This window comes from Microcaecilia unicolor, chromosome 1 (assembly GCF_901765095.1).
Source record: "Microcaecilia unicolor chromosome 1, aMicUni1.1, whole genome shotgun sequence".
NCBI classification, from domain to species: Eukaryota; Metazoa; Chordata; class Amphibia; order Gymnophiona; family Siphonopidae; genus Microcaecilia; species Microcaecilia unicolor.
In genome coordinates this window covers 751,134,519-751,206,607 of record NC_044031.1, presented here as the reverse complement: position 1 = coordinate 751,206,607, position 72,089 = coordinate 751,134,519, and positions in this window count along the sequence as shown.

Here is a 72,089-nt window from a genome sequence, read left to right as displayed (position 1 = left end):
GTCACATGTGCCTTCCGGAGCAGGGGGACCTTGCGGGCACTGCAGGATTGCAATCCGTTATGTCGTAATGTGTTACCAATGGTTTTCGTGGTGACAGTGGTCCCAGCTGCCTTGAGATCATTGACAAGTTCCCCCCTTGTAGTTGTAGGCTGATTTCTAACCTTCCTCATGATCAAGGATACCCCACGAGGTGAGATTTTGCGTGGAGCCCCAGATCTTGTCGATTGACAGTCATTTTGTACTTCTTCCATTTTCTTACTATGGCACCAACAGTTGTCTCCTTCTCGCCCAGCGTCTTACTGATGGTTTTGTAGCCCATTCCAGCCTTGTGCAGGTGTATGATCTTGTCCCTGACATCCTTAGACAGCTCCTTGCTCTTGGCCATTTTGTAGAGGTTAGAGTCTGACTGATTCACTGAGTCTGTGGACAGGTGTCTTTCATACAGGTGACCATTGCCGACAGCTGTCTGTCATGCAGGTAACGAGTTGATTTGGAGCATCTACCTGGTCTGTAGGGGCCAGATCTCTTACTGGTTGGTGGGGGATCAAATACTTATTTCCCTCTGCAGAATGCAAATAAATTCATATACTTTCCACAATGTGATTTTCCGGATTTAATTTGTGATGTGCTATCTCTCACTGTTACCAATAACCTACCCTTCAATTATGGGCTGCTCATGTCTTTGTCAGTGGGCACACTTACAAAATCAGCAAGGGATCAAATACTTATTTCCCCCACTGTAGACTAACCCCTAAGAGCTAGATTCTATATATCATGCCTAAAAAATTCACTGCCAAAAAAATGCACATAATCGCTTGTTTACTCTTTCCAAAAATACTAGGACTAGGGGGCACGCGATGAAGCTACAAAGTAGTAAATTTAAAATAAATCTTATTCACTCAACATGTAATTAAATTCTGGAATTCGTTTCCAGCGAATGTAGTAAAAGTAGTTAGATTAACGGGGTTTAAAAAAGGTTTGGATAGCTTCCTAAAAGAAAGGTCCATAAGCCATTATTAAAATGCACTTGGGGAAAGTCCACTGCTTATTTCTAGGATAAACAGCATAAAATGTATTGCACTGTTTTGGGATCTTGCCAGGAACTTGTGAACTGGGTTGACCACTGTTGGAAACAGGATGCTGGGTTTGATGGACATTCGGTCTGTCCCAGTATGGCAAACGCTTATGTTCTTATATGCAACACTTATTGTACGTTAACTGTCTAACACAGAGTTAACACAGGACCATATACTGCCTCCTACTTCCGCATTAGCTGCAAGCAAGTACAGCGCATTAATCTGCATTATAAAAAACCAGTGGGAACACCCTCGCTATGTTCTACATTACATTTGCAGCTAGCACACAAGAAATCTCATGTTAAGCCACAGTAACTGCAAATTTTACCACTAAAAACTCATAATTGACTCAAAGACTCATAATTGAAGACTCGGAGCCCAGTAGATACTCAAAGTATGACAGACAAAACACAAATGTATGTCATTTAAAATATGCAGAATTTAAACGAAGGTTCAAGGTTCCGTTTATTTGATTGCCCTCTTAGGGTCAGACCATGAAAGCAGATTACATACAATGGTATTAATGGAGAGGAAAAAAAAGGTTCTTTTATGGGCATTAATGAAATGTTTGGTACTTTTTAAATAAGGATTTTTCCTGGGAACAATGTCAAGGCCAAGTGAGATTTTTCATAGGTTTTAAAAGCAGACATCTACGCTAATGCGCAAGTTTGACAGAGTTAAAGTATTCTAACAGCGTGCTCCGGCCTTGAAGGTGTCTGGTAGAATAGATTGTGTTTGTTAGACAATGAGCCGCATTTTCAAAGCACTTAGACTTCCAAAGTTACGTGAGTGACCTGTGGAACTTATAAGTATAAGTGCTTTGAAAATGAGTCTCAATTGCTTTCATAAAATGAATTATATACATTCTAGTTTAAAAAGCTGGAAGTGTTGCCTCTCAACAAATGTCAGTAACATAGACTAGCGAATACATGGTTAAATGTTGGATAGAATTTTGTAAGAAAAATATATTATATGTACCTCTTGTAGTGCTTTAACTATGCCAAGGTGAAATATTTGAGAGAAACAATAACTTCCATGGCCACCTGGGACACGTTGAGCACCTCGGCTTTTTTTCATCACATGGAAAGTCATACTGCATCAAGCTGAATGTATTCAAAATGATTTGTTGTCTTTAAACCTCAAGAATCATTTTGAAGGTCATATCTCAAACCTAAGTTTCTTTCACTGGGTCTTTTTTGGAATACTCTAGATATATAACCGTTATTGAAAGTAATAATGAAACATAAAATGTGATGGCTGATAGAGATCGCCAGGACCGTCCAGGCTGCCCAGTTTCATTCTGGTGTCATGCCGCAGACCCAGTTTAACTCTTGCTACATACAACCCTCACCGGGCTGTCAGCCAAAACCCTGAGTCCTCCCTGTGCCTCCCACCGTTCCCTAGGAGTTGAGCCCCTGAGTTCGGGCAGCCAGCAACAGAGAGAACAAAGTCCAGCACAAAGTCCACAGGGTTAGGCCAAGCAGCAGGTCACAGCAAACCAGGGCTAGGCAACAGGTCAACGCCAGGCAGCGGTCAGAAGCAGGTCCAGGAACAGGCAGGAGTCAGTACCAGGCAGCGGTCAAAAGCAAGTCCAGGAACAGGCAGAGGTCAGAACCAAGTATCCGTCAGAAGTAGACCCAAAACAATGCTACTAGTCAGCGAACCGAGTAGAAGCCGAAGCCCTGATAGACTGAGGGCAGAGCCTTAAATAGGCAGGAATCAGGCTCAACCAGGCACAGCTGAAAACAAGATGGCAGCCCCTATCGGGAACACCCTGCGACCAAATAAGGGCTTCCTTCCTGCAGCTGCCACCTCCAAGATGGCTGCCCTGGCCTAACAGGCCCTCTCCAAGATGGCCGCCAAACCCTGGAATAAGCCTGAATCCAAGATGGCCACCAGAGTCCATGCTCAGAACAGCCAGGAAACGTGACATATGATAGAAGTCTATAAAATAATGAGGAACAGGTAGATCTGAATCGCTTGTTGACTCTTTCCAAAAATACTAGGACTAGGGGGCATGCAATGAAACTACAAAGTAGTAAATGTAAAACTAATCTAGTCTTTCCCATGTGCTAAAACCATTTTTACCACTGCCAAAAAATGGCCAGTTATCCTTTTTCCGAATTAATAGCCATGCACTAATGTTGCCATTAGCATTATTATAGAATTTGGGTGATCTGCACCTAATTTAGGTGAGAGGATCAACACCAAGTTTCAGTTGGTGTAACTCCTCATGCCAAAAGTTAGGTGCAGATCCCAGCGCTAAGCGCTATTCTATAAACAGCGCCCAACTCAGAACACCATTTGTGGAATACTGCTGGGTGCTCATTTTTGGGTGCAATTTATAGAATCTGGCCCTATATATATCAGGGGCATAGCTAAGTGGGGCCACGGGGGCCCTGGCCCCCCCACCGCCAACCCCTTTGACCCCCACCTCCCACCGCTAACCCTCCCCCGCCGCCGTCGGGTACCTTTGCTGGCGGGGGTCCCCAACACCCGCCAACTGAAGTCCTCTTCTCTGGCGTGGCCGCGTTGCTGATCTGCAAGGGCACTGCTACTTCTACATGTCAGAATCTGAAAACTCCAGAATATTCCAGCAAAGATATGCAGTAAGTGGACCTGGCAACTCTTCCCTTGTTTCATCCCTTCGGACACAACTACAATTTAATAAAATATGACATAAAAGATCTTTTTCAGAGCTCCTCTGCTTTATAGTGGGTCACTTTATCTGTTTTGAATTCCTAAAAAAAAAATAAAATAAAAATTCATAGCCACCTTGAACAGATTGTATTGTGTTGTTTTGTTTTCTCTTATTTTGCCTCTTATTCTCTTATTCTCTATATATTCATTCTTTGTTTACACCCTACGCTGTCTATTAAAATGTTCTATTACCTATTGTGTTGACATTATAAGTAGTAACTATGCCATACTTTGTATTGTTATTTGAATATATTTACTGCTGTAATTGTCTATTGCTTATGTTTGATTTATTGAGTGAATTCTTTCAAAAAGGGGGTAAATAAATCCTAATAAGTAAAAATAAATAAATGTATTCCTGTATTGTCCCTACTGGTTCTTTAAATGTAGACATTCTGAAATCTCTCTCTCTCCACCTATAAACATTCCTGTGAAATAGCAGATTAAAGAATTTGTTTTTTTGAACCAGGTAGAATGGAGGCAATCGACAACCAAACCTAGGAGTACAGCACAACCGTGGACAGAAAGCTATTAAGAGCATTGAAACCTGGCTTATTATCCTGCCGGGTTTTTTTTGCACAGGATTTTTTTTTTTCATGACATTAGAGAGTCCGAAGTGACATACATTTTTTATAGCTTCATAAAGTCGTCTCCTGACCGGGTCACTCTTCTCATAACTGGGGAGCAGAACGCTTGAAAAAAGTCATTCATCAATGTGAAAGGAGCCGCTGTCTACCGGCTCCAATATGCACACAGTCTGGAAAGATTCAGCTCAGTGCAAATGCTAACTTACTCCTTTGCTAATGCCAAATGACCCGCTTACTTCTATTAGCACACGGAAGGGGACAAGAAGGGCACGACTGCTGTCCGTATATGCGTAAATACCTTTCCATATACTTGGCTAGGAACATGGCTTCTTGCTAAATGTACTGAAGACATAAAAAAAATTAGTTTCATATTTATACTAATTAAATATTCAATTAAACAAAGATAAAATTATGGGGAGAAAAAATTTGTTCTTGCCTAATGGGCTATGTCCCTTTTATTGCTTTTTCCACAGATACCATTAAATGCTGGCAAAGAGCTGCTGGGTGAGGTTTCGCTCTGGGGTTTTTTTTTTTCTTTTTTCAAGATTCCCCTCTGTGTTTGCTCAAAGCACACTCATTTGAAATTTGGCAAATATAGACCAAGGGGGAATGGTCTTCTTTTTTCTCAGTGCAAGGGCTTCCCATCTTCAGAGAAATATTTTGAACAGAAAAGGGCAATGAAATCATTATCAAAAGGTACAGCTAATAGTCAAAAGTGTAATCATGTATTTTTGTCTATTTATTTCATTATGACGGGGTCCTTTTACTACGTCACAGTTATTTATTTATTTTGTTATTTATTTCATGGATTTATATCCTACTTTAAAATCAAAGCGGGTTACAATAATAACATTCAAGCTTTCTCGGACTCAAGGTTCGACTCTTCCCTGATGTTACTAAAGAAACACAGAAATGCCGACAGAGATTGCTATTGATGAGGTCAGGTGTACTCCAGCTGGGGGGAACTTTTTTCCTCAAATACCCCTGTAAATGTGTTATAAAATACCAGACAAATAAGTTTGTTTTCTTTGAACCCTCACAATTATCCACTTTCCTGGCAGCTAAAGGGAATATGGGGGGTATCGGAATATAGCTCTCATTGAAATAATTGGGGTATCTGGTGAAACTATGACACAGCTGACTTTCTTTGTTAAAATTTCCTGTAAAATATCCATAATTGTTATTCGTGAATCTCAAATATTGTGGACTTTAGTAAACAGGCATTAATGTTACCTAAAGAAAATTGTCCTTTAAATGGTATAATGTTTGCCAATGTTTAATTTCTCAATGAGTATTTTTGTGCTTGTTGTTAGTATTGTAAATCCATAAATAAATAAATAAAGCAATAAAAACATTTGCAATATAAAACACATCCATCAGACATTAACAAACTTATAAACTCATAAATCTTAAGCGCCATAAACATAAAAAGGAGTGAAGGAGTAGCCTAGTGGTTAGTGCAGCAGACTTTGAGCCTGGGGAACTGGGTTCAATTCCCCCTGCAGGTCCTTGCAACCCTAGGCAAGTCACTTAACCCCCCATTACCCCGGGTACAAATAAGTACCTGGATATGCTATGTAAACCACCCCTTTGAATGTAGTTCAAACCTCCTATAATTACCCTAACAACTCTCTTCCCTCACCCCTTCCTAAGTGCTACACATTACTAATTGTATCTGATATCCAACTATGACAATATTATCAAATCTATGTAAGCCACATTGAGCCTGCAAATAGGTGGGGGAATGTGGGATACAAATGCAATAAATAATAATAATAGTTGCAAAAACCACAGAAAGGAAGTATATCAAGTCCAGTTCCAATACTAGAAAGAGCCGCTTAGGCCAGACAAATCTTCATCCATCAATAAACACTTTTTCAGAATAGTTTTCAACAGTTTCTTAAATTGTTGATAACCTGTACAGAGTCTTAAATAACCCTCCAGATGATTCCACAAGTTCCTCCCAGCTACCGAAAAAGCATGATTCCTTGTTTCTGAACAAAAGAACAAATAGACACATCTCCTAAATTTCATTGTGGTTCATACATGAGCAAAGAATCCACAAAATATTGCAGAATCTTACCATATCTACGCTGATGGATCAAAGTCAAAATTTTATATACTGGCAACCAATGCAAACATTTCAAAATGGGAGAAACATGCTCAAACCTCTCTATGCCCCCAAGCATGTGAGCTGCTCCATTCTGAACAATCTGCAGAGCCGAGTAACAGGGGTCTTTACTATTCAGTATCTGCAAATTTATTTATTTATTTACCACATTTATACCCCACCAGTTGCAGGCTCAATGTGGCTTACACAACATCATGGGTAGGCTACAGTACAGTAAAATATCATTAGACAATGTCACAGCAAAATATGAATCGTGAACATATTGTATAAAACAACAAAGACAATAGAAGATAATAAAAGAACATTAGGGTCCATAAATTTTGCTAACAAAGAAGAAGTAGACTGTGTTACATCTGGAAGGTAAGCCTTCTTGAACAGGATGGTCTTCAATAATTTCATGAACTTTAGAGGGTTTCCGAATTGATTTTAAGAATTTAGGCAGTGCATTCCAAAGCTGTGTTCCAATGAAGGAGAAGCTTGATGAGTATGTAGATTTGTATTTGAGGCCATTGCAATCTGGATAATGTAAGATTAAATAGGACCGGGAAAAACTGTAACTATTTCTGGTTGGTAGATCTATTAGATTTAGCATGTATCCAGGAACGTCACTGTAAATGATCCCATGAATCAAGGTGCAAGTTTTAAAGGCAATACGTTCCTTGATGGGAAGCCAGAGTAATTTTTCTCGGAGGTGTTTGGCAGGGGTCCTAATGGATTTAGCACCTGCTAAATGTCGTGCAGCCTACTGTGTACTTGTTGGCTGCATGGCACTTAATGCACACTAATTCTATTAGCACACCTTCGTAATGCAGCATCCTTTCGGGGTGTCCCTAGCAGCTGTCATTCTAGGTGAGGCAGAAAGTTTACCCACATCCCCAGATTCTATAAATGACGTGTAAATTTATACATGCAAATCTGTGCACTATTCTGAGATGTGCGTGCAACTAAGGGGCCTTTTTACTAAGTTGCACTGAAAAATGGCCTGCGCTGATGTAGGTGCGTGTTTTGGCCACATGCTGGTCAATTTTCAGCGCGTCTGTAAAAAAAAAAGGCCTTTTTTGTGTGGCTGAAAATGGACGTACAGCAAAATTAAAATGAGCATGCATTCATTTTTGGCCTGAGACCTTACCGCAACCTACTGACTTGGTGGTACGGTCTCACGCACTAACCGGGCAGTAAGCATCAACGTGTGTAGCTATATACACTGCCGATTATTTATTTATTATTACATTTGTACTTTGCGCTTTCCCACTCAAAGCAGGTTCAATGCGGCTTACAGAATAATATGTATTGATAGAGAAAAAAATAGGTTAATTATGGCAGAATAATAAAAGAGATAGGTAGGTAAAGGTGGGGAAAGGTGAAGGGAGTAGGAGAGGAATGAGCAGGGGGTAGATGAGTATTGGAGGAGGGGTAGAGGGGGCGGGAGGGGGATGAGACAAGGGAAAAGTATAGGGAAATTAGGTGGGCATTGTCGTTGTCTTCTGGATATGTGTTGGGTAGGAGGGATCCTAGGATTAGATTGGTTCATTTAGGTAGGCTTACTTGAACAGGTGTTTTTTTAGTGATTTCCGGAAGGGTAGATAGTTGCTCATAGAGGGGCTTAGAACCCACAATGCGTCCATTCATCTCTGTGACAGCTTTGGTGGCCTCTTCCGGTGAGGAGAAACACACAAAGCCAAAGCCTTTACTCCGTCCCTCTTCTAGCATCACCTTGGCACTGGTAGCCCAGTTAATGCCACATGATAGAAAATATTTTCTGCCGCACGTATCGGACGCACATAAAAAATGGAATTACCGCTCAGGGGCACATGGTAGCTGGGCAGTAGTTCCAATTTGACATGTGTTGGACGCATGTAGGCACTTATGCACCTTTGTAAATGGACCCCTAAATTGGCAAAGGAGTCAATGAGCGCCAATAATTGAGTGCGAACAATCAATTATCGATGTTAATTGATAACTATTTGGATTTGCATGCACATCTTGCTAAGCGCTGTTCTATAAATATCTGTGCTCAAATCTTATAACGTGCAACTCAAAAGGGGGCGTGGCCAAGGGAGGGGCAGGGACGGGTGGAGGGCATTCATTAAAGATGTGCAGCAGTATTACTGAATACCGGGGATCAGTGCCTAACTTACGTGCCAGGATTGACACCAGATTTCAGTTGGTTTTAATCTTTTCACCCAAAGTTTGCTGTGAAATCTTTCAAGTTTATTAAGGGGTCCTCTACTGGAGAGCAACAAAGATTCTGCCAAACTGGATGCAATGAAAAGGATTGTTGGGATGATTGCAAAAGGAAAAACTGCATCTGAGTTATTTCCTGCTGTCGTGATGAATGCGGCCAGCAAAAATATTGAGGAATCTAAAATGCAGGACGATCTACGCTTCTTCCTTTTTGTCCATCAGCCCACGAACCTGGAATGCTTTGCCGAGACAACTGAAAGAGACACCGGATCATCAAACATTTAAAAAATGACTAGAAACTTATTTGTTCAAAAAAAGCCTACCCTGCAGTTCACAATGCTCCTTAAACCCCTTTTTTTCCGTTTTGTTTGTTTTCCCGCTTTTTACCTTCTGTCTGCTTCCCTTTGTTGCTCCTGTATTCCCATCCGTATTCTCTTTTTCCGCTGCTTCTGTACTTGTATTTGACACTTTTTTCTGGAACAATTTTATCCTGTTGTATTATGTAATTTTCTAGTAACTTTGTTAGCCACATTGAGCCCGCATAAGCTGGGAAAATGTGGGATACAAGTGAACCAAAAACAAATAAGGCATGTATTATTATTATTAGCATTTGTATAGCGCTACCAGACGCACGCAGCGCTGAACACCTGACACAGAGAGACAGTCCCTGCTCAATAGAGCTTACAATCTAAAAATACAGACAGACAAGACAATTAAGGGCGAGGGAAGTACTAGGTGAGAAAGGAACAAGGGAGGGCAATTGAGTAGTGGCTAGGAGCCAAAAGCAGTGGTGAAAAGGTGGGTTTTCAGCATAGATTTGACAACAGGTAGAGATGGAGCTAGACGTACAGGCTCAGGAAGTCTATTCCAGGCATAAGGTGCCGCGAGGGAAAAGGAACGAAGTCTGGAGTTAGCAGTGGAGGAGAAGGGGGACGACAAGAGAGATTTGTCCAGTGAGCGTGCAACGTCTGTCAATTTGGAACTACTGCCCGGCTACCCCCATGCCCTGGGCGGTAATTCCATTTTTTACACATTTCCGATACGCGTGGCAGAAAATAAAGTTTTATTTTCTACCGCCTGGCGCTAACCGGGCGGTAATCGGCAGTGCATGTGCACTGATGATTACCACCTAGTTAATGTGTGAGATCTTGGGTGGCGGTAAGGTTTCATGGGCCTGCGTGCGTCCAATACACGCACCTACAACAGTGCAGGCCATTTTTCAGTGCACCTTAGTAAAAGGACCCCTAAGTGCTAGCTATCCTGCCTATAAGCAATACCAACTAAGTGGCCTACAGACTAAAAAACAAATAGGAAAAAAGAAGAGAAGAAAAAATAAGACATTATATCAGTGTATTATCGACGACGACACCAAGAAAGGGATCTAGGTGTCGTCGTCGATAGTACACTGAAACCTTCTGCTCAGTGTGCTGCTGCGGCTAGGAAAGCGAATAGAATGTTGGGTATTATTAGGAAAGGTATGGAAAACAGGTGTGAGGATGTTATAATGCCGTTGTTTCGCTCCATGGTGCGACCGCACCTTGAGTATTGTGTTCAATTCTGGTCGCCGCATCTCAAGAAAGATATAGTAGAACTGGAAAATGTGCAGCGAAGGGCGACTAAAATGATAGCGGGGATGGGATGACTTCCCTATGAAGAAAGACTAAGGAGGCTAGGGCTTTTCAGCTTGGAGAAGAGACGGCTGAGGGGTGACATGATAGAGGTATATAAAATAATGAGTGGAGTGGAACAGGTGGATGTGAAGCGTCTGTTCACGCTTTCCAAAAATACTAGGACTAGGGGGCATGTGATGAAACTACAGTGTAGTAAATTTAAAACAAATCGGAGAAAAGTTTTCTTCACCCAACGCATAATTAAACTCTGGAATTCGTTGCCGGAAAACGTGGTGAAGGCGGTTAGCTTGGCAGAGTTTAAAAAGGGGTTAGACGGTTTCCTAAAGGACAAGTCCATAAACCACTACTAAATGGACTTGGGAAAAATCCACAATTCCAGGAATAACATGTATAGAATGTTTGTACGTTTGGGAAGCTTGCCAGGTGCCCTTGGCCTGGAATGGCTGCTGTCGTGGACAGGATGCTGGGCTCGATGGACCCTTGGTCTTTTCCCAGTGTGGCATTACTTATGTACTGTGAAGAGTAAGGGGCTGTCCTGTCCTGGGTAGGCCACTAGAGGGCGCTGTTTCCATAGAAGGGGAGGGAAATGCCCTGGGTAAGTCACTAGAGGGAGCCAGTAGGGGAATGTCCAGGTGGAGGTTGCTGGGACCAAGGAGAGTCCTGGGCTGGAAACAGGTGTAGGTGGTTATGGGTTGGGTTCTGCCTGGAATTTGGGGGAAGAGCCTGAAGGGGTGGTTAAGCTAATTAACCACCTTATACCTGCCTGAGTGGTGAAAGAGAAGGGAGGAGCTGGAGACCTGGCAGCTGGAGGAAGCAGATCCCCTTGAAGGTACTGGCTGAACTCTGTGGCTTTTTGAAGCTCTCTGCTGAAATAGTGATAGCTGCACTGCTCTCTGAGAAAGAAAAGTAAATGCTTTTGTTTGGCGGTTTGAACTGTGAAAATTTGAGGAACTGCTTAAATGTTTGAATTGAAGAAGAAATGTTTAAGTTAAAGAAGGAATAAGCCATGAAGATTATGTTAAATGGCAACTAATAAAACCTTTAGTTATAAGAAGCCTGGTGTTGGTGAACATTTGTGGAAGGTGAAGAGGAGGCAGAGAACTCCTCTGTGTTTTACTGAAGAGTGTAGAGCCCAACCGTGACTGTGTGTGAAGGAAGCTAAGCAGCATCAGCCCTGGCCAGAGCCTGGAAGAATGACCCACTCACAGTACTTATAACTCATGGTAGATGAGACCCAAAAATGTTATCTATGCCTAAGTTAATTCTGGTTGCAATGCCATCAATCAAAATTTCTGTCTGACTTCAAGGATATGCACAGAAACATTTTTTTTTTATCCTTTTAAGACTTTTACCTGATTTGGGGGTATTTATTTTTCAGTTTGTGTTCACAAAAAGTTTTTTACACACATTAGAATGTTTTAATATGTGCTCATCAACTTTAACTTGTTATTTGCTATTTTAATATGCATTAAAACGATTTTGTGCACACCAAGGGGCCCTTTCATTAAGCTGCATGAAGTGGGACAGGTAATCAATTGTTTACTCAAAAAGGGAGACACACCATGAAGTTACATATTAATACGTTGGAAGCAAATAGGAGAAAATTAAATAAAACTCTGGAACTCAAGGCCAGAAAAATGTGGTAAAAACAGTTAATGTGGCTGGGTTTCAAAAAGGTTTCAGTAAATTCCTGGAGCTAAAGTCCAGGGCAGACATGGGATAAACCATGTCAGGTATTTGTGACCTGGCTTGGCTATTGTTGGAAGCATGATTGGGCTAGATGGGCCTTTGGTCTGACCCAGTGAATCTATGACCTCTGGGTTAGAAAGCAGCTGTTTTCCAGGAAGAGATACTCTAACTCTTGAGAATCTGCTATTGCCAGCCCATGCCTAGGTATGTCTTGTATTTCTGGTAATCTTAGTTCCTGTTTCCTGATTGGGTCTTTGATTTCAGTAATTCTTGAAGTTCTTTTTGGAGGGACAATGACATTAAGACTTACTGTGGGCAAACCTAATTTTGTCTTGTTCTAATATGAAATCCAAGAAGTCCCTGCAGGGGACTCTTGACAAGAATGAAAGAGCCAAAATATAGGTATTGAAATACTGACTCAGCCACCTAAACAAAAGATTTTAAAAAATGATAGAATTCAGCTAAATTTGACTCTAACCTGAAAAGACATGAAAAAAGTCCAAAATGACAGTTTTTTTTTAAATCTCAGCAATTTTTTCCAGTGTTAACAGCTATCAAGAGCAAGCCAGCCTTGAAGCTGTGCTTTTCAGTTTGTCAGACAGTCACTTTCTCAGAGAAGCTATGCTGCCTATTCAATGTCTTCTCAAGCCAGCTCATATCTAGCTGTATCTTACATTTTTTTGATATCTTGGTTCCTGTTTCCTGACCGACCCAGCAGGAACAAGCTGAGGGCACATGTAAGCATTTCTTCCTCATCTCAGGGCTTGTTTCCTGTTGCTGCTGTATTGTTCTTGTCCAGTTGGATCCTACGAAAAAACTATAAACACAAAATAAAACAAAACCAAAATGTAACAAAACAAAAAATTACACAGAAAGGGCAGGATCAGGGCAGGATCTTGGTCTTTGAAGACCTAGCAGGTTGTTGGGGGGGGGGGGGGGGGGGGGGGGCTAGAACATCTCCATGCAATGATGTTATATTTTTGAAAACATGATACTGTACCAGTACCTCACAGGGCTAAATTTAAAATTCTATGTTTGATTTTCAAGTCCTTGGACCAAATAGTCCAGAGCAAAAGTACATAAAGAATAAGTTAGTCCTTTGATAACCCTTGAGCACAATTGTCTATGTCTTCGTCAAAAGAAATTGCATGATGTGATACCCAACACCAGATCGCCACTGCTAACACCAATAGATAATCTAACTTCCCAACTCAGCAGTGCTTGTATGTGAACGAGGGAAAAGTCTCAACTGCTATGGCCGACAAATTATAAGAAAAATATGAAGGTAATCTCCTTCTAGTTCTATTATCAACTAGTGCATTCAAATATGGAGGAGATATAAGGATAATAGCATCGGCTTAATTCTCTGACAGAAGTTAATACAAATAGTTCATTTAAGGAGATGTTGCCTCAAGAAGCCCCGGCTAGATCATATTACAAGCTCATGGGGGCTGGACCGCTTCATCATTGGCAACACCCCTACGTATTTAGAGCAGCCTATCCCAATCATATGTATTAATACTCTTTTTTTCTTTTTATATAAATTTTTCTTTTAAACATATGATGGGCAAACGTCAAGTTAAACGTGACATAAGAGTTACTTAGCTTTTGCAAGGTCCCAACCTTCTTTAGTTAGTACATGCTGAACGCGACCAAGACCAACAATGGCCACCGTTGTAAAAGGTTGATCCTTCAGCTGAGACGCAGACCATATGACCCTGAAGCAGGCGACGAAACGGTGGCCATTGTTGGTCTTGGTCGCGTTCAGCATGTACTAACTAAAGAAGGTTGGGACCTTGCAAAAGCTAAGTAACTCTTATGTCACGTTTAACTTGACGTTTGCCCATCATATGTTTAAAAGAAAAATTTATATAAAAAGAAAAAAAGAGTATTAATACATATGATTGGGATAGGCTGCTCTAAATACGTAGGGGTGTTGCCAATGATGAAGCGGTCCAGCCCCCATGAGCTTGTAATATGATCTAGCTGGGGGCTTCTTGAGGCAACATCTCCTTAAATGAACTATTTGTATTAACTTCTGTCAGAGAATTAAGCCGATGCTATTATCCTTATATCTCCTCCATATTTGAATGCTCAACTGCTATGGCAACATTCAAAAATTCTTATTTGTTTAATTGCACGCAGAAAATGTCTTCACAGACTGAAAAACCCTCAATAATTTTTTCAATTAATGTTTTTTTTCAATTTTTTCAATTAATGCTTTCAATTTAATAGTTCACATCCCTTTAAAGATAAACATTCAATGTCTTCAAAAAACGCAAGTCAATCGATTACACTTATCTTGCCATGTTGTCCTCCAAATAATGCGCTGATTCCTACGGTCCCATTTCGATTGTCTTCGTCAGGGAACCAAGCAGCACAGAGGTCTCAACAACACTGGTGCTTCATCTTCATCGCAAACGTTCATCGCCAAATTTTATAACGTTTGCGATGAAGATGAAGCACCAGGGTTGTTGACCTCGTTCACATACAAGCACTGCTGAGTTGGGAAGTTATGATGTGATACCCAGCCAACACCTCTTCTCGGCCCCGCACTATGGAACTTACTCCCAGAGGGGCTACACTGAACTGAAGACTACCTTTACTTCAGGAAGCAGGTGAAAAGCCTGGTCCTTCTCCCAAGCCCTTAATACATGTGGTGGCTGACTGTCCACTCACTCCGCACCTGGACTAGCTTGCTGTACACCCTACAACTTAGACCAGTTCCTCATATCTTATTCAACTGTAGACATAATTTGCCTTCAGTTTAGTCACCTATTTACCCCAATTGACTTTCCGCTGCCCATGTTGTCCCTGTATATATCCCTTGGCTACATATTAAGTATTTCATTGGTATTATGATGATATCATGAATACCATATCCTATGATATATGATTGTTCTATACTGCTGTTAAATGTGTATTTCTGATACTGTATCATGTTAGTCCTATTCCTAGGTTTCAATTTACCATCTCCAACTTTAACTCATTGATTTTTTAAAATTATTTCTAAGAGCATGCTAATTTTATTCCGCAAACTTTGAGCAGTAAGATATTTATGTTCATAATGATAAACGTAGATAGAAGGTCTGTCACACAAGATTTAAGCAAATCATAGACTAGTTAAGCTCTGGAACTTAGTGCCGGAGGATGTGGTAATGGCAGTTAGAGTATCTGGGTTTAAAAAAAAAGGTTTGGACAAGTTCCTGGAGGAAAAGTCCATAGTCTGCTATTGAGATGGACATGGGGGAAGCCACTGCTTGCCCTGGGACTGGTAGCATGGAGTGGTGCTACTAATTGGATTTCTTCCAGGTACGTGTGATCTGGCTTGACCACTACTGGAAGCAGGATACTGGGCAAGGTGCAAAGTGATGCATGTGGGAAAGAGGAACCCGAATTATAGCTACGTCATGCAAGGTTCCACGTTAGGAGTCACGGACCAAGAAAGGGATCTGGGTGTCGTCGTTGATGATACGTTGAAACCTTCTGCTCAGTGTGCTGCTGCGGCTAAGAAAGCAAATAGAATGTTAGGTATTATTAGGAAAGGAATGGGAAACAAAAATGAGGATGTTATAATGCCTTTGTATCGCTCCATGGTGCGACCGCACCTCGAATATTGTGTTTAATTCTGGTCGCCGTAACTCAAAAAAGATATAGTGGAATTAGAAAAGGTGCTGAGAAGGGCGACGAAAATGATAAAGGGGATGGGATAACTTCCCTATGAGGAAAGGCTAAAGCGGCTAGGGCTCTTCAGCTTGGAGAAAAGGTGGCTGAGGGGAGATATGATAGAGGTCTATAAAATAATGAGTGGAGTTGAACGGGTAGATGTGAAGTGTCTGTTTATGCTTTCCAAAAATACTAGGACTAGGGGGCATGAAATGAAGCTACAAAGTAGTAAATTTAAAACAAATCAGAGAAAATCTCTCTTCCCTCAACAAGTAATTAAACTATGGAATTCATTGCCAGAGAATGTGGTAAAGGCGGTTAGCTTAGCAGAGTTTTAAAAAGGTTTGGATGGCTTCCTAAAGGAAAAGTTCATAGACCATTATTAAATTGGACTTGGGGAAAATCCACTATTTCTGGGATAAGCAGTATAGAATGTTTTGTACCTTTTTGGGATCTTACCAGGTATTTGTGACCTAGATTGGTCACTGTTGGAAACAGGATGCTGGGCTTGACGGACATTTGGTCTGTCCCCGTATGGCAATACTTATGTACTTATGTAAGGTGGGCCTTTGGTCTGACCCAGTATGGCTATTCTTATGTATATTGGACTCTCAGAAGTTACCATTCCAGGGAGAGTCATGCAGCTACGGATCACACTGTGGGGATTTAAAATACATTGGAGACATCATATAAACACTGACTTGGGGTCCAAGATATTTGGCCACATTATCCCCCAGTTTCTATATAAGGCACACAAAATTGTGTGCACCCAATTTGCAAGCACAACCAATTAGTGCTGATAATTGTTTATTAATTAGTTTAGTTTATTAAAGATATAACAACCTTTCAATGGAAACCAGGATATTCAGCGGGAAATAGCCAGTTATCTTCTACTAAATGTCCACGTTTAGGTGTTTTAATGCTATTAGCAGGCCAAGAGAAATTCCTGGCTGGTTAAATAGTTTTGAATATCTGGGGGACAATAGTAGATGATGAAGGCAGAAAAAGACCTGTATGGTCCATCCAGTCTGCCCAACAAGATAAACCCATATGTGCTACTTTTTGTGTATACCTTACCTTGATTTGTACCTGTCCTCTTCAGAGCACAGACCGTATAAGTCTGCCCAGCACTATCCCTGCCTCCCAACATCAGCCCCCCAATCTCTGCTAAGCTTCTGAGGATCCCTTCCTTCTGAACAGGATTCCTTTATGTTTATCCCACGCATGTTTGAATTCCGTTACTGTTTTCATCTCCAGCACCTCCCGCGGGAGGGCTTGGTTTCTGATCCTGGTTTTGAAGGCACCCCAGCCAGTCAGGTTTTTGGGATATCCGCAATGGCAATCCATGAGAGTTATTTGCAAACACTGCCTCCACTGCCTACAAATCTCTCTCAGGAATATTCATTGTGGATATCCCGTAAACCTGACCGGCTGGGGTGCCTCCAGAATCAGGTTTGGGAACCATTGAGCACTCTAAAGGCATTGCATACATCTAATGACCAATGATGTGCCCAAAGATCAGCAACACAAGAGCTGGGGGGATAAAACGGAGAACCAGGTAAAGCCACAAAGCAGAAAAACTAGAGTAAAACTCAACAGAACCTCTGCTGTTACTTAGGATGGTGTTATTGGAGGACACATCTAGGGGTTGTTTACAAACTTGCATAATTTTCCAAGTATATTGAAATATATCAATGAAAAAATATTATGGGTAGGATTAAAAGTGTCTAAACCTCCAAATGAACTACTGGGGTGGCAAAACTGTTTGAAAGGGAACAGGACTTGATATACTGCCTGTCTGTGGTTTTTGATTGCACATTCAAATTGGTTTACAGACATATGCAGGTACTTATTTGTAGCTGGGGCAACAGAGTGTTAAGTGGCATGCCCGGAGTCAGAAGGAACTGTGGTGGGAATTTAACCCAGTTCCCCAGGTTCAAAGTCTGCTGCACTAACCACTAGGCTACTCCTCCACTAGCCACATTCTATGTAGAATCTCAAATAGTAGCAACATTCCATGTGGAATCTCAAAAGAATCTGAAATAGTAGCAACATTCCATGTAGAATCTCCAATAGTAGCAACAGAGTCTCAACATTCCATTTAGAATCTCAAATAGGGAAAAGGAAATGGGACTTGATATACCACCTTTCTGTGGTTTTTGCAACTACATTCAAAGCAGTTTACGTGGAGGGGCATAATCGAACGGATACGCCTATCTCCATGGGCGTTTATCTCGAGAATGGGTCTATGAAGGGGTGGGCTGAACCGTATTTTCAAAAAAATTGACGTTTTTGAGCTGGGCGTTTGTTTTTTTTAGCGATAATGGAAACTAAAAACGCCCAGCTCAAAAACGTCCTAATCCGAGCCATTTGCTCGTGGGAGGGGCCAGGATTGGTAGTACACTCGCCCCCCTGATATGCCAGGACACCAACTGGGCACCCTAGGTCAGTGCGGTGGACTTCAGAAAAAGCTCCCACATGCATAGCTCCCTTACCACGGGTGCTGAGCTCCCAACCCCCCTCCCCCAAAACCCACTACCCACAAATATACAACACTATCATAGCTCTTAGGGGTGAAGGGGGCACCTACATGTGGGTACAGTGGGTTTTGGAGGCCTCCCATTTACCAGCACAAGTGTTACAGGTGGGGGGGATGGGCCTGGGGCCACCTGGCTGAAGTGCACTGCAGTACCCACTAAAAGTGCTCCAGGGACCTGCATACACGCAGGCCCCTAGGACTGGTTGCTGCTATATAACATTGGCACACCAGTTGACACCTGAAGACTAATCTCTCCGAAAACGTCCTTTATTGGAATAACCGCATTTACTCACAGTTAACTGCAGATCAGAGGTTGTGCCTCACTGGCAACGAGTCTCCCTGGTACTGAGATGAGCAGTAGGTCAGAGCTGGCAGAATGCTGTACAATGCCCTCTTTCAGCCACATTCAAGGTAAGAACTAAGTTGTCCAACGTGGCTAACACAGGAAAGGGAACTTAAACTGGCTTACAAAAATGGCCACTACCGCATGGACTACAACAGGAAACACAACAGGGCACACTGTGACCCAGTAGGCAGGGGGAAAAGCACCATGGGAGAAGAGCCTACCAACTACCAACATCGTGAGACTGTAACACAAGCTAATGAAATCACGGAGCCCAATACCCTACACCCACCACAATGCAATGCTGATGTGACCCTGTAGTGCACCCGAGAGCCACATCTGACCCAGGGAAAGGCTGTGACAGGATCGAACACATTCTGCTGTCATGGAGGTGGGTACAGCATTTGAGGCTGGCATACAGGCTGGAAAAAAAGTTTTTTAAGTGGGTTTTTTTTGGTGGGAGGGGGTTAGTGACCACTGGGGGAGTCCGGGGAGGTCATCCCCGATTCCCTCCAGTGGTCATCTGGCCAGTTGGAGCACTTTTTTGGGACTTGTTCGTGGAAAAAAAAGGGTCCAAAAAAGTGACCCAAAATCGCGGTAAAAACGCCTTTTTTTTTTGATTATCAGCTAAAGACGCCCATCTCTCCTTGGCTGATAACCACGCCCCAGTTCCACCTCCACCACGCCTCCGACACGCCCCGTCAACTTTATTCGTTTCCGCGACGGAGTGCAGTTGGAAACGCCCAAAATCGGCTTTTGATTATACCGATTTGGGCGCCTTTGCGAGACAAACGTCTATCTCCCAATTTAGGTCGCACTATAGGCGTTTTTCTCTTTCGAAAATAAGCTGGATAGTATATACAGGTAGTTATTTGTTCCTGGGGCAATAGAGGGTTAAGTCACTCGCCCAGAGTCACAAGGAGCTGCAGTGGGAATTGAGCCCAGGTCCCCAGGATCAAAGTCCTCTACACCAGTGGAGTAGCTAAGGGTGGGCCTGGGTGGGCACAGGCCCATCCATTCTTGCCTCAGGCCCACCCAGTCAGCAGCCCACGAGGTCATCAAAACTCTTCAGTGGCAGTTCCTCACTACACTCTCTCCCTCTTCTCTACTACTGAGTATCGGCACCTTTTCCAATGTCTGCTAAAATTGACCCATGGACCCCAAGTTTTAATGAAAGAACTCAGGCCCTACACACCAATTCTGCCTTGTCATAGATTCTGGGACTGGTTGCAGGGGGCCTGGCTGTTGTGGGGTGGGTCCCTCAGTGATCACCCCACCCCTGAAGGGTAGCCTGGCATTTGAGTATCGGCACCTCTTTTGCTAGAACAAATGTACTGGATAAAAGGGACCCATGAGTAGGTGATCAGGCCATTGTGACATCACTGATGAGGTTGGCTGTTAGCCATTGGTGGAATGAGGCATTATGACATCACATTATCAAAAGTGAGCCAAGTATAGAACAATCAAGCTAATTACAGGGGTTAACAGTAAAATAACATGTCTTAACAATAGCTCATGTTGATAAGCCTCCTAAATGAAAGAAAAAAGAAATGCCTGTAGAAATCAAAATCACTGCTACATGTGATAAAAGCAGGGCTTTTTTTGAGGGGGTACTTGGGGATACTGAGTACCGGCACCTTTTCCATTGTCTGCTAAAATTGACCCATGGAACACAAGTTTTAATGAAAGAGCTCAGGCTCTACACACCACTTCTGCCTTGTCATAGATTCTGGGACTGGTTGCTTGCAGGGGACCTGGCTATTCCAGGGTGGGTCTCTCAGTGATCACCCCACCCCTGAAGGGTGGCTTAGCATTTGAGTACCGGCACCTTTTTTCCTAGAAAGAATGCACTGATAATTATACACCCCAGCAGGAGTGTGTTGGTGCCTAAAATCCCTCCTTTGGTTCACTAAATCTTCTCCTTTTTGATACAAAGACATCTTCTTGGCTGCAAGGAATATCGAACGGTGGGCCAGTTTGCTTAGATTGGACCATTTCTTGCTTGCTTTAGGCGTTGTGGCAGGTTGATTTTTTTTCCCACCTGTCCGAGCTTGATGTCCACCAACAGTGTCTGGAAATATTTACCACCACGTCTGGGCACAGATGCTTCAAGTTTAGAGGTTGTATTTACCAGCTGTTCAACCTGAAAATCAGAATCCAGCTGCAGACTATGGCCTTCTCCAGACTTCACTGCTCATTTGTTCTTCACAAGTTAAACTTATGTCTTCATGGCTTTTCCATTTTATCTGAAATGAGATCTTCATTCAGGAGCTGGTCTTTACGTAACTAGGGTTTAGAAAAAAAAACAAAAAAAAACTACCAAGATTCTCTCCCTGCCCCTTTGCCCTCTAGGAACAGAGATAGTAGCTGCTTGTAATGTGACATTGTTCTTGACCTTCAACTTGATGATTAAGCAGATTACAAATGACAAAATTAAATTAAAATTCTCTATGCAGGCTGGCAGTGCTGCGGCTTCAAAAGAAGGAGACAGTTTGGCAGGGCAGGGTGCCACTATTTTGAAGGCGGCACTAAAGAGGAGATATGGGGGGGGGGGGGGTTGACTGCTAGGTGGTTAGATTGGCAGCCCACTTGGGCCACCAGGGATATTTGTTTTGGTGTGTGTGTGTGGGGGGGGGGGGGGGTTAGGGGAGCTGAAGATCCACCGGACTTCCAGCTTCCCTGGCTCTCGTGTCAGGGGGGGGGGCAGTGTTGGAGCATGGGAAGGCACTAGGCCACCAGGAATTTGCTTCTGTAGGAGGGTCTAGGGGTCCCACAGACCTCCAACCCCTGTGTTCGGCTTAATTCTTGGCTTCTGATCATCTGGGCATAGGTTAAGCAGGTGGTAGATATCCGGGTACTGCATCTGGATATCAATGGTACCTGGATAACTCCTAGGAGCTGCCCCATTTCTGGATATTCAGTGCCCTGCCAGGATAGGGGCTGGAAGGGGAAATGGGACTTGATATACCACCTTTCTGTGGTATTTTGCAACTACAGTCAAAGCGGTTTACATATATACAGGTACTTATTTCTACCTGGGGCAATGGAGGGTTAAGTGACTTGCCCAGAGTCACAATGAGCTGCAGTGGGAATCAAACTCAGTTCCTCAGGATCAAAGTCCACTGCACTAACCACTAGGCTACTCCTCCACTAGCAACATTCCATGTAGAAGCCTGCCCTTACAGATCAGCAACACGGCTGTGCATGCTTCTGCTTCTGTGAGTCTGACAGACTCACAGAAACAGAAGCCTGACAGCCGCGTTGCTGATCTGCAAGGGCAGGCTTCTACATGGAATGTTGCTAGTGGAATAGCAACTTTCCATGTAGAATCTCAAACAGTACCAACAAACAAAAAAGCAGAGAGGGTTAAGAGATTTATTGGAACAATACCCGACGTGGCCACGTTTCGCCCTCAGGCTGCGTCAGGGGTAAAACTATAAAAACAAAACGAAATATAAAACCATATATAACCACACATATGCATATATAATTCATTACCCATCATATTATTCAGTAAGCAGTTTTTGTGCCTTTTTGTTTTTGTTTTTTGCGAATCTCAAACAGTAGCAACAGAATCTCCAATAGGGAAAGGGAACTGGGACTTGATATACTGCCTGTCTGTGGTTTTTGCAACTACATTCAAAGCAGTTTATGTAGTATATACAGGTACTTGTTTTGTACCTGGGGCAATGGAGGGTTAAGTGACTTGCCCACAATCACAAGGAGCTGCAGTGAGAATTGAACCCAGTTCCCCAGGATCAAAGTCCACTGTACTAACCACTAGGCTACTTCTCCAGTCAGCAACAGGATATGCAGGTCTAATTCACCTGGTGGCAGCCAACATTAAAAAAAAAACCTCACTAAGTTTGGCTGAATATTGACCAGAAAATATTCATACATTTTAAGGTGAATTCTATAGATGGCACCAAAACATTCAGCGCTTAAAAAAAGTTAGTCCCGGTGTATAGAATAGTGCTTAAGCCCAGGGTCAAGCATAAATTTAGATGCTGACATTTTCACTAACAAAATCATAGTGGAAATGTCTGCACATAAATTTACACATGAAGCCCCCATAATCTATAATTGCATGAATAACTCAAAACCATGCCCTCGACCCGCCCTGAAATGCCCCTGATCCTCACATTTTTGCACCTCCTATTTTTGAACCATGTGTAAAATTTAGGTGCAGATTTTGTGCATAAGTACATAAGTAATGCCACACTGGGAAAAGACCAAAGGTCCATCGAGCCCAGCATCCTGTCCCCGACAGCGGCCAATCCAGGTCAAGGGCACCTGGCAAGCTACCCAAACATTACAAACATTTTATACATGTTATTCCCGGAATTGTGGATTTTTCCCAAGTCCATTTAGTAGCGGTCTATGAACTTGTCCTTTAGGAAACCGTCCAACCCCTTTTTAAACTCTGCCAAGCTAACCGCCTTCACTACGTTCTCCGGCAACGAATTCCAGAGTTTAGTTATGCGTTGGTTGAAGAAAATGTTTCTCTGATTTGTTTTAAATTTACTACACTGTAGTTTCATCGCATGCCCCCTAGTCCTAATATTTTTGGATAGCGTGAACAGACGCTTCACATCCACTTGTTCCACTCCACTCATTATTTTATATACCTCTATCACGTCTCCCCTCAGCCGTCTCTTCTCCAAGCTGAAAAGCCCTAGCCTCCTTAGTCTTTCTTCATAGGGAAGTCGTCCCATCCCCGCTCTCATTTTCGTCGCCCTTCGCTGCACCTTTTCCAATTCTACTATATCTTTCTTGAGATGCGGCGACCAGAATTGAACACAATACTCAAGGTGCGGTCGCACCATGGAGCGATACAACGGCATTATAACATCCTCACATCTGTTCTCCATTCCTTTCCTAATAATACCCAATATTCTATTTGCTTGTAGATAAATCTAATTAGTGTCAATAATTGCTTGTTATAACATATTAGCACTAATGGGCTCATTGAGGGGTCCTTTTACAAAGGCATGGCAAAACGTGGCCTGTGGTAGTGCGAGCGTGTGTATTTGGGGCACACCAGGCCAGTTTTTGCCGCATCTGGGAAAAGGGCTTTTTTTTTTTTATTGAGCCAGAAAATGGACGTGCGGCAAAATGAAAACAAGTGTACATCCATTTTCAGCCTGAGACCTTACCGCCACCCATTGACTTAGCGGTAAGGTCTCGCACGCTACTTGGGAGGTAAGAATGCAGCATGTGCCAACTGTTGTTTACTGCTGGGTAGGCACCCTGCGGTAGAATATAGAATATATTTTCTACCGCGTGTTTTTGGCGTATGCCAACTTCGGAATTACCGCCCGGAGCATGCGGTAGCTGGGTGGTAATACCAATTTGGTGCATGCTGGACGCACGTAAATTCTAAAAAGACCCCTATGTAATTAAATCGCATGCACAAATTCAGCATGTGCCCAAATTTGCGTGCACAATCTTCATAGAATTTGGGGGTTTATGCAGATATTCAGAAAAGCTATGCATTCAAGTTTGACTTTCAAATGAAAGTTTCTACATTACTGAACGTGCTTTACACTTTTCCAAGCTACTAACTGTTTATCAGCACATCGTGGCCTACTTCCCTAATCCTTGTATTGACTAGCTTTCAGGCCTACCGTGACTGATTTATTGATCTATTTATTTATTGATACTTGATTATCCACCTTACATACAACATCAAGGCAGAGTGCAATCATAATAAGCCAGCAATTGTTAATGTTAATGGTAACTAATAACTTTTCTCCAATAAATCACTGCTTAGACTACAGAAATGTATTTTCTTCATTGAGCTGTTTGCCTGACTATGAGGGTTGAGTTCATTTGAAATAGATCAGGCCACCCAATCATCCTATAGGCAGTTTTCTTTCTGCCTGCCTCTGTTTATTTGAATGTTCAAAACTAACACTTTGAAAATAACTTGCCAATTCTTATTTGCTCTTCTATCACCTAAAATAATCTTTGATTAAGTGAGAAAAGCCAACGTAGGGCCCCTTTTACTAAAGCTTAGCTTGTGCTAATGGACTTTAGCACACGCTAACCCCTGGATTCTATAAATGGCACTCAAATTTCCATACACAAAAATTGTGCATGATCCTGAGATGTGCATGCAACTTAATTGGCTAATGAGCCAATTAGCACCAATAATTGGGTTCTAACAGTTAATTATTGGCATTGATTGGTGACAATTTGGGCTTGTGCATGCATTTTCCTACGCCCTATTGATCTGTGTGCAACTCAAAAGGATGCATAGCCACAGGAGAACATAAGAGTAGCCATACTGGGTCAGACCAATGGTCCATCTAGCCCAGTATCCTGTTTTCTAAACAGTGGCCAAGCCAGGTCACAAGTACTTGAAAGAAACCCAAATTGTGGAAACATTCCATGTAGAACCCCAAAGAATAGCAAGATTCTGGAATCCTAAAGAGTAACAAGATTCTATGCAGAATCTCAAAAAGTAGCAACATTCCATTTAGAGCCCCAAAGAATAGCAAGATTCTGGAATCCTAAAGAGTAACATGATTCCATGCAGAATCTCAAAGAGTAACAACATTCCACACTACAAATCCCAGGGCAAGCAGTTGCTTCCCATGTCTGTCTCAATAGCAGACTATGGACTTTTCCTCCAGGAATTTGTCCAAACCTTTATAAAACTCAAATACACTAACCGCTGTTACCACATCCTCTGGCAAAGAGTTTCAGATGTCCCGTCTACATGCAGAGATTTTAAATTCATTACTGGTCCTTTTTACTAAAGCTTAGTGCGTGCTAATGGATATTACTGCGCACTGAAGGGTCCTTTTACTAAGTTGTGGTAACAATTGGCCATAAATTGTATATGACATCTTCCATCTCCACGGTATTATTGGAAGAGTTTTGCTGATCATGCTACTTTTCTGTCTGACCAACATTAGCACATGGCCATTAATACAGACAATACAAAAAGTCCATTTTTACCTCTGCGGTAAAAGTGGCCTTAGCAAATGGGAAAACTCTGTACATGAGTGTTCTTAGATCACTTTTTGCTGCAGTTTATTTGACAAAACTCCTGTTTTGCCTGCAAAATGCCTTTTAAAATTATCACTTTAATTATATATTTGCAGCCCAATCTAATTAGTTACCAATAGCGGTTTGGTGATTACATAGGTGCCCTTCACAGCCTACCAGACAGACCTAGCTAAGTGGGCACTTTTTTTGTAAAGTAGGACTTTTAGGGGTCCTGTTACATTCTGAGTCTGATTCCCACTGCAGCTCCTTGTGACTCTGGGCAAGTCACTAAACCCTCCATTGCCCCTGGTACAAAATAAGTACCTGAATATATGTAAACCACTTTGAATGTAGTTGCAAAAACCTCAGAAAGGCAATATATCAATTCCCATTTCCCCTCCCCTACTTTGAGATTCTATATGGAATGTTGCTACTATTGGAGATTCTAGAAAGAATGTTGCTACTATTGAGATTCTGTTGCTACTGTTTGAGATTCTACATGGAATGTTGCTACTACTGGAGATTCTAGATGGAATGTTGCTACTGTTGAGATTCTGTTGCTACTGTTTGAGATTCTACATGGAATGTTGCTATTCCACTAGCAACATTCCATGTAGAAGCCTGCACTTGCAGATCAGCAACGCGGCCGCGCAGTCTTCTGTTTCTGTGAGTTTGTTTCTGGAGAAGTAGCCTAGTGGTTAGTGCAGTGGACATTGATCCTGGGCAACTGAGTTCAATTCCCACTGCAGCTCCTTGTGACTCTGGGTAAGTCACTTAACCCTCCATTGCCCCTGGTACAAAATAAGTACCTGAATATATGTAAACCACTTTGAATGTAGTTGCAAAAACCTCAGAAAGGCAGTATATCAAGTCCCATTTCCCCTCCCCTACTTTGAGATTCTATATGGAATGTTGCTACTATTGGAGATTCTAGAAAGAATGTTGCTACTATTGAGATTCTGTTGCTACTGTTTGAGATTCTACATGGAATGTTGCTACTACTGGAGATTCTAGATGGAATGTTGCTACTGTTGAGATTCTGTTGCTACTGTTTGAGATTCTACATGGAATGTTGCTATTCCACTAGCAACATTCCATGTAGAAGCCTGCACTTGCAGATCAGCAACGCGGCCGCGCAGTCTTCTGTTTCTGTGAGTTTGTTTCTGGAGAAGTAGCCTAGTGGTTAGTGCAGTGGACATTGATCCTGGGCAACTGAGTTCAATTCCCACTGCAGCTCCTTGTGACTCTGGGTAAGTCACTTAACCCTCCATTGCCCCTGGTACAAAATAAGTACCTGAATATATGTAAACCACTTTGAATGTAGTTGCAAAAACCTCAGAAAGGCAGTATATCAAGTCCCATTTCCCCTCCCCTACTTTGAGATTCTATATGGAATGTTGCTACTATTGGAGATTCTAGAAAGAATGTTGCTACTATTGAGATTCTGTTGCTACTGTTTGAGATTCTACATGGAATGTTGCTACTACTGGAGATTCTAGATGGAATGTTGCTACTGTTGAGATTCTGTTGCTACTGTTTGAGATTCTACATGGAATGTTGCTATTCCACTAGCAACATTCCATGTAGAAGCCTGCACTTGCAGATCAGCAACGCGGCCGCGCAGTCTTCTGTTTCTGTGAGTTTGTTTCTGGAGAAGTAGCCTAGTGGTTAGTGCAGTGGACATTGATCCTGGGCAACTGAGTTCAATTCCCACTGCAGCTCCTTGTGACTCTGGGTAAGTCACTTAACCCTCCATTGCCCCTGGTACAAAATAAGTACCTGAATATATGTAAACCACTTTGAATGTAGTTGCAAAAACCTAAGAAAGGCAGTATATCAAGCCCCATTTCCCTTTCCCTTCTCCATTAGTTTTAGGATGCGCATGCACTAAGGGGCAAATTCTACATATGGTGCCTTAAAAATAGTCACCGTAAAACCATGCGGTTAGCATGACTCTATAAACTATGTCTAAGTGCAGGTTTGAAAGGAGAGGTGCAAAGGCCAACAACCATACATTATTCCTGAGGGCACCAACTGACATTTAATACCTCTCCTGATGACCCCCATGGAAATCCAGCACCCCTAATAATTTATAGAACACTGCCCTTCTCCCTTAAGAATAGTCCCACAGATAGCCTGAGCCACATTAAGGACACTAGTCCCGCCCCAGGAGGAAGTGGCTGGGAAGGGTGGGGTCGGAACCAGGAAGTATAAAGAACAAGGCCAGACTGAGGTTAAGAAGGTCCAGGGAAGGAAGAAACAAAGCCTCAACATATGCAACTACTTCTACAAATTACATTTAATGATTGCGACCTAGCTGAGGTAAGCCACTTTTGTTTCCTGTTTGAAACTTGCAAGGTTTGCTCTGAGGTCTGGCTGGAGCCAGACCCTAGAACTCGGAGAAGAGTCAAGAAGAATTTCCAGGCTGTGTCTGGGGTGTTGCAGCCCCACCAGCTGCAGACTGGTGGGGCTTCCCAGAGGAAAAGTCCATAGACAATTATTAAAATGGACATAAGTATTGCCATACTGGAACAGACCAAAGGTCCATCAAGCCCAGCATCCTGTTTCCAACAGTGGCCAATCCAGGTCACAATTACCTGGCAAGATCCCAAAAAAAGTACAAAACATTTTATGCTGTTTTTTCCCAGAAATATTTTCCCCAAGTCCAATTTAATAATGGTCTATAGACTTTTCCCTTAGGAAGCCGTCCAAACCTTTTTAAAATTCTGCTAAGCTAACCGCCTTTACCAGATTTTCTGGCAACGAATTCCATAGTTGAATTACACATTGAGTGAAGAAAGATTTTCTCCAATTCGTTTTAAATTTACTACTTTGTAGCTTCTACGCATGCCCTCTAGTCCTAGTATTTTTGGAAAGCATAAATTTAGGTCGACCTTAAAGATGGTCGTCCCCCGTTTTTGGCGATAATGGAAATCGAGGAAGCCCATCTCAGAAACAACCAAATCCAAGCCATTTGGTCGTGGGAGGAGCCAGCATTCGTAGTGCACTGGTCCCACTAACTGAATGGAATAAAGCCATTCCCTTACAGGTCCGGAAAGGAACGGGCATGCAAGAAGGAAATTGCATGCAAATGAGCTGCTCGCTGTTAGCTCGTTTGCACACGATTTCCTTCCTAAGGAGGGGAAGCGACGGCAGTTGAGGATGTCCAAAATGTGGATGTTTCTGTGAGAAGGACATTCCTTCCTTTGCTATGCCTCTGACACCCTCTTTATTTATTTGGATTTTGGATCACAAGTAGCAGCACTGGGATTTGAACCGGCCTTCTCTCATCAGCTCCTGTACTAGCTGCTCCATAAAGCAGTCCTTGATTTCATCAAGGAATTTTACCTCCCTAGCATGCCCCAATGTTACATTTACCCAGTCAATATCAGGATAATTGAAATCACCATTATTGTGTTGCCCAATTGGTTTGCTTCCCTAATTTCCTTTAACATTTCTACATCCGTCTGTTCATCCTGGCCAGGAGGATGGTAGTACACTCCTATCACTATCCTTTTCTCCTTTACACTGGTTATCCTCCTTCCACCAAGTCTCAGAGATGCCTATTATATCTCATTTTTCATTTAGTGCAATATATTCTAACTCTCCCATCTTATTTCTTAGGCTCCTGGCATTCGCATATAGACATTTCAAACTATGTTTGTTGTTCCTATTGACATCATGCTCAGTACTTGACAGTATTAATTTGCAATCTTTTGTCTGATTTTTATTTTTATTTAAAGACACCTGATCTGCTACGGTCTCTTTTGCAACCTCACTATCGGGATACCCTGTCTTCCCTGTTTTGGTGATATCTTTGAAAGATACCTTACCCCAAACCATGCGCTTTTTAGCGACTCTCGGCCTTCCCCCAGTTTCTAGTTTAAAAGCTGCTCTATCTCCTTTTTAAGTGCCGATGCCAGCAGCCTGGCCCCACCCTGGTTAAGGTGGAGCCCATCCTTTTGGAATAGGCTCCGCTCCCCCTTCCCCAGAATGTTGCCCAGTTCCTAACAAATCTAAAACCCTCCTCCCTGCACCATCGTCTCATCCACACATTGAGACTCTGCCTGTCTTTTGGACCCTGCACGTGGAACACGTAGCACTTCAGAAAATGCTACCCGAGAGGTTCTGGATTTGAGCTTTCTACCTAAGAGCCTAAATTTGGCTTCCAGAACCTCTCTCCCACATTTTCCTATGCCATTGGTACCCATCTGTAACAAGACAGCTGGCTCCTCCCCAGCACTATCTAAAATCCTATCTAGGTGACACGTGAGGTCCGCCACCTTCGCACCAGGCAGGCAAGTCACCAGGCGATCCTCATGTCCACCAGCCATCCAGCTATCTATATGCCTAATGATCGAATCACCAACTACAATAGCGTTCCTAACCCTTTCCTCCTGGGCAGCACTTGGATACATATCCTCGGTGCGAGAGAGTAGTACATCCCCTGGTAGGCAGGTGCTAGCTACACTAAACTAGGTCCTGCAGTGCCTGCTAGAGTCTATCTGTTAATGCTGTGGTACAAAGTTTTTACAACTAAAGGGAAAAGACTATGCAGATTAGTTGATAAAATTTGCTTTTTTAAATTTTATTCTGCCTATCACTAACCTACAATTCCTCCTTTAAACCCCAATCTTTAAGTTCCCAAAGCACAAAGCAAAATAGTGTTCACTTACCAGAAAAATGTCCTCTTCTCTCGGAACTTCTCAGAATGAAAGTTCAGTGGGACCTTTCCTCTTTCTATAGTTTTGACTCTAAACTCCCTGAGCCCATACGCCAAGCCCCCTCCCTACCCATCTTCAAATCCTTGCTCAAAGCCCACCTCTTCAATGTCGCTTTCGGCATCTAACCATTGTACCTCTATCCAGGAAATCTAGACTGCCTCAATCTTGATTGACTGCACTTTTTGTCCTTTGATTATAAGCTCCTTTGAGCAGGGACTTTAGCACTTTAGAAATGTTAAATAGTAGTAGTAGTAGTAGTTTTCAAAACAGGCTCTTTGAAGCTAACTCAGCAACCTATGCAAATATTCTGTTTCCTCACACCTTAGTTAACACCTAATTGAGGTCACTGGCCATGCTACCTCTCCAGCAACCAAACAACAGAAAGTAACTGTCTTTTAGAACAAGATTTGAGCCTTTTAAAGTTTTTGGCTGTAAAGTTTCTACTTCTAGAAAAGGTTTCAGTTTAAAACTATGGGAAAAATGCCTATTTCTATTGAAAATTTCAGTTTAAAACTATGGGAAAAGGGTAGTATTCTTGGAGGAAATCCACTGCTTATTTCTGGGATAAGCTACATAAAATGTTTTGTGCTTTTTTGGGATCTTCCCAGGTATTTGTGACCTGGATTGGCAACTGTTGGAAACAGGATGCTGGGCTTGCTGAACCTTCGGTCTGTCCCAGTATGGCAATACTTATGTACTTATGACTGTGTTCTGGGCCTGCCAACCAGAGACCTGCTTAAGACTGTGCTTCTTAAACTACAGAGGCGTTTTACCTTGTGTTCCTGGCCCTGTGACATAACAGGCCTCAGGAGTCAATTAAATAAACACTTGTTTTTCATTTATTTTGAAATTTGTATCCTGTATTATCCCAAACAGAGTTTAGGTTCAATGTGGCTTACAATCCAGTTATAAGCAGGTACTATCTCTGTCCCTAGAGGGCTCACAATCTTGATTTTGTACTTGAGACAGTGACTTGCCCAGGGTCACAAGGAGCTGCAGTGGGAATCCAACCCTGGATACTGGGATCAAGGGCCGCTGCACTAACCATTAGGCCACTCCTCCTTTATGTCCTTTTGTCTGACTCAGGGACGTATCTGCGTACGGCCACAGGGGCCTGGGCCCCTGCAGATTTCGCCCTGGACCCCCCTACCACCGTCAACCCTCCCCCACTGCCATTGCTTACTTTTGCTGGCGGGGGACCCCAACCCCTGCCAGCCGAGGTCCGCTTCCACCTGCCAGTGCCGCTGCCTTTAAAAATATTTCTTCAGCTGGCGGGGGACACCAACCCCCGCCAGCCGACCCGAGGTCTGTAAAGTTCTTCGTCCTCCGTGGCCGGCCCGTGCTGTATAGCTGTTGAATGAATCCAGTTCGGAGTCTGACGTCGCAGCACGTTGTATGTGCATACAACGTGCAGCGGGGGAGGGTTGGCAGCGGGGGGTGGGGGGGTGCAGAGAGTCGTTGGTGGTGGTGGGGTTTCTGGCAGCGGCGGCGGCGGGGGGGGGTCTGGCAATGGCGGGGGGTCTGGTAATGGCGGGGGGGGGCTAAAATGTGCCCCCTCCCTCTGGCTCTGGCCCCCCCCTATCGCCGGAGTCCAGATACGCCCCTGGTCTGACTGTGTTATTTGTTATTATTTGTTACTAGTAAAAAAAGCCCCGTTTCTGATGCAAATGAAACGGGGGCTAGCAAGGTTTTCTTCTGTGTGCATGTGGGAGTGTGTGTGTCCCTGCCCTCTGCCCTCTCTCCCCTCCCCCCTCTGAGTCCTTCACTGTTACAGAGAGAGCGATTTGATTTCGTGCTTTGCTGTGTTTTCCTTCACTGACTGTTTGTGTTACAGAGAGGGTGGGGCAGACACTCATGGGGAAACCGGATATCTCTCCCCCTTCACACTTCCGGCTGGAGGCTTCATAGAACGTTGGTGGTGCCTTTTATATAGAGAGATTTGTTACATTTGTATCCCACATTTTCCCACCTATTTGCAGGCTTAATGTGGCTTACAATAGTACCGTAGAGGCGTTCGCCAATTCCGGTATAAACAGTTACACAGTGATTTTATGGTAGAATAGGGTTCATGTGGAACAAACAAATATGTTAGGGAATCATAAAGAGGAAGAGTTACGTTATGTCCATTACGTTCTTTGGTTTCGTCGCGTTGCTGGGTTCCGGTGTTTAAGTAGGGTCGGAAGGGTATGCCTTTTTGAACAGGCCCACTCTCAACTCTCACTTGAGGCACTGTATTTATGTTGATATTTGATCATTTTACTATTGTTATGCTATTAATAAAATTAGTTTTATGTCAAGCTGTGCCTGCCGTACACCACCTTGGGCGAATCTCTTTATGGAGCTGGTTAATCAATCCCAATAAATAAATAAACTGATTGATTAATTAATTCTGTACACTTTTAAAAGCTAATGATAGCTTGCTTTTTTTCTTTTTAGACAGAGACATCCTGATTTTTTTTTACTTGGTAAGGCTGTCAATATTTATGCTAGTCATTCCTCAAGCGGTAATGCCCTTTCTTGAGCTAAGTCCTGCATGTTGAAACTTGATGGTCTGCATCCCAAAGTTCATTTGATAATCAAGCCATAAAACCACAAAGGGACATGGCAATTCCTTGCAGTTAATGACCCTCATAACCCAGTCAATCATTAAATGTAGCCAAAATTCACTGCTATTATAAATTGTTATTTTAGCATCATTCCAGTTTCTATATTGGCTGCAAATTGTGATGTCGGCAACTCACTGTAATCCTATCTGAACAGTTTAGAACCGCGGCGATAACAATTTTAAATGATAATTTCCAGTTAAATGCTCTATTAGGATACATGACAAAAGTCAATGGAATACAGGGGAAATAATTTGTCCAAACAGAGTGTCCCTCCTGATTATATCAGAAAGATATCTACTGGACTTGCTTGCTAGACCAATCCTCTCCGTTACCTGCGTAGTATAAAAAAAAAAAAAAAAAAAATATCCAGAGCACAGCTGAACTTTACAGGGCCCAGGAGAGAAAAAAGAAATAAGACTTTAAATAATTTATTTGGAGAAACAGGCAGTCAAGAGGAACAAATAATGTTTTGCTCAAAGAACTGGGATCTCGGGCACTCCCCTTTTCACTCTGGTACCTGGAACCTTAGCCGGATTGCATTAGTGAAATTTTCGTTTGATGGCATTTTAATATTCTGCCTTGATGACTTTTTAGCAACATTTACTTTCCGAGGTCTCGAGCGCTCCCTCAGAGGAAATGAAACATGTCAAAACTCATTACAAAAATCAACATTTAAATACCTTGGCCACGTTAGGGCTCGCACGCAATCCCATCAGCGCTTAAGCTGCACCTCACCACTAGTAATTCTGTTGCTTGATCAGTAATGAGTACATTTGATGAAGCATTCTGGGGTCATGGAACATACGTTACTGATCCAACTTAACCCGTTGAGTGCTTACACACACAGGAGTGAGAGGGGTTTTATTGAAATGTTCAAATACTGAGCGGAACAGATTTTTTTCCGGCAATCACTCTGTTGAATTGGAATGCTAATAAGTGCGGGGGGGGGGGGAGAGGGGAATATTAGGCATAGATCACTCAGGAATTCAGCTGAAATTCCTGAATGGGAAACGAGCATGAGTAATGCAGAATTCTCAGATAAACAGGGTCCTATTTAGCATTTCTATAGCGCTACAAGGCGTACGCAGCGCTGCACAAACATAGAAGAAAGACAGTCCCTGCTCAAAGAGCTTACAATCTAATAGACAAAAAAAAAATAAAGTAAGCAAATCAAATCAATTAATGTGAACAGGAAGGAAGAGAGGAGGGTAGGTGGAGGCGAGTGGTTACGAGTCAAAAGCAATGTTAAAGAGGTGGGCTTTCAGTCTAGATTTAAAGGTGGCCAAGGATGGGGCAAGACGTAGGGGCTCAGGAAGTTTATTCCAGGCGTAGGGTGCAGCGAGACAGAAGGCGCGAAGTCTGGAGTTGGCAGTAGTGGAGAAGGGAACAGATAAGAAGGATTTATCCATGGAGCGGAGTGCACGGGAAGGGGTGTGGGGAAGGACGAGTGTGGAGAGATACTGGGGAGCAGCAGAGTGAGTACATTTATAGGTTAGTAGAAGAAGTTTGAACAGGATGCGAAAATGGATAGGGAGCCAGTGAAGCGACTTGAGGAGAGGGGTAGTATGAGTAAAGCGACCCTGCCGGAAGACGAGACGGGCAGCAGAGTTTTGAACCGATTGGAGAGGGGAGAGGTGATCTGTTCTGCTATTTACTACTACTACTACTATTTAGCATTTCTATAGCGCTACAAGGCGTACGCAGCGCTGCACAAACATAGAAGAAAGACAGTCCCTGCTCAAAGAGCTATGTAATAAAAGTGAGCCAAGTATAGGACAATCAAGCCATTGTGACATCACTGATGAGGTTGGCTCTTATTGGTGGACTGAGGCATTATGACATCACAAGAGACTGGTTACAAGAGACTACTACTACTACTATTTATCACTTCTATAGCACTACAAGGCGTACGCAGCGCTGCACAAACATAGAAGAAAGACAGTCCCTGCTCAAAGAGCTATGTAATAAAAGTGAGCCAAGTATAGGACAATCAAGCCATTGTGACATCACTGATGAGGTCGGCTCTTATTGGTGGACTGAGGCATTATGACATCACAATATTAGCTCTGGTTACACTACTACTACTACTTATCACTTCTATAGCGCTACAAGGCATACGCAGCGCTGCACAAACATAGAAGAAAGACAGTCCCTGCTCAAAGAGCTTACAATCTAATAGACAAAAAAATAAAGTAATCAAATCAATTAATGTGTACGGGAAGGAAGAGAGGAGGGTAGGTGGAGGCGAGTGGTTACAAGTGGTTACGAGTCAAAAGCAATGTTAAAGAGGTGGGCTTTCAGTCTAGATTTAAAGGTGGCCAAGGATGGGGCAAGACGTAGGGGCTCAGGAAGTTTATTCCAGGCGTAGGGTGCAGCGAGACAGAAGGCGCGAAGTCTGGAGTTGGCAGTAGTGGAGAAGGGAACAGATAAGAAGGATTTATCCATGGAGCGGAGTACACAGGAAGGGGTGTAGGGAAGGACGAGTGTGGAGAGATACTGGGGAGCAGCAGAGTGAGTACATTTATAGGTTAGTAGAAGAAGTTTGAACAGGATGCGAAAACGGATAGGGAGCCAGTGAAGCGACTTGAGGAGAGGGGTAGTATGAGAAAAGCGACCCTGCCGGAAGACGAGACGGGCAGCAGAGTTTTGAACCGATTGGAGAGGGGAGAGGTGATCTGTTCTGCTATTTACTACTACTACTACTATTTAGCATTTCTATAGCGCTACAAGGCGTACGCAGCGCTGCACAAACATAGAAGAAAGACAGTCCCTGCTCAAAGAGCTTACAATCTAATAGACAAAAATAAAGTAAGCAAATCAAATCAATTAATGTGAACGGGAAGGAGGAGAGGAGGGTAGGTGGAGGCGAGTGGTTACAAGTGGTTACGAGTCAAAAGCAAAGTTAAAGAGGTGGGCTTTCAGTCTAGATTTAAAGGTGGCCAAGGATGGGGCAAGACGTGGGGGCTCAGGAAATTAGAAACCTATGGAACTTTGGAAGGCTAAGTGCTTTGAAAATATTTTGTATACATCTGATTTATTTTTCCTTCACTTGTTAAAACTCCTGGCTGAATTAAAGGTTCAAAGACCAAGAGACACCCTCAAGAAGAGGATTCTCACAAAGCACATGCATGCATTATAGGTGCTGAAGTCTGCTTGTAGAAAATGGGGAATTTTGAATATCCACAGTAATGGGAAGGGAAGGGATTTGGGAGTTAGCTCACACCTTTTTCAGTTGTAGCTCAGGGTGGCTTAGTAAACCGGGCCCTTAGTTAGTGGTGGTGAATATATGTGTTAATATCATGACTGCAGCTAATGCTATTCATTTGTTTTAGTCTTAAACTAACCATATAGGTTATCTGGATAGGGGCTGAATACTGCGACTCTCTGGAGAATTTTTGGATAGCATCTTCTCTCATTCTTCCATCTTTCCCTTTACTATATGGATAGTATCGTTGCTGTTTGATGTATGTTCAGCCTGATACTATCTGAATGGTAGCTGAAAATTCACAGATGGAGGAGTTCACGTTGACAGGCCTGCCAGCGAACATATAATTCTGTTTGGAAACTGACCCTTTGTTTTTTCATGTTTTCATCCTCCCGTTTGTGACCATAGGCAGGATTCATCTTCTTGATCAAAGCCAGAAGGATGCTTGGGTGCATAAAGAGAGGCAAGACCAGCAGGATAAAGGAGGTGATAGTGCCGTTGTATAAGTGTCTGGTGAGGCCTCAATTGGAGTACTGCGTGCAGTTCTGGAGACCGCACCTACGGAAAGATATAAACAGGATGGAGTCGGTCCAGAGGGCGGCTACGAAATTAGTAAGCGGTCTTGAATGCAAAAATTATAGGGACAGGCTTATGAACCTCAACATGTATACGCTGGAAGAGAGGAGGGAGAGAGGAGACATGATAGAGACATTTAAATATCTCAAGGGCATTTACGTACAGGAAGAGAGCCTTTTCCAAATGAAGGAGAGCTCTAGAATGAGGGGGCATACGACAAAGTTAAGAGGGAATAGGCTTAGGAGTAACCTAAGGAAGTATTATTTCACAGAAAGGGAGGTGGAGGCGTGGAATCAGTGAGGATCCTAGGTCGGCTGCCACCCGGGGCGGATCGCCGATGCGCACCCCCCCCCCCCCCCCCACGGCGCATCACCCCCCCCCCCCCCTCCCCAGGTGCATTCTTAGCTGCTGGGAGCAGCCACGCGGCTCTTGGCTCCGCTGGCTCCCTGATCCCTCTGCCCCGGAACAGGAAGTAACATGTTCCGGGGCAGAGGGAGCAAGGAACCAGCGGAGCCGACAGGCACGAGCCTGCTCTCTGCACCCCTCCAGCAGCGTGCACCCAGGGCGGACCGCCCTGCCCGCCCCGCCCTTGGTACGCTGCTGCGTGGAATAGCCTCCTGGTGGAGGTGGTGGAGTCGAGGACTGTTCCAGAATTTAAAAGGCATGGGATAAGCATGTGGGATCGCTTAGGAACAGGAAGAAATAGGGGTTACAGAGGATGGGCAGACTGGGTGGGTCATACGGCCTTTATCTGCCGTTATGTTTCTATGTATGTTGTTGGTTTTGTTTTGTTTGATTAGGCCCTAGTTAGTTCCATCTCATCCTTCCCAATCTCCTGGGTCACAAGCTGTACCCCTTGCTCAGTTTGCAGACTTTTTGGGGCTTCTAAAAATAGAGGTAACCTGCAGGGAATGGCAGTTAGAGCCCTAAACAGAGTAACCTGAATTGACTGGTAGTTACGAACCTAACCATCTTACTGTGCAGGTTTTATTTTCTGTCAGCTATGTTGCTCTGTTATGCCTGACCCTCTAATCAGGGCCTCTAAAGAGCTCCATACTAGAGAATGACACGGTGACAAGGTTTGTCCCCGCCCTGTCCCCACGGTTACTGCGGCTCCCCGTCCCCATGTCATTCTCTACTCTATATCACAAGGAGCCCTGTGACTTCCTCAAACTGAAGGAGACAGACTACAGGCAGGGTTTAGAGTCCCCCCCCCCCCCACCCCTCAGTTTCTGCCTTGAGCCCTGTATGTCTAACACCAACCTTGCCTCTAACTTTGGAGATTACTGAAAGTAAGAGTGCACTTGGCATTTGGCTGACTTTGACACCATATGGAGAAAGATAAGGGAAACACTTCAAGGAGAGAACCTGTACTGGAGCTTCAGTGATGACTGGAGTCCGTATTTTCCCTGGCTAAATTTCACCCACCTCTTCAAAGCTGACTGAAGAATCACCTGAATTCTCTGACCCACTCTGATGCCTCTTTCTGAGCCCACCCTGTGCTATAAATCCACCAAACTCCATGCTGCACTGCACGACTGTAACCAGAATTTATGCTAATGGCTGTCTGCATATGCTTATATCACATATTTATATTAAACTTAATAGTCTGTTACATTGCTTCTTAACCCCGTGTCCACACATGATTAACTTTTCTGATTTCTTTCAAAATCATTATTAACACAGTGTAGAATTTTGCCTACCATGTCACTAACTTTCTTCCTGCTCGACACCAGCTGCTGTGACAATTATAAAAGCTGTGTTACCTTTTACAACCAGAATCATGCACAAAGAGTGATATGAGCAGATGAAGAAAGGTTTTATTTAAGTCTGAGCTAATGCACATTGTCAAGAGGTGAAAGAACGGTGGCTTCGGGCTGCTTTCAAATGCAGCAAAACCACTTTCCCTCTGCCAGACAGACAGCGGAATTGCTCAGACAACAATCAGATAGGAGCCTGGAATTCTTCCATTTCTCTTCTGAAATGAGGGAAACGCTGTACCTCAAAAATGTAGTAATGAATTCCTTGCAGTTCTAGAGACAGTTAAATTATCGATCAAATTACCATTTCAAATATGGGTTAAGCAATGGAATTTACATGGTGGTAGTCTATGGAGTCTACTCTGATGAGGGTAAAGGGACTGGAAGGGAAAAATCTGGTTGTTTGCAGGGGACACAAAAATCCATTACTACTACTTAACATTTCTAGAGCGCTACTAATAGGGATTTAAAAGTGGGCAGGAAGGAGCAGAAGAAACTATCAAGGTTTTAAACATTCTTTTTCAGTGCAAAATAAAAATGGGGTCGATAGTCAAAGCATAAGGCTGAAGTATCTAGGGTTCTTCAGTTTGGAGAAGAGACGGCTGAGGGGAGATATTGTGCATCTGGTTTTCAGAAGGCGTTTGACAAAGTACCTCATGTGGATTAAAAATTGGTTAAAAGATAGAAAACAGAGAGTAGGGATAAATGGTCAGTGTTCTCAATGGAGAAGGGTAGTTAGTGGGGTTCCCCAGGGCTCTGTGCTGGGACCGCTGCTTTTTAACATATTTATAAATGACCCAGAGATGGGGGGTAACTAGTGAGGTAATTACATTTGCTGATGACAAAAAGTTATTAAAAGTCGTTAAATCGCAGGAGGATTGTGAAAAATTACAAGAGAACCTTACGAGACTGAGAAACTGGGCGTCTAAATGGCAGATGACGCTTAATGTGAGCAAGTGCAAAGTGATGCATGTGGGAAAGAGGAACCCGAATTAAAGCTATGTCATGCAAGGTTCCACATTAGGAGTCACGGACCAAGAAAGGGATCTAGGTGTCATCGTTGATGATATATTGAAACCTTCTGCTCAGTGTGCTGCTGCGGCTAAGAAAGCAAATAGAATGTTAGGTATTATTAGGAAAGGAATGGAAAACAAAAATGAGGATGTTATAATGCCTTTGTATCGCACCATGGTGCGACTGCAACTTGAATATTGTGTTCAATTCTGGTCGTCGCATCTCAAAAAAGATATAGTGGAATTAGAAAAGGTAAAGAGAAGGGCAACAAAAATGATAAAGGGGATGGGACGACTTCCCTACGAGGAAAGGCTAAAGTGGCTAGGGCTCTTCAGCTTGGAGAAAAGGCGGCTGAGGGGAGATATGATAGAGGTCTATAAAATAATGAGTGGAGTTGAACAGGTAGGTGTGAAGCGTCTGTTTACGCTGTGCGTCCATTTTGGATCTGAGACCTTATTGCCAGCTATTGACCTAGCGGTAAAGTCTCACACGGTAACCGGGTGGTAATGACCTACGCACGTCAAATGCCACTTGGTGTGCGTCCGATACGCACATCCAAAAATAAAAATTATTTTTTGGGCACACGTATCAGGCACGCGCCAAAAATGAAATTACGGCAAGAGCCACACGGTAACTCCATTTTGGCGCATGTTAGGCACTGGTAGACGTTTTGTGAAAGATCCGTCCCTCCTCCAGGGGTTCTCAAGATCCCGTCTCTTCCTTTGGAGACTCCGGCTATGGGCCAAGCTTCATGCCCGGCCCTATAACCCACTGTAATCCACAGGGCACGACTCGGGTAACCAATAATTCCAAAAGAAAACCAGCAAGTTTTTATTTCCTTGGTGCTCACAGTCTAGCAGTTCAAAATAAAACAGGAACAAAAACACAGCCCCCACTCTGCAAATGTGTAGTGTCTTATGAAAACAAGATATTTCATTTCTTTGATGTTTTGCAATTGCGATCCTTTTTAAATGCAAGGTTACCTAAACCACCACAGGAACCAATGGAAGGACTTTAATTATTATTAGTAGTGACAACCCCAACACATTCTTGATTTAAATATATATATTACTTGTAGTATTCTTATCCTCTTATAAGATTTACTTAACGTCTCCCCCTTTCTGTTGAGGACTACAAATAATGACACTAATTTGATGAGAATATTTTCTCTAATTGTTTCCTTATTATGTAAATTACTTATTATTTCTTGACAAAGCTCAGCTTTGGAATGTAATTGAAAAATTTATAAATAAAAAAAAAAAAAAAAAAAAAACCACAGCCCCCACTGTTTTTCCTCTTCAATGGAATCAGCACAGCAGGGTAAAAAGAAACATAAACCCCACTGCTTCCAGAACTCAGGGGCAGATGCAGCAACCAAACGTAAAAAAATCTAAATCGTTAAAGACCCTAACGATTTTAAAATAACGAAAAATGCACCAAAAAAAAAAGTCACACATGCTGAGATCGGTATTGAAACGTACAATGTATCAAAGAATCACAATACACATCGTTAATCGGCCCCCAAATCATGCACAGAGCAGCCAAGCGTTATGTTAGCTGCTCTGCGCATGCCACAAACAGTCAAAACACAGTCAAATCACAAGCACATGGCTCCCAAATAAAAAAAAAAGGATCGGGAGGGGGCAAGGGCGCTCATCAGGAGCGTCCTGTACGGACGGCCTTGCCCCCCCCCCCGCTGCTCCCCACTTTCCGTCGCTCCCCCCACCCCGAAAAAGCAAAATTCAAGCAGCCCCTGCCCCCCTCCCTTCCTCACTACTCTCTCACCTCAGCTCCGCCTCCCGACATCCTCAGTCCTGTGCCCCGCCCCCTTTTAGGGTCGTCGCCGCCATTCCCCTCCTCCATCGGGCCCCCCTCCCTCTTACCGGGCCCGTGCAGCACCTCTCTCCTCTGTCCGAAGGCGCTGCACGGGCAAGAAGACAGCTGATGCCTGCCTTCGCCCAGCTTCGATGGCGCGTCTTTCTCCTGCTGCTCCCGCCCCTGTCTGACGTCAGTAACCTACGTAGGTTACCGACGTCAGACAGGGGCGGGCCCAGCAGGAGAAAGACGCGCCATCGAAGCTGGGCGAAGGCAGGCATCAGCTGTCTTCTTGCCCGTGCAGCGCCTTCGGACAGAGGAGAGAGGTGCTGCACGGGCCCGGTAAGAGGGAGGGGGGCCCGATGGAGGAGGGGAATGGCGGCGACGACCCTAAAAGGGGGCGGGGCACAGGACGGAGGATGTCGGGAGGCGGAGCTGAGGTGAGAGAGTAGTGAGGAAGGGAGGGGGGCAGGGGCTGCTTGAATTTTGCTTTTTCGGGGTGGGGGGAGCGACGGAAAGTGGGGAGCAGCGGGGGGGGGGGGGGGGCAAGGCCGTCCGTACAGGACGCTCCTGATGAGCGCCCTTGCCCCCCCCTGATCCTTTTATTTTTATTTATTTATGTGTTTTCTGACGTCCTTTGGACCAATCACAGCGCTTTTAGCTCTGCTAATGCGCTGGGATTGGCTCAAAGTTTGTTTATTTTTTCACTTAATGATTTTTCCTGGCACAGAGCTGTCCTAACGAGTGATCCAGACCTCTCGTTAGATTTCCTGCCTTTTTCCTGCGTAAAGGCAATCGGAAAAGGTTAGTGCATGTCGTTTCAATGGGGTTTTCACACTAATTGCTCATCTCCATTCCGTTTTCGTTAGCTGCTGGCTTCCTCGGTAAAAGCCCTTTGATGCATGCAACGGATCAAATTTTCCTCGTTGGAGAGTCATTAAAGGCTCATTTAGCTTTAGTGCATCTGCCTCTCAGTTCGTTCCCTTTAAACAGTCCTACAGTCTAGCACTTCACCCCACTGGGGGAGCGTCTGCAGGCTACAGCTCAAAAAAGGAAAAAAACCACTGCTACACGTCTTCCCCCAGGTACAATGGCAAACAGTTCAAAAAAAACATCTTCCTTTCTCTTTGATTAGTTCACACAGGAAAAAACAATAATCCCTCCCAAAACAACACACTTTTCACTCTAAGTAGTTTAGCAGCACACAGTTCCACACAGCTTGAACTCTATGGGGAGATACAAGGGTCCCACCCTTTCTGGGTCACAATTTCACTATCACTGACCCTACTCCCGCATGACCCGTTTATTTCCCCTTTCAGTCCAGCTTCCATACCAAGAAGTCACCTGCTTCCTCAGCTTATTCCCCAATGATTGAGCCCATGCTGCTGTGTCCATGGGCTCCTCCAGGCTCTCCCCCTTCTCTCTCTCTCCAGCCTCTTGCCACTCCATGGGTTCCTTGTCCCACCCCTTTCTCAGCTGTTCCTCCTCCTTCTGATTAACCCCAGGGGACACCTCCCTTGCCTTGTCATGGTTCCCCCATGGAGGCTGCTGGGGAGGATAGTTTCTATACCAGGGTTTTCCCTGGGGCTGATGGGTATTGTAGTTCTTTTCCAGCCTCCATTTTTCAGTGGGAAGAAACCCTTTTCTTTTCTCCCTCTGCGGAAGTAGCAAAGGCAAGGCTCTGTTCTGTCTCCCTTTCCTCTTGGCCCTCTTCACTTCTTCTTCTTCCACTTCCATTTTATCCACCCCCTTATCCTCCTCTTCACAGCTTACACGGCTTAGTAAAAGGGCCCCTAAATGCCAATATTCAGCAGTTAAATCGGACTGCTTAAAAATCAGTCTTGTCTTTCAAGTATGTTTACTAAGGTGTACTATAGGCGCATTAGCGTTTAACATGCCTTAACTTCAAAGGCACGTTAAAAATGCTAACGTTCCTTAGTAAAAGGAAAATGTCACAGCGAAGAAGACAGAAACGATGATGGCAAAAAACTTCTACTGGACTCTGCAAAGTTCACAGCATAATTAAACTTATGCTGTGAACTTTGTCTCCTTCACTGTGACTTTTTCCTTTGGCTTGACCAGTGTGGAGGATTGTTTTCTAACATGCCTTAGTAAACACAGGGCCACAGAGACTGGGCCGGGCCCGGGGCAAGGCCGCCCCCGGGCCCCCGCCCCTGCCGCCCTCGCTGCCCCACCCCCCAAGGTTGCCACTGCCGCTCTCACCTCCGCCCCCCCAAGGTCGCCAACGCTCCCCCCCCCCCCGAGGTCGCCGCCGCCGCTCCCCCCTCCGTCCACCACCGAGCCGGGCCCCCTGCATTGAAATCGCAGTCTCACCTCCATGAAAGCAGCGCTGCAGGCAGCAGAACGCCTCCCTTCGGCCCTCCTTCCTTCCTTGTGTCCCGCCCTCGTGGGAGTAACATTAGACGAGGGCAGGACACAGGGAGGGAAGGAGGTTTGAAGGGAGGCGTTCTGCTGCCTGCAGTGCTGCTTTCACGTAGGTGAGATTGCGATTTCAATGCAGGGGGCAGACAGTCGACGACGGATGGCGGGTGGGACTGCGGCGTCGGGCCCCCCTTGGAGGCCCGGGCCCGGGGAATTTTGTCCCCTCTGCCCCCCTCTCGGCGGCTATGAGTAAACATACCCCAAATTTATGTGGTGGTGTTTATGTGGTTAAGTGTTGAATATCACACAGGACTACAAGAGATAGCCGGCCTCATAAACTCGGATATTTGATGCCAGTGCCAACTAAATATTGACCCCCAAAAGTGTAAAATCACAGAGCCGAGGCAAAAAAAAATCTAGTAGTCATCAATCAATTAGGGGGACAAGAAGTGGCAATTGTCAAATAGGAAGGAAATCTAGAAGTAATCATCTCAAAAATCCCGAAGGACGCCAGTTATGATCATAAAGCAGCAGGGAAAACTAACAGTAGAGAGGGTAATGCGAGGTAAAAAAAAATGTTCGTTTTGTTTAATTTCATAGGTTGTTTCCAGGCCTTGAAGTTTGTTTTGCTTTGTTTCAAACAATGCTCATTTCAGTAGTGCACACTTTTCAATAATGAACACTATGGATTTGCACTAGTGAAACGACAGAGGAAATGTAAAGAACCTGAGCCGTATCATTTCATATTGCTTTGGATTCACTATGAAATCTAATCTAATTGAATCTAATCTATTTACTTATAGACCACTTAATCCCAAGAATTGGACCGAAGTGGTTTACAAAAGAAAAAAGAAATTATTACAAGGCTATGGGCCCCTTTTACCAAGCTGCGGTAGCATCAATGTGTGGATTTGCCGCACACCAAGGCTCCCTAAGGGGGGCCTGCCCGATTACTGCCAGGTAAGCCACTGGTGCTAGAAAATAAAAATGCATTTTCTAACACCAGACCAAGATGCACTAAAGTCGTCGTTAGAACCGTTCTGTACCGAATTCCATAGCGAATCAGTGGGGAACGGCTATGCATCAAGGAAAGGGAATGCAAATGAGCTACTCATTGTAGCTCACTTGCATTCTCTATTCCTTCTTAAAACAGCGCTGTGATTGGCTCAGAGACTTCCAGGTCTCTCAGCTGAGTGAAGCACGGCCAAAAAAGACGTTTTTTTATTCTTGAGGAGGTGAATGACAGTGAAAACGGACGGCTTTTTTCGATGGCCGGCCTCAACTGCACTTTTGTTTTTATTATTGCGGCGGGGGGGGGGGGGGAGAATGACTTTTATAGCGGTTTTTTATCAGTTTTCAATCCCGCGCAGCCCCAACGAGAGGTACAGACCTCTTGTTAGAGTTTCCAGCGTTAAGGCAATCGGAAAAGCTTAGTGCATCTCATTACAATAGGGTTGCTGCACAATTTGCTCATCAGCATTCCGTTTTCGTTAGCTGCTACCGCCGTCGTAAAATGGCTTTTAGTGCATGCCAGGGTTTACAACTTCCTCGTTAATGGCTCGTTATTGACTCGTTAGGTTTAGTACACCTGGCCCTTAGTGCTCGGCAGAGGCCAGGACTACAGCCGGGCTCCTGTGGCAGGCCGACAGGAGGCCCAATTTACCATTCGGCTTTTGTGAAAGGGCCCCTAAATTAGATATTTTTCATTGTTCATGAAAAAATAACATAAGAAGGTGCCCGAGTTAGAAAAGATGGTCATGCATTACAGATATAAACAGCTTGATTTAAAAAAAACACCTTTCATAAATCCTTGTGTATCAAATGGATTTAAATGATGAAAAATGTAAAAATATAATTACCGTTTCATCTAGACGAATGTCTAACCCAGTCGTGAAAGATCAGACTAGAAAGAAGCTCAGGAGCTGCACCGTCCTAAATCTTAAAAACAAAACAAGCTAGTTTAAACTCCACACAGGCTTCTAATGGCAGTCAATGAAGGGAACATGAAAGAGGTGTTACATGATCATAACACTTTTCTCTAAAGATTAAGCTAGCTGTTGTCTTTTCATTAAAGTAGCAGAAATGCCACCACAAACAGCATTGCAACTGCAAAAGGGAAAAGGAATCATGTACAGGTACCTGGGGCAATGGAGGGTTAAGTGACTTGCCCAGAGTCACAAGGAGCTACAGTAGGAATTGAACCCACTTCCCTAAGATCAAAGTCTGCTGCACTAACCGCCAAGCTACTCCTCCACTGCAGCTCCTGAAATGTCAGGTTTCTTTTCCACTGTTATTAAATCCCCCCCCCCTCCCCCTTTAGTATTGTTATCAGGTGCCAGGCATAAACCAGCTTTGAAACACTAACCCTTGGATTGGAGATCACCTGTCTTCCTTGAAGAACTAATCTGTTTTTTGGGGGGAACCAATTGTGTCTTGTACTTCTAGTAATCTTAGTTCCTGATTGTAGATTGGCCCAGTATAGACCAGCCCACAGATATTATTATTTGTGAATGTGTGATGGTATGAGCACTATAAGTAACGAACACACACTCTTTCTGAAAGAGCATGCACTGTTCGCAAATACTGCTCAGTCTTCACGACTGTCTGTCTGTGGACTATGTACAAATGTTCAAAATCTCTATTTACCTGCCCTTTGAAAACTGTCCATGAGATTAACTGGTTTTATAACTCATTGCCCCTTTTTGTTTTGATGCAGGCTAGATTTGGCTGAGAAATAGCTCGCGTACATTTCAAAAATACAATAAGGGCAGTTCTATAATTAGGTGTCTGCATTTACATATGGGTGGGGGCTCCCACTTGCATGTGTAACTTGGTACCTGCCACATTTAGATGCCTGCAGTTATGCCCAGATACCATTAAAAAATAAGCTCTCACTACATAGATTTGGGCCACCTAAAAGAAGACCAGTGGCATAGCTGTGGGTAGGCCTGGGTTTGCACAGGCCTACACATTCTTAGCTCAGTCAGGCCCATCTAGGGTTACCATATTTTGTCCCCCCAAAAAAGGAGGACACATGCCCCACCCCTTTCACACCCCACCCCGCCCCCTGTCACATTTTCCCCTCTCCCCTGTCACACACCCCATCTCTCCCCCTCCCCGTCACCCCCCACCCCTTACTACTGCTCTGGTGGTCTAGTGACCTCTTCGAGGCAGGAAAGAGCCCCCTCTTTCCTACCCAGAGTGCTGCCCTGCATGCATCCTTCCTGTTCGTGATCTCAGCGCCGATTCAAAATGGCCGCCGAGAGTTGAAGTCTCGCGAGGTCACTTCAACTCTCGGCAGCCATTTTGAATCGGCACCGAGATCACAAACAGGAAGGATGCATGCAGGGCAACGCTCCGGGCAGGAAAGAGGGGGCTCTTTCCAGCCCCGAATGCGGAAGAGGTCACTAGACCACCAGGGCAGTAGTAAGTAAGGGGAGGGGAGGGGAGGCTAGCAATCTGCCCGTTTGTCCGGATTTCTGGACAAACGGGCAGGCTGGCAGGTGGGCCAATTGGCAAGTATATGGTTGTTGAAAATTGTCCTCTTTGAGTATAGATCTTAGAGCTATAGCTTCATGCAGCCCATTGAAAATCTAGATCATCTTATTTTCAAAAGAAAAGGGAGCTCGCTAGCAGCTTGTGAGCCGGCCTAAACAAGCAGACAGAACAATTGTACTGTCAGGGATCAGTGACTGAGGCTAGAATAAAAAATAAATAAATAAATAACATGACAAGAAAAAGAAAAAAAAAACCCTAAACCTGCACTGCAAACCACATTCTAAGCAACAGAACGCCTCGGTGCACTTAGAAGACCCAGGGGACTTTGTCATGAACTGTTAAAGTTCTTGTCTGGAAATCCTGCTTTCAAGATCAGCAAAGTACTGGGGGAGGGAGGGAGGGGGTTCCCCCCCCTCCCCTTCCACTATCCCTTTGCTACAATTTCAGTCAACAAATCTGATCAGGGCTACAGGGACATAGTTGCAGATGACAAGGGAAAGTGCTAGAAAAGATCTGATACCATCAGCTGGCAATTCGGTCAAAGGATGCCCTGCATTCCCCCCCCCCCCCCCCCCCCCCATCTTCTCCTTTTTATATGTGAATAGTGAGAAAATGACAGAAAACAATGGCTGGTTTAATGCACTTTACACAGGGGTCCCTTTTCCCCTTGGCTCTGACTTACAAATGACTGAGGGTTGTTTAATTGTAACAGATTCTCTGAGGGAAAAAAAAACCCCAAAAGACTTCCATTTTGTCCAATAACACAAGAATGGGCAGGAGGCAGACAGTCATCGCCTTGTTTCCATCTGCCACTCAAGAGCTCAGCCTTTCCAATTCTGAATGGAGTCTCTATTTTTTTTCTCCCCCCCCCACCCCCCCTCCCTCTCTCTTTTGGCCTTCATCAGTTGGCTGTGTATCAGTAAGGTTGGAATACTTCAGAGATAAGCCATTCGCTTGTGTTTAATTCCGCCTTTAATTTGTCAGAGGAAAATATCAGGGCTTTTAGCATCAAAATGAGAGATTCTTGAAAGCTGAAAGTCCCGGTGGGGTTAGAACAGAGAGAAGGACGGCAATTTGTCCCTTGGTATAATAAAGTACTGGGAGATGAGAGAGAGGCAGAGAGGAAAAGGGGGCCAGCGCGCTAGCAAAGAGAAGTGTTTGTACCCAGAGAAAGAGAGAGAGAGAACAGATACTGAAACTCACTTTGCTCTAATACTGGAGCAGCTGATTCCAAGCATCTAAATGTCACTCATTTACAGATTAATCAGCACTTGTTAACTCCTTCCCCGCTGCCTGAGAGCAGTCACAGAAAACTGAACCCCCCTTCTCTGCCAGCCTACCACCAGGGGTTTCCAGTATATTTTGCATTCATGTGAAGTGCAGACAAATGTCTCCCATGCATTAACTGGCTAATATCTTCAGTAATTGTCAACCGCTTTCCCTGCTTCCTATTTTTAATGCATTTTGAGCCGTTCCTGCTTTGAACTAAAAGGAACAAAATCTTATACAATCAAGAAAGGTGCTAATAGTAGCCTGTTTTGATAGGGCACCAAACAGTACATCTGTGAATTCCAGGGTGGTGCTGCTCAATTCCTTCTGCACCCAATCCCTCCAGTTTAATTTATTTATCCGTTAACCCCATTAATTTTGTGTTCATTACAAACTGTATATTCTTCTTACAAATTTGTAATTCTTTATATTGTTACTATGTAAGCCGCATTGAGCCTGCCATGTGTGGGAAAGTGTGGGGTACAAATGTAATAATAATAATAATAATTTTAAAACGACTTGGAAACATCTACAATATTAGTCACATTGTTTAGTGTCTTTTTTCCATATAAAAAAGAAAACCTAATCTTTTTATTTTTTGCTGTTACTTCATCCTAGAGTGCTGTAAATTATCTCATGTGTTTAACGGAAATGAATAAATAAAAAGATATACAGGCCCTTTTACTAAGCCGCGTAAGCACTTATGCATGCCCAATGCGTTCCAATTCTGAGCTACAGGCCGGCTACTGCGTGTCCTGGGGCGGGTGGTAATTTCAATTTTGATGCAGGTCCACTACACGCGCCAGAAAATAATTTTTATTTTCTGGTGCGTGGCGCTACCGGACAGTAAAAGGCATTTGATGCGTATAGACCATGGCTACCCGGTTAAGGCGTCAGACCTTACCGACAAGTCAATGGGTAGCGGTAAGGTCTCAGATCAAAAATGGACATGTGTCAATTTTCTTTTTGCCGCACGTCCATTTTCAGTCAAAATTTTAAAAAGAGAGGCATTTTTACAGGTGTACTGATGTTCCACTCCATGTGGAAACTCAAAACCATTCTTCCCAAGATCCATTTTTCACAACCTGGTACAGTCACTGGTATGTCACCTAGACTATTGTAACGCACTCTATGCCGGCTGCAAAGAACAGACTGTCAAGAAACTCCAAACAGCCCAGAATACCGCAGCCAGACTCATATTTGGAAAAACAAAATATGAAAGTGCAAAACCCCTAAGAAAAAAACTACACTGCCTCCCACTTAAAGAACGTACCACATTCAAGATCTGCACGATTGTTCATAAAATTATCTACGGAGATGCCCCGTCCTACATGCTAGACCTTGTAGACCTCCCTCCATAGGCGGTCGGTGGCCCAACTGTTTGGGGAGGGTAAAGGGGGCAGGGTTAGGGGTGGGGCCAGGGGTGGAGCTTAAATCCATAATTGTCTGATAACCCACAGAAAAAATAAATAAAAATAAAAGTCACAATTAATACCTTTTATTAAATTTAGATATTAGATATGTATCATATGTTAAAGAATAAAGTGGTTGCTCAAAGCATATTCTAACCACAATCGCTCAACTGCAAAACACTATGCACAACTTTGTGCAAAAACACACTCAGAACCTTACTGTACCATAAATATTACACTGGGCAGAACCTAAGACACCAATATACCACCCATACAGAAAATGCAGACCGTCAACAATATGAAACAAGGGATCATATCAACACAATTCTCATGTAGAGCCACAAAACACCCTAATTCATGTTTAATGTGGGATAAAATGCCATAAATAAGTAAATAAATATAAACTTTTAATGTTGAGCACCTGATTCTCAAAGTGGACATATTCCAAACACTATAATGAAAATAAAATGATCTTTTTTACCTTTGTTGTCTGGTGACTTTTTCTGATCATGCTGGCCCATTATCCGATTCTGCTGCTATCTGTCCTCAGGTGTCAGTGCAAGTCTCTTTAGTATGAACTGCTCATGTGCAGGTCAGGAAGTCATCCGCGTTAAATATCTCCCTGGCAACCCAGGACACCTCCAGCCAACCCCCCTCCCCCGCTCTCCCAGCAGTAAGGTAAACAAATTAAACCATAAACCAATTTATACAACTGGTTACACAAGGCTAGAGACGGGCTTTCACTGCAGCTCCTACTGTAAGGATGGAGGTAAATCAACAATTGAAACCCCCCAGAGCAGTGGGACTCCACAGCTGATCCATTCCAGTTGCAGCAGGGGAGGCTTAGCCTCCCCAAGCCTCTTATACCAGGTGCCTATGCCTCCCTCCCAGAAATGCTAAAAGATCTGACCGCACATTTCTTAGTCTACACTTCCCCAGCTGAAAGGAGTAAAATACAAACGAACACATGCGACCAGCTTTCCCTACATGAGCACGCAGCTGTGGAATGCACTACCAACTAGCTTGAAAACAATTAACAAAATAACTAACTTTTGTAAATCTCTGAAAACATACCTCTTCAACAAAGCCTACCCCAAGAATCCATAGCGTAATTATAACACTTCACCACTCCAACCTTCCCTGAAACTCTTCTTTATATAACTGTTTGATTAGTTCTCTTTGTTATCCTTGATCTTTGTACCACCAAATAGTAACATAGTAGATGACGGCAGAAAAAGACCTGCATGGTCCATCCAGTCTGCCCAACAAGATAAACTCATATGTGCTACTTTTTGTGTATACCTTACCTTGATTTGTACCTGTCCTTTTCTGGGCACAGACCATATAGTCTGCCCAGCACTATCCCCGCCTTCCAACCCCCAGCCCCGCCTCCCACCACCAGTTCTGGAACAGACTGTATAAGTCTGCCCAGCACCATCCCCACCTCCCGTCACCAGCCCTGCCACCCAATCTCGTCTAAGCTCCTTAGGATCCATTCCTTCTGAACAGGATTCCTTTATGTTTATCCCATGCATGTTTGAATTCCGTTACAGTTTTCATTTCCACCACCTCCCACGGGAGGGCATTCCAAGCATCCACTACTCGCTCCTTGAAAAAATACTTCCTGATATTTTTCTTGAGTCTGCCCCCCTTCAATCTCATTTCATGCCCTCTCGTTCTACCGCCTTCGCATCTCCAGAAAATGTTCGTTTGTGGATTAATACCTTTCTAAAGGCTGTCCCGAGATCGGCTTACCTTCCACACGAAAATGATAAGCACTAATCACACTAAGATGAACCCTTACTGAGTTGGTTTTAAGACCAGACTCTGACAAGTGCAGAAGGTATTCAAGCAGGGCTTGTGTAGGACAAGAATGAGGATCTAGGGCCTTGCCGTCACACCAGACGGCGAACCTCCTCCATTTAAAGAAATAACTCTTCTTAGTGGAATCTTTCCTGGAAGCAAGCAAGACCCGGCAGACACCCTCCGACAGACCCAAAGAGGCGAAGTCTGCGCCCTCAACATCCAGGCCGTGAGAGCCAGGGACTGGAGGTTGGGATGCCCAAGTTTCAGCAAAGTGAGAGGTACTGGAGGATACACGTGTAGAAGACCCTCCCCCCAATGTAGGAAAAAGGCATCTGATGCTAGCCTGCTCTGTGATCTGAGCCTGGAACAGAACTGGGGGACGGGAAACTTAGGTTCCTACCTTGGTAATTTTCTTTCCTTTAGTCATAGCAGATGAATCCATTACGAATGGGCTGTGTCCACCCACCAGCAGGGGGAGACAGAGAACACCGAAAACCACAGTGCCTCTCAGGATAGCCAGCTCCATCTGCCTCTCAGCATTTTGAAATTTCCAAAGCAGTGTTACACCGCAAAGTAGAATAACGTGAACTTTCCTCACAGCGAATGAACGCCCCAGAACAGGAGCAATAACACAAAGAAGGGACGAACTCAACCTCCTGTAGTAGAACAGAAATCCTGAAGACTGTATTCCAACTTCTCCCAATGAAGGAACATGTCTGCAGGAAAAAAAACTGAACACCAAACAGAAACAATCAGAATCAATCAGGGAGGGCTCATGGATTCATCTGCTATGACTAAAGGAAAGAAAAGTACCAAGGTAAGAACCTAATTTTCCCTTCCTTGTCATCAAGCAGATGAAGCCATTACGTATGGGATGTAACAAAGCAATCCCTAGATAGGGTGGGAACAAGCCACACCACGCGCCAGCATTTGTGCACCAAAATGTGCGTCCCTCCTGGCAGCCACATCCAGCCTGTAATGTCGGGCAAAGGAGAGCTTAGAAGCCCAAGTCGCTGCACTGCATATCCCTTGAAGAGAGAGTGCTCCAGTTTCAGCCCAAGAAGAGGAAATTGCTCTTATGGAATGTGCCTTAAAGGCTTCAGGCGGAGGCCGGCCAGACATCAGATATGTTGAAAATATAGCTTTAGACGCTGGACACCCACTGCGAGGACCTGACAACAAAACAAAAAGGTGATCAGAGGTCCTGAAAGCATTTGACATGCACAAATATTGCAACACAGCCCTTCGCACATCCAGAAGGTGCAACTGCCCAAAGGATTCCGGAAACTCCTCTCTAGAAAAGGAGGGCAGGAAAATAGGCTGGTTTAGGTGAAACGCTGAAACCACCTTAGGCAGGAAGGAAGGCACAGTGCGTACCATTACTCCGGACTCTGAGAATTGCAGAAATGGGTCTCGACAGGACAGCGCCTGGAGTTCAGACACCCGTCTCGCTGAAGTAATGGCCACCAAAAAGACGGTCTTAAGGGTCACGTCCTTCTCCGAAGCTCGCCTAAGCGGCTCGAAGGGAGAATGTATTCTTTAACCTGGAATGGCATAACAGGTTTGTGTAAGCCACATTGAGCCTGCAAATAGGTGGGAAAATGTGGGTTACAAGTGCAATAAATAAATGGATCTGCACGCATCCAAATCACACACTTATACTAGCGCAGGCCATTTTTCAGTGCGCCTCAGTGAAAGGACCCTTTAGGGCCCTATTTACTAGGCCGCACTAGCGTTTGTAGCGAGTACTAATGCTACAGACACCCATAGGAATATATGAGTGTCTCTAGCATTAGCGTGCACTAACTTTTAGCGCATGCTAACAATGCTAACACACCTTAGTATACAGGCAGGGCCGCCGAGAGACTGGGCCGGGCCTGGGGCAAGGCTGCCCCGGGACCCTGCCCCGCCCCCCCCCCGAGGTCACAGCCACCACCGCTCCCCCCTCCACCCCCCCCCCAAGGTCACCGCCGCTCCTCCCTCCACTCGCCCCCCTTCTCCGCCACCGGGCCGGGCCCCTGCTTTGAAATCACAGCGCCTCTCACCTCCGTGTGAAAGCGCTGCAGGCAGCAGGGCAGCAGATCGCCTCCCTTCGGCCCTCCTTCCCTCCTTGTGTCCCGCCCTCGTGGAAGTTACGTCAGACGAGGGCGGGACACAGGGAGGGAAGGAGGCCTGAAGGGAGGCAATCCGCTGCCCTGCTGCCTGCAACGCTTTCACACGGAGGTGAGAGGCGCTGTGATTTCAATGCAGGGGGCCTGGTCCGGTGGCAGACGGTCGATAATGGAGGGCGGGTGGGACTGCGGCGCTGGATCCCCCCATGGAGGCCCGGGCATGGGGAATTATGTCCCCACTGCCCCCACCCCCTCTCGGCGGCTATGTAAACAGGGCCCATAGAGCATTAAACAACATGATACAAACCTTATAAATCTAAAACAAAATGACACTGTGATATAAAATATTGCTTTTTTTATGTCTAGCCTTAACTTGTTCAACTTTATAAACATGGCATGCCTATATTTCTATAAACTTTAGAGGTTGTTGTTGATCGGCACTTAACCTTTGAATCTCAGCTGTCCTCGGTGGTTACTAACCCCCTGTTTATTAAAGCTTAGCTCGAGTTACCTGCAGCAGGGCCCTGTTTATTCCTATGGGCCCTGCTGCAGCTTACTCGAGCTAAGCTTTAGTAAACAACCCCCTAAATCTTTTAAATTACTTTGAAGCTGAAACACACTAGGCCCTTTTTTTTTTCAATTGATATTTTCAGATTACTTGTTCAATCTCTTGTTTTGACCCAGTTTGATTATTGTAATTCCATCTTTGCAGGGTGTAAAGAACGTAGCTTAAGGAAACTGCAAGCTGCCCACAATACCAGACTTGTCACGCATGTACCACGCTTTGAAAGGGCCACTCCTTTGCTGATACATTTGCATTGGCTTCCCATTAGGGCCAGGATTCTATTCAAACTCTGTGCTCTCATATTTCAGTTTTTGCGTGATGTTGCCCCTTGTTACTTTGCTTTCTCGCAGTTCAATCTTTGTGCAAGATACTACCTGTGTCTTCTTTTTCCTACCTGTAAGAAAGTACTTTATAAATCTATATATTCAGCTACTTTTTCATACCAAGATACTAAATGGTGGAATTCCTTGATGAAAAAGAAAAGATCCCAACAAGATTATTTGGTTTTTTTGTAAGTTTCTGAAATCTTTCCTTTTCAAAAAGTTTCTGTCAATTAATCCGGGCTCCTAATCTCCTCCTTCCATTCTCCCCATTATGCTTTATTATTGAATTCTTTATGTATTTACAAGTCTTTCCTTATTGATACGTGTGGGTTTATGTATTTTGTTTCATATTTTGTAATGACTATTTTTTTTAACTTATTAGCAACATTGAACTCGAAATTGTACAGGAAAATGTGGGGTATAAATGTCATAAATAAATAAGTGATAAGCGTGTAACTTAGCTGCAGATTCAATGTGTGCCTAACTCCCAATGAAGCCCAATTAGTGCTGATAATTGGTTATCACCTAATTATCAGCACTGATTGGCTCATTATTCAATTAAGTTACGTGCATAAATTGGGTGCATGCCAAAATTAATGCACCAAATTCTAGGCACATATACAGAATTTGGGGGCAAAGGTCTACCTAGCCCAGTAGCCTGTTTCCAACAGTGGCCAGTCCAGGTCACACGTACCTGGTAGAGTCCCAAGAAGTAGTAAGATTCCATGCTACTTAACCTCAGGAATAAGAAGTGGCTTTCCCCAGGTCCACCTAAATAATGGATTATGAACTGTTCCTCCGGGAACTTGTCCAAACCTTTTTTTTAAATCCACCTACATAAAAACCCAGATCCTATATATGACACCCACAATTGCATGCCAAAATTTGGCATGCATCGGGCATATTTCATAATTGCGCACTTAAATTAATTGGCAAATGAACGCTTAATTGGCAATAATTGGGCACTAATCATTATTGGCGCTAATTAGTAACAATTCAAATTTATGTGTGCATCTTCCAAGTCAGGATTCTATAAACGTACGTGCATAAATTTTCCACATGGATGCAAAAGGAGGCGTGGCCATGGAAGGGACATGTGCGGATCAGGGGCATTCCTAGAAATTTTGCGCAGTGTTATAGCATATGTGACAGATCCGTGTCTAATTTAGACATGACAATTTATACCGGGTTTCAGCTGGTGTAAATTACACCCAAAATCAGGCACGGATCCTGGCACTAAGCACTGTTCTATAAACGCTGCACAAATTTGGCCACCATTGATAGAGTAGTGCTTAGCACTCAATTTGGGGGGGGGGGGGGACTCAAATTTGGGTGGCGTTTACAAAAAAAGCAAACGACAGTGGGAAGTTGGAGAAGGCTTAATACAAGACAGGGACATGTGATGATTGCCAATGACAAAATCATGCAAAGCCTGACACTGCACCGTGTTTCGACACTAAGTGCCTGCCTCAGGGGTCATGAAATGTCGGTTTACCCAAAGACGTATTTTGAGTATAGCACTAGAAAATTGCTTTTATGATTATGAAACTGGTCTTTCGAAAGACCTTTGTAACAGCGACGCACCTGTAGCGAACAACAGTATAAACACTATGCTCTGGCATTTACAAAATCCAAAATGATATCAGGGAACTAGTTTCCTCATATAGGAGAATCCTTTTAGTAAAAAAAAACTTGGAAACAAGTAATATAGTAAGCAAATATATGAGTATATAAGGATGAAAAACCTCTAGAAGCACCTTTAACCCGCTGACAGGGCGAGTAAAGGGCTAGGGCTTCTTCATCATCGGCTCCTCCGTTACTAAGACCATGGTCAACGTTGGCCTCCGTTTCGCCACTGCTGCTTCAGAACCTCTGGTCAAGTATTCTGCCAAAAGACAAAGCATAAGCAAGAAAACGCAATATAATTCCAGTGTCAAACATAGCAAAATGTTAATAACAGCTTACACTCCGTTCAGAGAAGATTAAGGTCTCTTAAGTTAAGTTAAGTACCTCCTCTGTTTTTTCAACATCTGAAAAAGCCCAGTAAAGTAGCATGTATATTTTCTGAGGTTTTGAGAAGAAGGCAAGCTTAGAACACCAGGAGGTTTTTCCGATGATGAAGAAACCCTAGCCCTTTACTTGCTCTGTCAGCGGGTTAAAGGTGCTTCTAGAGGTTTTTCATCCTTATATACTCATATATTTGCTTACTATATTACTTGTTTCCAAGTTATTTACAAAATCCAGCCATAATTGCTTTTATCATTCTCTATGGTGATGAGCTCCAGAGCTCCGCACCTCCGCACCTTTAGTGTTCACTCTGGTGGATCCTCTTCTACTTCTATCCCTCTGCCTGTCGGCGTATCTCAGGGTTCTGTTCTTGGTCCCCTCCTCTTTTCTATCTACACTTCTTCCCTTGGTTCATTAATCTCATCCCATGGCTTTTCCTACCATCTCTATGCTGATGACTCCCAAATCTACCTTTCTACCCCTGATATCTCACCTTGCATCCAAACCAAAGTTTCAGCGTGCTTGTCTGACATTGCTGTCTGGATGTCTCAACGCCACCTGAAATTAAATATGACCAAAACCGAGTTTCTCATTTTCCCCCCCAAACCCACCTCCCCGCTCCCCCCGTTTTCTATTTCTGTTGATGGCTCTCTCATTCTCCCCGTCTCCTCAGCTCGAAACCTTGGGGTCATCTTTGACTCTTCTGTCTCCTTCTCTGCTCATATCTAGCAGACTGCCAAGACCTGTTGTTTCTTTCTTTACAACATCCATAAAATCCACCCCTTTCTTTCCGAGCACTCTACCAAAACCCTCATCCACACCCTTGTCACCTCTCGTTTAGACTACTGCAATCTGCTTCTTGCTGGCCTCCCACTTAGTCACCTCTCCCCTCTCCAGTCGGTTCAAAACTCTGCTGCCCGTTTCATCTTCCGCCAGGGTCGCTTTACTCATACTACCCCTCTCCTCAAGACCCTTCACTGGCTCCCTATCCGTTTTCGCATCCTGTTCAAACTTCTTCTACTAACCTATAAATGTACTCACTCTGCTGCTCCCCAGTATCTCTCCACACTCGTCCTTCCCTACACCCCTTCCCGTGCACTCCGCTCCATGGATAAATCCTTCTTATCTGTTCCCTTCTCCACTACTGCCAACTCCAGACTTCGCGCCTTCTGTCTCGCTGCACCCTACGCCTGGAATAAACTTCCTGAGCCCCTACGTCTTGCCCCATCCTTGGCCACCTTTAAATCTAGACTGAAAGCCCACCTCTTTAACATTGCTTTTGACTCGTAACCACTTGTAACCACTCGCCTCCTCCTACCCTCCTCTCTTCCTTCCCATTCACATTAATTGATTTGATTTGCTTACTTTATTTATTTTTTGTCTATTAGATTGTAAGCTCTTTGAGCAGGGACTGTCTCTCTTCTATGTTTGTGCAGCGCTGCGTATGCCTTGTAGCGCTATAGAAATGCTAACTAGTAGTAGTAGTAGTAGTAGTAGCTTAACCAGTGAGTGAAACAATATTTTCTCCTATTTCTTTTAAATGTGCTACTTTGGAAGTTCATGGAATATCCCCTAGTCTTTGTATCTTTTGAAAGAATAAACAATTGATTCAGGATTTTATAGACCTCTATCATAACTTCCTTCAGCTGCCTTTTCTCCAAGCTAAGGGGTCCTTGTAGGGTCTTTTTACAAAGCTGTATTGGTTGCTAATGCACGGCTAATGCAGCGCAAAAAAAATGCAGGATACGCTAACGCATTCCGTGTTAGTTTTAGGACGTGAATACGCTAACCGTGTACTAATTTTATTTTGACAGGTATGCGTAGAGTGGGCATTCCTGTGCTAATCAGTTAACACATGTACATTACCGCATGTGATAAAGCAAGAGCCCTTCCTGCCTACAGAAGAAGCGGAGGTAAGTGCTCTCACGGTAATTTTAAAAAATGACCGCGCGTTAATAGCGAGTCACAAAAGAGAGGGTAAAACAGCATACAAAATTGTACAGAAACAAAAAAAAGAAGCAACACTGGGCCTTCAAGATTGAGATAATCGATGTCCTTTTTATTATGAAAATGACCCGACACGAGCCATGTTTCGGTGTAGAAACGTCTGCCTCAGGGGTCAGAAAGTCCGAGTTATGATTTTCATAGAAATTTAGGTTTGACCAAACAGTCAGGGTGCCTCTAACGTAGGTAGAGTCGGCTTACTCAGAAAAACGCTGTCGGTACAGAAACCGCCACTTGGCGGTTTCTGTACCGACAGCGTTTTTCTGAGTAAGCCGACTCTACACGCGTTAATAGCAACATTAGTGTGCAGCCATAAATGAAAGAAATCGTAAACTGCGTTTTTGCAGCTGCAGTAAAAATGGCCTTAGTGCACAGGAAAGACCCGTGCAAGGGCACAGTAAGGCCAATTTTCACTGCAGCTTAGTAAAAGGCCCCTGAGAGATTCAACCTCTAGTCTTTCTTTATTTAAGAGTCATTCCATCCTCTTAATAATTTCAGTTGACCTTCTCTGTAACTTCTCTAGTTCCACTGTGTCTTTTCTGAGATGGGGTGACCAGAACTGCGCATAATACTCAATGTACAGTCTCACCATGGAGCAATACAGAGGATTTAGGATATTTTTTTGTTTTAGTCTCTCTATATTCCCTTATAATTTTTAACATTTGGCTTGCTTTTTTTCTGCTGAGCAGAAAATTTCAATGGACTGTCAAAAATTTTATTTATTTATTTGTAGCATTTGTATCCCCCATTTTCCCACCTATTTGCAGGCTCAATGTGGCTTACATTTTCCATAAACTGCACGTAGCGCTATTCCATAAACTTTGCCTAAAGTTATGTGTAGTTTATAGACGCTTAGCGTCCATTCCTGCAACTTACGACAATGAATCATGGTGTAAAATCCCACGACTAATTTAGGCATGGATGGGCATATTCTATAACACTGCGTGTCAATTTTAGGAAAGCCCATGACCCGCCCATGCCCCTCCCATGGTCACACCCCTTTTGTCCAATTTACGTGCATTGCATTATAGAATACGCTTAGCAAATTATGCTCATAAATCCTAATTAGTACCGACTATTGCTTATTAACTTCCAATTATCGGTGCTGATTTGCTTGTTCATCGATTAAGCTCGCACGGAAATCAGAATGCGCCCAGATTTGCACGCACAACTTTAGTCACACTATATAGAATCTGGGAGATAACTGCTAATTAAACCCAATTAGTGCTAATAATTGCTTGTTAGGATGTCAATTATCAGTGCTAATTGGCTCCCGCCCTCCAAAAAAAACCCTTTTTTTCCAGACATGGTGGAGAAATGGTCCAGCACGCGTCCAATACATGCGCCCATGCTACCGTAGGCCACTTTTGGTGTGCCTTTGTAAAAGGGCCCCTAAGTGCATACTTTCGAAAGAAATGTCTAAGTTGGAATTTGGAAGATTCTAGGTACCTTTGAGGAGGGGAGATGCTGAACACCTTGGGGAGGGGAGATTCTGGACACCCTGGGGAAGGAAAATAGGGAAGATAAGGCAAGGGGAGATTCTGGACATGGGCCAGGGAGAGGGTAGGGATGTGCATTATTATTATTTATTTATTGCATTTGTATCCCACATTTTCCCACCTTTTTGCGGGCTCAGTGTGGCTTACAATATGATATGAATGATGGAAGTACAATTTGTTACAACTTGGTTATGGATTACATTGTGAAGAGTTATGCGAGACAATCAAAGTATTGTTGCAGAATATAACAATGGATCAAAGCTTTGAAACATTGGAAGGAGACAGCGGGAAGCTAGAAGGGCATTATGTGTGGTATACATATTTCTGTGGATAAAGGTATGAGTGAGGTTAGATTACGGGGGTGAGAGGTCAGAAATGGATGTATTGATGCATTAGTGAACAGTGAGTGTGGACTTTATGTGTTTTGGTTCTTTCCGTAAATTTTATCAAAAAGATGGGTTTTTAATAATTTGCGGAAGGAGGCTTGCTCGTAGATCATTCTCAGGTTGCGCGGCAGTGTGTTCCAGAACTGCGTGCTCATTCAATTGAAATGATATAGAGAATGTCAATGACATCTCCCATGTTGTTTCATATTGTCGATAAATGAAAACAAGAAGAAAACCCACAAAATTTGGTGTTTTTTTCTTATGCCATCAATATCATATGTTCTTTCAAATGAATGCACTCTTTTGAAAGAGCATGCACTATTTGTAAAGATTACGCTCTATTCTCAAAGAGTGCACACTCATTCACAAAAGTGTGTGCATTCACGTACTATCAGAAAAAGTGTGCATGAATGATGTGAAAGAGCATACACTCTTAACAACATTGCTCCCATGATGACGTGGAGGGGCATAATCGAACGGTACCGGCCATCTATATGGGTGGCCATCTCTAAGGCCGGTGCCATAAAGAGGTGTCCCGAACCATATTATCGAAACAAGATGGCCGGCCATCTTTCGTTTCGATAATACAGTTGGGGCTGGCCAAATGTCAGAGATGGCCGGGTTTGAGATGGCCGACATCAGTTTTCGCCGATAATGGAAATCGATGCCGGCCATCTCAAACCCAGCCAAATCCAAGGCATTTGGTCGTGGGAGGGGCCAGCATTCGTAGTGCACTGGTCTCCCTGACATGCCAGGACACCAACCGGGCACCCTAGGGGGCACTGCAGTGGACTTCATTAATAGCTCCCAGGTACATAGCTCCCTTCCCTTGGGTGCTGAGCCCCCCCAAATCCCCCTATAACCCACTCTCCAGAACTGTACACCACTACCATAGCTCTTATGGGTGAAGGAGGGCACCTACATGTGGGTACATTGGGTTTTGGATGGGTTTTGGAGGGCTCCCATTTACCACCACAAGTGTAACAGGTAGGGGGGGGGGTGGGCCTGGTCCGCCTGCCTGAAGTGCACTGCAGTGCCCACTAAAACTGCTCCAGGGACCTGCATACGGCTGTCATGGAGCTGGTTATGACATTTGAGGCTGGCATAGATGCTGGCAAAAAATGTGTTGTTGGTTTTTTTTTTTGGGTGGGAGGGGGTTGGTGACCACTTGGGGAGTACGGGGACGTCATCCCCGATTCCCTCCGGTGGTTATCTGGTGAGTTGGGGCACCTTTTCGAGGCTTGGTCCTAAAAATAAATGGACCAAGTAAAACCGGCCAAATGCTTATCAGGGCCGGCCTTCTTTTTTCCATTATCGGCTGAGGGCGGCCATGTGTTAACCACGCCCCCGCCCACCTTCGCTACGCCTCCAACACCCCCCCTTAAACTTTAGCCACTCCTGCGATGGACTGCAGTTGAGGCCGGCCAAAATCGGCTTTCGATTATGCCGATTTCGCCGGACTTGAGAGATGGCCGGCCATCTCCTGATTTGTGTCGGAAGATGGCCGGCCTTCTCTTTCGAAAATAAGCAGGATAGAAACAATAATTAAAAAAAAACAAACAAAAAAAACCGAACAAAACAAACATTTCCAGATATGACACATGAACTGACAAAACAAAACTTTTCTGACCCTTGGTGGAAGCGAAAGGGGAGCAAACAGCTGAAGGTTTGCCTAGGATGTTAGATACCCTTGGCCTGGTCTTTCCTACTGAGCCATAATTTTGCCGTGATCACAACATTGTTCCCTATCACTTCTGAACACAGGTGCAAGAGAACCCATTTGCAAAATGCATACATGCATGTTTTGGAACATGTATACCCTGGAGGAAAGGAGAAACAGGGGTGATATGATACAGATGTTCAAATATTTGAAAGGTATTAATCCGCAAACGAACCTGTTCCAGAGACGGGAAGGTGGTAGAACTAGAGGGCATGAAATGAGGTTGAAGGGGGGCAGACTCAAGAAAAATGTCAGGAAGTATTTCTTCACGGAGAGAGTGGTGGATGCTTGGAATGCCCTCCCGCGGGAGGTGGTGGAGAGGAAAACGGTAACGGAATTCAAACATGCGTGGGATAAACAAAAAGGAATCCTGTTCAGAAGGAAAGGATCCTCAGGAGCTTAACCGAGATTGGATAGCAGAGCCGGTAGTGGGAGGCGGGGCTGGAGGTTGGGAGGCGGGGATAGTGCGGGGCAGACTTATACGGTCTGTGCCAGAGCCAGTGGTGGGAGGCGGGGCAAGTGCTGGGCAGACTTATACGGTCTGTGCCAGAGCCGGTGGTGGGAGGCGGGGATAGTGCTGGGCAGACTTATACGGTCTGTGCCAGAGCCAGTGGTGGGAGGCGGGACTGGAGGTTGGGAGGCAGGGATAGCGCTGGGCAGACTTATACGGTCTGTGCCAGAGCCGGTGGTGGGAGGCGGGGATAGTGCTGGGCAGACTTATACGGTCTATGCCAGAGCCGGTGGTTGGGAGGCGGGGCTAGTGCTGGGCAGACTTATACGGTCTGTGCCCTGAAGAGCACAGGTACAAATCAAAGTAGGGTATACACAAAAGTAGCACACATGAGTTGTCTTGTTGGGCAGACTGGATGGACCGTGCAGGTCTTTTTCTGCCGTCATCTACTATGTTACTATGTTATGCTTTAGAACGCTGTTGAGAAAGAAAGCAAAACAATGGACCAAATTGTAATTGAATTAGCACCCTTACGGAATGTTTGGATTCTGCTTCCATGTACGACCTATGAGTTAAGCCCTAGTTATGTGCAAAAATGTTGCGAAAACGCCTTCAGAAATAAAAGAAAAGGCTATAAAATGAAAGGAAAATTGACAATAACATCCAAGCTGTTTCGGTAAACCTCATTTAATTTCCATAGTTAAAATTAAAAAAAAAAAACAACCCTACATTGAAAAGTAAAAGTTAAGATATTAATTACCCGTTTACTGCCAATGTAGTGGAAAATGTAATTTATAGTTCACTTGCAAAATGTGTGCTTAATTTAAGAACTCTAATTATTCAAAGAATGTTTTGAATTTGATTATTCATTTAATTGAAATGTTGCTGTACAATCTGTACTGCTTCTGTGAATCACATATTACAACTTCAGCAATAGTTAACTAAGAGGTCTCTATGGACATGAATGAGTACCAGTGGTCTCTGGAGGAAGGGGGTGTGATGGTACATAGAGCTACACTTAATATTGCATCTTATACACTCTCGTCATCTTCGACTCCTCTCTCTCCTTCTCTGCACATATTCAGCAGACTGCTAAAACCTGTCGTTTCTTTCTCTTTAATATCACCAAAATTCGCCCTTTTCTTTCTGAGCACACTACCAGAACCCTCATCCACACTCTTATCACCTCTCGCTTAGACTATTGCAACTTGCTTCTCACAGGTCTCCCACTTAGCCATCTCTCTCCTCTTCAATCTGTTCAAAATTCTGCCGCACGACTTATATTCCACCAGTGTCGCTATGCTCATATTAGCCCTCTCCTCAAGTCACTTCATTGGCTCCCTATCCTTCCAACTATCGCCCCATCTCCCTCCTCCCTTTCCTATCCAAGAAACTTGAAAGTACTGTTCACCACCGTTGCCTTGACTTTCTTTCCTCTCAAGCTATTCTTGATCCACTTCAATCTGACTTTCGCCTCCTTCATTCCACTGAAAGAGCACTTGCTAAAGTCTCCAATGACCTGTTCCTGGCCAGATCCAAAGGTCTCTATTCTATTCTCATCCTTCTCAATCTATCTGCTGCTTTTGACACTGTTGATCACAGCCTACTCCTTGATACGCTGTCCTCACTTGGATTTCAGGGCTCTGTTCTTTCCTGGTTTTCTTCTTATCTCTCCCCTCGTACTTTTAGTGTATACTCTGGTGGGAAATGAACGTGTTGGCAAAATTAAAACCAGGGCACATCTATTTATGGCCTGAGCCCTTAACGCCACCCATTGACTTAGCGGTAAGGGCTCACGCGTTAACCATCCAGCGTGCGCCAGGGGCATAGCCAGACTTCAGCGGGAGGGGGGTCCACAGCCCGAGGTGAGGGGCACATTTTAGCCCCCCCCCCCCCCGGCACCGCCAACCCCCCTGCCATTGCCGATCTCTCCCCTCCGCCGCCACCACCACCAACAACTTTGATGACCCTCTCAACCCCCCTTCCCGCTGCCAACCCTCCCCTGCCGCCGCTGTTGTCGTTGCCGTGGGCTACCTTTGTTGGTGGGGGACCCCAATCCCCACCAGCCGAGGTCCTCTTCTCCCACGAAGGCTTTGTTCTGTTTCTGCCGTTGACATGCCTATGGCCATGCTCTGTTTGAGTTATGCGCTAGTAGAGTTAGGTGCCAGGCCTTATAGAATGGCGCACAGCCATATCCATGCGCAGATCCTAAGTGGTGCCAATTAACTTCAATAATTGATTGTTAGCACACAATTATTAGTAGTTAAGATCTTGTTACTCAATTAATTTGGACACTATGGGCTAGATTCTAAATATCCTGCTTATTTTTGAAGGAGAAGGGTGGCCATCTTCCGACACAAATTGGGAGATGGCCAGCCTTCTCCTAAAGCCAGCCAAATCGGTATAACTGAAAGCTGATTTTGGCTGGCTTCAACTGCTTTCCGTCGCAGGGCCAGCCAAAGTTCAAGGGGGCGTGTCGGCAGTGTACCGAAGGCGGGACGGGGGCATGGTTAACAGATGACCTGGCCATCTTTCATTTCGATAATACGGTCGGGGACAGCCAAATCTCAACATTTGGGTCGGCCTTAGAGATGGCCGCCCTTGGTTTTCGCCGATAATGGAAACTAAGAATGGCCATCTCAAAAACGGCCAAATCCAAGCCATTTGGTCATGGGAGGAGCCAGCATTTGTAGTGCACTGGTCCCCCTCACATGCCAAGACACAAACCGGGCACCTTAGAGGGCACTGCAGTGGACTTCAGAAATTGCTCCCAGGTGCATAGCTCCCTTACCTTGAGTGCTGAGCCCCCCAACCCCCCCCCCCCCAGGTCCGCCTGCCTGAAGTACACTGCACCCACTACAACTGCTCCAGGGACCTGTCTAGAGCTGAAATGCACCTGAGTATGGCATTTGAGGCTGGCATAGAGGCTGGCAAAAAAGTATTTTTAACCTGTTTTTTATGGTGGGAGGGGGTTAGTGACCACTTAGGGATTAAGGGGAGGTCATCCCCGATTCCCTCCGGTGGTCATCGGCTCAGTTCGAGCATTTTTTCACGGCTTGGTCATGAAAAAAAATGGACCAAGTAAAGTCGGCCAAGTGCTCGTCAGAGCTGCCCTTCTTTTTTCCATTATCGGCCGAGGACGCCCATCTCCTAATCACGCCCCAGTCCCACCTTCGCAACCCTGCCGACATGCCCCCCGTGAACTTTGGTCATCTCCGCGACGGAAAGCCGTTGAGGGTGTCAAAAAATCGGCTTTCCATTATGCCGATTTGGGCGGCCTTGCGAGAAGGGCTCCCATCTCCCGATTTGTGTCGAAAGATGGGCGCCCTTCTCTTTCGAAAATGAGCTGGATAGACACCTGAGGCCTAGTAACAGTATCCTGTGCTTCCAAGACCCTACTCCTAGTAGATGTACAGTAGTTCTTTGTTGAATACATTATCGTAGTCTACTTCTTCCTTCGAAGAAGTACAACCACTTGAACCCAAAGAGTCACTTTCCTAGACATAGGCACATGATCTCGTATTGGTGCATCTTTGACAGCTATCTTCATATTAACACAACCATTGAGTTATGTTACTTACTCTGTATACATTGTACTACTTTGGGACTGGACAAAAGGTAAAAAAAAAAAGACCTTATGATAATAGTATCCAGCCATGAGTTTGCATTATCATTTCATAAGGCAAAACAGAAGGTGACATATGCCCACTGCCATTCCTTAGATTTTGACGGAACATATTCATCAAAAAAGCATGTAGTCCCCTGAGCTTGCAGCCATATGCTACAGGAAAATGTCACCAGTTAAAGATGTATTCATTTGCTGTTTTGAAAACTCTGTTTGATATTCATGCATTCCAAGTGTTTTGACCTAGATTTCTGTAGAGGCATTAGATCCAGCAATGAACAGGAAGCCAGGCAGCTGTTGCTTATGTAGTCAAAAGAATCATCCAAAGTACAAAAAAGGAAGAATGAAAAAAAGAAAAAAAAAACAAAAACATTTATTAATAGGTGCCAACATTTTGCACAGCCAATATGTTTAATCCCAGATTAGCTCATAGAAGCATATGGAGATGCATTTGTTGCAAAGCTTTATAGAAAAGAACACAGAAAAAGTTGGAGGCGGCTAAAGTTTATAAGGAATAGAATTTGCACTTTCTTCCATATGTGGAAGCTTAGCACAATGGAAATGTTCTTTTAGTTGTTAACTGATTAGTAATGGTGTAAAGCATATTTATGCATCAGAAAATATTACAGTCCAACCTGTTATAATTCAATCCAATCTGAACAGAAATTCCTTCCCCAGAAATGTACACCTTAGGTAAATTTTTCATCTACAGAATGGTGTGTATTTTTTTTTTTTTAATTTTTATTATATTTTGAATATTGTTTTTTCTTGCTTTGTTTTGTTTTTGTGCTTATATTTGTCTTTTGTCTTGCTTTGTTTTACTTATTTAGCATAAGGGGAAAATGTACCAAAGGAATGAAAAATGAAATAAAGAGGTGGGAAAATGTGGGCTACAAATGCAACAAATAAATAAAACTAGGGCCGTTTTACTAAGCTGCGTAAGCGTCTGTACACGCCCAATGTGTTCCAAAATGGAGTTACCGCCTGGTTACTGCATGTGGCTCTGGTGGTCATTTCATTTTTGGGGAGCTTCTGATACGCACATCGGACGTGCGTAGTCATTACTGCCTGGTTACCACATGAGACTTTACTGCTAGGTCAATGGCTGGCGGTAAGGTCGCAGACTCAAAATTCCCGTGCCTACTTCCTGCCCCTCCTCCCTCAAATCATTTCCTTCCCAAACATCTAAAATAGGTGTGTCCACTCATGGTGATGATTTTATATCAACATTTGGAAAGGCACCTGTTTAAGCCAGTACCTGGATACAAATCTTGGGCAGTTAAGTACTTCAAAATTCTTTTTTGAATGTGAATAATCATTTTGGGTGAATTCAGTTTTGAAATATCAGTATGTTTTGAAATCAGCTTGAGAACATTGGACATTTTGAATTATGAATGAATTGAGCATGACTGTTCTGCCCGCATACTAACACTGCCCCTGGGGTAAGACCCCGGAGGAGCGCAGCGACGTGAGAGGCGAGAGGAGGAGCGGTTGCAGAGCCGACAGCCAAGGCCTGATGGCTGTCTGCGGTGCCGTGCTTGATGTTTAAAAACATTTTTGATCTTTTTCTTTTTGTAGCGGCTGGCAGGCAGGCAGGCATGTAGGTAGGTGGGCAGGCGGGCGGGTGGGCCTGGATGGAAAGAAGGGGATAGAGAGAAAGACACTGATGGAAGAATTGGGAGAGGGGGGTAGACAGAAGGATGGGGAGAGAAAGAGGGAAAACAGATGGAAGGATGGGGACAGAAAGAGGGAAAAAACAGATGGAAGGATGGGGACAGATAGAGGGAAAAACAGATGGAAGGATGGGGAGAGAAAGAGGGAAAACAGATGGAAGGATGGGGAGAGAGAGGGAAAACAGATGGAAGGATGGGGAGAGAGAGAGGGAAAACAGATGGAAGGATGGGGACAGATAGAGGGAAAAACAGATGGAAGGATGGGGAGAGAAAGAGGGAAAACAAATGGAAGGATGGGGAGAGAGAGGGAAAAACAGATGGAAGGATTGGGGAGAGAAAGAGGGAAAACAGATGGAAGGATGGGGACAGAAAGAGGGAAAAAACAGATGGAAGGATGGGGACAGAAAGAGGGAAAAAACAGATGGAAGGATGGGGAGAAAAAGAGGGAAAAACAGATGGAAGGATGGGGACAGAAAGAGGGAAAAAACAGATGGAAGGATGGGGACAGATAGAGGGAAAAACAGATGGAAGGATGGGGAGAGAAAGAGGGAAAACAGATGGAAGGATGGGGAGAGAGAGGGAAAACAGATGGAAGGATGGGGAGAGAGAGAGGGAAAAACAGATGGAAGGATGGGGACAGATAGAGGGAAAAACAGATGGAAGGATGGGGAGAGAAAGAGGGAAAACAGATGGAAGGATGGGGAGAGAGAGGGAAAAACAGATGGAAGGATTGGGGAGAGAAAGAGGGAAAACAGATGGAAGGATGGGGACAGAAAGAGGGAAAAACAGATGGAAGGATGGGGAGAGAAAGAGGGAAAACAGATGGAAGGATGGGGACAGAAAGAGGGAAAAACAGATGGAAGGATGGGGACAGATAGAGGGAAAAACAGATGGAAGGATGGGGAGAGAAAGAGGGAAAACAGATGGAAGGATGGGGAGAGAGAGAGGGAAAAACAGATGGAAGGATGGGGAGAGAAAGAGGGAAAACAGATGGAAGGATGGGGAGAGAGAGGGAAAACAGATGGAAGGATGGGCGAGAAAGAGGGAAAACGGATGGAAGGATGGGGAGAGAGAGGGAAAACAGATGGAAGAATGGGGACAGATAGAGGGAAAACAGATGGAAGGATGGGGCGAGAAAGAGGGAAAACAGATGGAAGGATGGGGAGAGAGAGAGGGAAAACAGATGGAAGGATGGGGAGAGAAATGGAATACAGATGGAAGGATGGAGAGAGAAAGAGGGAAAACAGATGGAAGGATGGAGAGAGAAAGGGAAAACAGATGGAAGGATGGGGAGAGAAAGACACTGGATGGAAGGTTGGGGAGAGAAAGGGGGAGATGATGAATGGATGCAGAGAGAAAGGGGAGAGACTGAAAGTATGTGGAGAGAGAAGGGACACTGAACAGAAAAGGGTAGAGAGAGAGACACTGGATAGAAGGAGTGAGAGAGAGAGAGACATTAGATGGAAGGATCAGGAGAGAGGGTAGATGGGTGGAAGGATGGGGAGAGAAAGAGGGAAGACGCTGGATGGAAGGGTAGGGAGAAAGAGGAGACAATGGATGGAAAAATGCAGAAAGAAATAGGGGAGACACTGGAAGGATGGGGAGAGGAAGGAGAGCTGCTGGATGGAAAAGGGGAGTAGAGAAAGACTGCAGAATAAGAGGAAGGGGCATGGAGAGAACAAGGATGAGAAAAAGATGAAAAGCCATAGGTAGATGAAGGAAATTAAAGAATGGATAGTAAGAATGAATTGAATCTGGACAGAGAGAGGGAGAGGCTGAAAAATATTGAAGAAAGCAAAGGAAAAGGAGAGAACAATGACAAATGGTGCAGAAGAGTTAAGCGAAAACGAAGGAAAGCAGAATCAGAGACTGGGACCAATATGGAAAGAAAAACAAAGTCACCAGACATCAAAGGTAGAAAAAAAATCATTTTATTTTTATTTTAGTGTTTGAAATATGTCCAATTTGAGAACTTACATCTGCTGTTTTATTTTGCACTGGATATACTGGAGTGGTAACAGCGAACAGAAATTATTTCTAATGAAAAAAATCACGTTATTTTTTTCTCCTCCTACTACTACTACTACTTAGCATTTCTATAGCGCTGCCAGGGTTACACAGCGCTGTACAAGTTTAAACATGGGGAAGGACACTCCCTGCTCAAGAGAGCTTACAATCTAAAGGTAACAAACTATGTAGTAAGTGTAGGTATCATGAATGGGGAAGGTGGTTAGGCGCCAAAAGCAAGGGAGAAGAGATGGGCTTTGAGTAAGGACTTGAAAATGGGCAGGGAGGGCGCATGGCGTATGGGCTCGGGAAGTCTGTTCCAGGCATAAGGTGATGCGAGGCAGAAGGGGCAGATTCTGGAGTTAGCGGTGGTAGAGTGGAGTGGAGGTGTAGCCTAGTGGTTAGTGCAACGGATTTTGGTCCTGGGGAACTGGGATCGATTCCCGCTACAGCTCCTTGTGATTCTGGGTAAAGTCACTTAACCCTCCATTGCCCCGCTTTGGAGAAAAGCGTCCCATTCCCCCTATTTTTTTCTCCTATGCTAGAATAATATTTTCAATGATGTCTGTTTATATGCGCCATAGCTGGTATAAGGGGTGTGGCTAATGTGGGTGTGGCAATCATAGGGGTGGGGCCATATGTGGTGACCCCACCCATAATGAGTACCGGCACCTTTTTTTCTCCAAAAAAAAAAAAGCACTGTTTAAATGTTTCTATCATGTCTCCTCTCTCCCTCCTCTCTTCCAGCGTATACTTGTTGAGGTTCATAAGCCTGTCCCTATCATTTTTGCATTCAAGACCGTTTACTAATTTCGTAGCCGCCCTCTGGACCGACTCCATCCTGTTTATTTATATCTTTCCACAATCATTTTATAAAACACATTGCAACGCCATCCCAGCTCTGCCCAGAGTACAGCTCCAAGAATGCCTATTCAGAGATCAAGATAAAGTATCTAGACCTTTTCCAAATGCCTACATTTTATACATCTATGCCCCACACAGGGGTCCTTTTACGAAGCTGTGGGAAAAGGGAGCCTGCGCTGACATCAGCGTGTGTTTTTGACGCGCACTGAGGTCCCCTTTTACCGTAGTGGCCATTTTGAGGGGGGGAGGGAGCACTTACCACCACCCATTGGCGATAACCCAGACTAACCCAGCGTGGCACTGCCCACTGCCCGATTACTGCTGGGTACATCAATGTCTGAGTGACGATTAAGATATATTTTATAACTTTTTGGGGGGACCAACTGTTTTGGTTCCTTTGAGACATTTGTGAACTGTTGGTTCTCTATTTATTGATTTCTACAGATTGGCACCAAGTTGGACCATGAGAAGTGATTATCTTTATTGGCGTTGAGCCATTCGTGCAGTGTTACAGCATTGACAAATTGGAAATTGAGGGGCATTTGTAAGAGGATTGCATTGGGGTGATCTTGTGACACTTCATAGTATGTGTAATTTCCATAGGGTTGAGTGTAGATGTACAGTGGGGGAAATAAGTATTTGATCCCTTGCTGATTTTGTAAGTTTGCCCACTGACAAAGACATGAGCAGCCCATAATTGAAGGGTAGGTTATTGGTAACAGTGAGAGATAGCACATCACAAATTAAATCCGGAAAATCACATTGTGGAAAGTATATGAATTTATTTGCATTCTGCAGAGGGAAATAAGTATTTGATCCCTCTGGCAAACAAGACCTAATACTTGGTGGCAAAACCCTTGTTGGCAAGCACAGCGGTCAGACGTCTTCTGTAGTTGATGATGAGGTTTGCACACATGTCAGGAGGAATTTTGGTCCACTCCTCTTTGCAGATCATCTCTAAATCATTAAGAGTTCTGGGCTGTCGCTTGGCAACTCGCAGCTTCAGCTCCCTCCATAAGTTTTCAATGGGATTAAGGTCTGGTGACTGGCTAGGCCACTCCATGACCCTAATGTGCTTCTTCCTGAGCCACTCCTTTGTTGCCTTGGCTGTATGTTTTGGGTCATTGTCGTGCTGGAAGACCTAGCCACGACCCATTTTTAAGGCCCTGGCGGAGGGAAGGAGGTTGTCACTCAGAATTGTACGGTACATGGCCCCATCCATTCTCCCATTGATGCGGTGAAGTAGTC